At 48.0% G+C, this 71108-nt stretch overlaps 2 protein-coding genes across 5 annotated transcripts; one reads left to right on the forward strand and one right to left on the reverse strand.

Moving 5' to 3' along the window:
- Positions 1-3182: 3182 nt before the first annotated feature.
- On the reverse strand, positions 3183-3703 carry LOC119246703 (60S ribosomal protein L29-like). Its single transcript, XM_037513053.2, is given in 2 exon segments — positions 3183-3538; positions 3541-3703. Coding segments are annotated over 2 exon segments (477 nt in total). The 5' UTR covers positions 3677-3703; the 3' UTR covers positions 3183-3197.
- A 15861-nt stretch (positions 3704-19564) lies between these two features.
- FAM156A (family with sequence similarity 156 member A) lies at positions 19565-46970 on the forward strand. Of its 4 annotated transcripts, XM_054695726.1 has the most exons (5): positions 20145-20252; positions 29274-29376; positions 30561-30687; positions 38713-38829; positions 45427-46970. In XM_054695726.1, the coding sequence occupies exon 5, from the start codon at positions 45543-45545 to the stop codon at positions 46185-46187; it is 645 nt and encodes a 214-aa protein (XP_054551701.1). In that variant the 5' UTR covers positions 20145-20252; positions 29274-29376; positions 30561-30687; positions 38713-38829; positions 45427-45542; the 3' UTR covers positions 46188-46970. The 4 variants fall into 4 exon arrangements, with proteins under 4 accessions (XP_037368274.1, XP_054551701.1, XP_037368272.1 ...); XM_037512377.2 differs by lacking the exons at positions 20145-20252; positions 38713-38829 and adding an exon at positions 19565-19589; XM_037512375.2 differs by lacking the exon at positions 38713-38829.
- Positions 46971-71108: the final 24138 nt, after the last annotated feature.

A 71108-nucleotide genomic window follows, 5' to 3' on the forward strand; every position in this document is an offset into this window, starting at 1 on the left:
AGTGGGCCTTGATGGCCAAAAGCAGCCTGTGCATGCCCAGCAGCCAGGTGGAGGAGAAAAGCCAACTGAGAAGGCAAAAGCTGGTACTGATGCTAAGTTGAGAAGCCCTAAGCGGCTGTTAAGCAGCCTGGGTATGCTGAAGGCCTGTGAGTCTCGTAAAATCACCTGTGGGTGATGCCCTGCTCATTCTTGAGTGAGGGTGAGGAGCTGAGGAACCTGTCCTTGGGGGACGGGTGGGGAACGTGGCTTGGGGTGGAGCCCAAGCTGAATGCAGAGTTTGGATCCCCCACCCATGTGCTTGTGCAGTGGGTTGGCCTGAGTGCAGGGGTCTGCGAGTCGCATGGGTGGCTATGAAGGCCGAGTGTTGGAGCGACTGCAGACAGAAACCCTGAGGGCTGGCGATTACCCCCAACAGAATAGAATCGCCAATCCCAGAGCGAGTGCATCCTGGGGGTGGATGCTGTGTGTGGCTTGTAGCCAAGACTATAGCCAGAGAAGGCCAGGAAGCCTGACGGCTCCTGGCGTGTTGCAATAGATGTCGTGAGTGATTCCCCTCCCTCGTATGAGCAGTGCCTTCGGCAGATTTGGTGGCTCATCTGCTGGTACCAATAATTGTCTTTTGCCACTAGGTTGGTGCCCTGCCTGGACTTATTTGTGTTCTGTTGTATTTTGTTATATTGTATTTTGTTATATTTGATGTATTTGCTTTTGTGGGCCATGGCTGCATTGTTTGTTTGCTTAGAAAATTGTATATATATGTATAGACTGTATGGCAGAAAACCCTGAGGGGGTGGACTGTAGGGTAAAGAAAATGTCAGGCTTTTCTGCCCTCCTGCCATCAGGATAGATGATGGATCCTTGTCCTGAATGCATGCCTGATGGCGGGCACCTGGAATAGGGTGTGGGCATAGGTAGATGGGATTCAGCTGAGTTAAGACTGCTTTTTAAGGGCGGCGTCACGGGGACGCCAGGAGCAGCAGCAGTAGCAGCAGCAGCAGTAGAAGCCGAAGCAGAAGCCGAAAGAGAAGCCGAGAATCAGCAGAACGAACGCTAGAGAGCCCAGATAGAGTGAAGACTTGCTGGGGGCAAGACTCCCAGCCCCCCAGCCAGCACCCCTGCCTGCCATATGCCTGGTGAACCCTAATAAAAAACCTGCAAAACCACTGAGGACTCTGACTCCTCCTTTATCCGGTCTGCAAGGGATCAGAAAACCTGCACTGTGTCCGTTCCTACCTTTACACCTACCTTTTACCCTGATGAAGCCTTCCTCCCTTGGCTGGGGAGAGAAAAGTTTCTCAAAACAACAACAACAAAGCAACAGGCCTGTCTCTAGGAAATGAGCACATAGGCCCTCACAGGCAGAGCTGCAGGGAGAGAAGACAGGGGAACAGTCATGCACTTATGGCCACAGCCCCCCATTGAATCAACTCCAACATTCTAAGAATGAGAGAGTCCTAGTTCCCTTCTGCCTGTGTTTGTCTGCTCACCTTCCTGAGCAGATAGGGGAGAGAAACACAATATAAAAGATTTCAGAAGTTCCTTATTTCCTCTTGTTCCTTTTTCTGAAATGACAGTACACCACCACCAGGTGGGCAGATGCTCCTTTATGGGGCTGCTGACTTCTGCTTAATTAGTGCAGATTGCATTGAATTGGAAGAATGCCATGTCTTACCATTCAATTATACTTTTAAAAATTCAACATTTTAGGACCTCCCTGGTGGCACAAGAGTTAAAGTCTCAGTGCTATCAAGCTATCACCAGCCACTGCAGCATGAGTTCGATCCCCAGGCCAGGGAGCTGACCCACATGGTGCAGCAGACCTCTCCTGTCTCACCCGCTGCTCCCCTCAGCAGTGTATTTCAGTTAATCCACCTGTTCTGCTTCCCATTCTGTCTCTGGTGAATCCTCTCACCCCCTGCACCTCTGGCTTACACCCCAGTTCTTGCATGCATAAGTAAATAAACCTTTAGAAAAATCAACATTTTAAAGTTCAAAAATAGCTGAAGTAAAACCAATGAATCCCCGAAGTAGTAATTAGTTTGCTGTACACACCCCAAAAAGACCGTTGGCAAACCAGGAGCACTCAAACTAAAACATGGAATGAGACTCAAGACTCAAAGCAGCTTATATAGTGAGAAGGCTGTGCTATTTATTTTTCACAATGATTGATTGTAATATTAGAATTTTTTTAAAGAACAGGGAATTGGTCAGTGGTTGCCTTTGGGAAACAGTTTAAATTTTGCCTATGATTTCCAGAAGTATAAACAAGGAATGTCCAGGGTCAGATTAGTTTTTAAAAGTAAGCTAAAGTAAGCTTTGCTTGTGTGACTAAACGGATATCTGCTCCGGGAATTTTCAAGGCTGGTCTCCCTTTTTTTTTTTTTTTTTTTAAATTTATACAAGAGCTGGGGTACAGGCCGGAGTCGCGGGAGGGTGAGAGGACTTACCACAGACAGAGCGGGGAGCAGAACAGGCAGAGAGACCGAAGGCACTGCTGAGGGGAGCAGCAGGCGAGACAGGAGAGAATCCCATGTGGGATTCTCCCTGGCCGGCCAGGAATCGAACCAGTGCTGAGGAGGCTGTGGACAGCTTCACAGTGCAGCGCTCAACCCGCTGCGCCGCCGGGGAGGCCCCTGGTCTCCCTTTGTTTTTGATTTTAATAGGTCTGAAATGTCACATACAGTTAGAAATGTGTGTAAACTTACACTCCCAGATTAACAAATGGTTATAAAATGAAAACCCACATAACCACTGTTCAGCTTAAGAAATAGAAATAGAATATTAACAGCATCCAGAAGCCCCTAGTATTAATGATTCTTTTATTTAAAAAAACTACATTTTTATCAAAAGGAATGTTGTACTTGTTGCCTGAACAGCTGGGAGTGGTTTAACTGTCCTAGTTACTGAATCTAAACAAGGCTTTTACCCAAAACTTGAATAAAAATGCCTCTTTCCAACTTATTCTGGAATTTTTCTTAGCCAGGGCTCCCTTTCATCCTCTAAAAAAACCTTTAACCTTTTTATGATAATGTAGGTAAAGAAAATGTCAGGCTTTTTTTTTTTTTTTTTTTTTTTTAGGTTCTGCTTCAGATTTATTTGTACAAATAGCACAGGAAGACACCAGTGCCCTGTAGACAGCAGCCTAGGGGTGATACCAGTCCTTCTGTCCTCACACGGGCAGACAGCGTTCTCTATTCTTAAGGCTTTGTGGGGGCCTGGGCACCTTTGGCGGCCTGGGTACCTTTGGCGGCCTGTGTTCCTTTGGGGACCTGGGCTGCAGCCGCATCCTTGGCCTGGGTTTGAGCCTTGCCCTTTGGCCGCGAAAGCCTGAGACCCTTGGCGATGCGGGCACGTGCATGTTTCCCAAGCTTGGGGTGAGCGATGTAGGCAAGTCGGCTGAGCTTGCGGCTGCTGCCCTTTGGGATGTTAGCCCTGACCGTCTTGGTCTTTACAAGGGCCTTGATAGCCTCAGCACGTGCACTCATGGCCTTGGCATTGTTGGCCTGCATCTTCTTCAGGCCCTTCTTGTTATGCTTCTGGCAAAGCGCATGTTCCTTAGGAACTTGGGATCTACCCCCTTAAGAGATTCGTATCTTTGGGATCTGGGGTTCTTGATGCCATTTCTGTGCCATTTTCGGGATTGGTTGTGTGTGGTGTGGTTCTTGGACTTGGCCATGTCTGCACCGAGGCCCGCGGCTCCCCAGGTGCCTTGAGCCAGAAGAGAAAGGAAAATGTCAGGCTTTTCTGCCCTCCCGCCATCAGGATAGATGATGGATCCTTGTCCTGAATGCATGCCTGATGGCAGGCACCTGGAATAGGGTGTGGGCATAGGTAGATGGGATTCACCGGGGCTAAGACTGGGCTTTTAAGGACGGCGTCACGGGGACGCCAGCAGCAGCAGCAGCAGAAGCCAAAGCAGACGCCGAAAGAGAAGCCGAGAAGCAGCAGAATGAACGCCAGAGAGCCCAGATAGAGTGAAGACTTGCTGGGGGCTGGGAGGCCTGCCAGCCTCCCAGCCCCCAGCCAGCACCCCTGCCTGCCATATGCCTGGTGAACCCCAATAAAAGACCTGCAAAAAACCACTGAGGAGTCTGACTCCTCCTTTACCCGGTCTGCATGGGATCAGAAAACCTGCACTGTGTCCTGTCCTGCCTTTACAGATAAACATTCCAAACTTACAGAGCATGAATACACACCCATCACCACCACCACCACCACCACAATTGGACGATGAATAAGATTCTATTTGTTTCATCTATTCCATTTTTTTTATACAGAAGTATTTCAAAGCAAATCCCAGACATCACGTCCTTGTATACTTCAGTATGCATTTCTTAAAAAGGACATAATTTAATAAAACCACTATGTCATCGTTACACTTATGTTTACCAGTAATTGCTTGGTTATATCTAACAAACTTATCCACATAATCAAATGTTATGTGGATTATGTCTTCATAATCAAATGTTTTTATTTTTACAGTGGGCCTGTTCTTTTTTATTTTTTAAAGATTTATTTAGGCATACAAGAACTGGGGTACAGGCCAGAGGTATGGGGGGTGAGAGGATTCACCAGAGACAGAACAGGCAGATTGACTGAAATACACTGCTGAGGGGAGCAGCGGACGAGACAGGAGAGGTCTGCTGCACCACGTGAGTAGCTCCCTGGCAGGGGATCGAACTTGTGCTGCAGTGGCTGTGGATAGCTTTGTAGGTTGCTTCTTAACCCCTTGTGCCACCAGGGAGGCTACACTGGGCCTGTTCTAATCCAAAAGCATTTGCATTGTCTGTTGTGTCTCTTGGAGGTTCTTTAATTTAGAGCAGGTCCTTTCTCATCACTTTATGGGTCACACCTTTGATTTGTTGCAGTTGTCCTATAGAAGGACTCATCTTCCAAATTGTCTATTTGCTCCCGTTTGGTGTCATTTAACACTTTTTTTTACACCCCATTTTTCCTGGAGATAAAAGTTCTTAGGACTTTATAACATTCAGGTTGTTTATTGTTTATTATTTATATTTTTGCAAGCACATTTCATAGGTGGTGTTCGGAGATTTCTATTTTATCATACCTGGAGGCACATGATATTTTAATGATGTTAACATTCATGATGAATAAAGTGGAAAAACTTCCCGCATTTAATGAGTTCATTTATTGATGACTATTGCCTGAATCAGTTATTTTACTAAGACTTGCAAAGTGGTGATCTTTCTAAAGTTCTGTCACTATTCTACATTCATTAACTGGTACTCTTATATAAGTAAAAACATATCCTTCATCAACTTGGGTTATTGGGCTACCCAAAATACACTTCATACAGGAGAGGTAGTATAAGGGTATAATTATGTTATTTAAAAATACTAATTTTGATAGTTAAAAAACTTACAGTCCCAATGGTTCAAATAAGGCTTTTGCTTAGACTTTTTTTTTATTTTGCTGCTTCTTGCTTTTTAGTGCCATCATGAGCTCATGGTTTTTATTTTTAAAATGTGTTTCAATCATTGCAATCATTATTCTGTTTAATGTTTAAATTATCCCTCATTTGGCCACTGGGAACCCCTTCAAGTTTGCTCCTATGCCTTTTGACATGACACTGGTAGTTTTTGATAGTTTTGTTGGCTTCTGGTGTGAAACGATGTCCCAGACTCATTTCGTACAATCCCTGCTTCAGACCTGGAATTGGCCTTTTTTCCAAGGACCCCTGATTCCTTTTAGTTGGAATGTATTTACACAAGACATGGGTGCTAGGTGTGCACACTGATTCTGGATGTTACTGCTTCTAGCTATTGTTAATGAGCAGAGTAAAACAATTTTTTTGAGAGATACAAAAAATGTTATTGGATCATATTGGTATTTCTAATTGAAAATTAATATTCCAAGATGTCTTTGCAATTTTTAAATTTTATACTTGATGGACAGCACTTTTCTCTTATAGTGAAAATCTTTGTTCCTAATGGATTTATGTAATTGTTTCTTTGCAGTAAAGTGACAAGAAGAATTTTTACCAACAATTAGAGTCCTGAAGGAAATCTAAGATTTTACAGCTATATTTGTCCTTGGAATAGATTCCACCAAGAATACATTCAAAACACTGTGTTTTAAAATTGCTGGAAATAATATATTATCCTTGAAAGTTATGTCAGGAATAGGAATAAGCCTATTATCGTTAGGTTTATTTATTGCAGCTTGTTTTCAGTATTTAGGGATTGATTTTAAAATTTTAAATCGAATTATAATTTTTGAATATGAAAAACACTTATGTTTCCAATATATAGTTTAAGCTGTGTGACTTCCAATCCTCTCTGTATACTCTGTTACACCCCTTCCCTCATAGGTAGCAATATTTATTAGTGTTTGGTTTATCCTTCCAGTGTTTCTCTTTGAAAATTTAAGCATCTGCCCATATGCTTATATGTATATCTATATACTTATATCATACTTATACTTTGCATTCTTCTCTTTCTGATGCAAAGGTCACAGACTGGATATACCATTTGCACTTTCTACAAGTATCTACTGAGTGCTTATTGTATTCCCAGCACTGTGCTGAGGTACTCAGGCAAGAGTAATCCCACTTGTCTCCATGTTTTAGTGTATTTTCTGGTATTCCAGCTAATTAGTCTGGTGCTCTTATCTCTGGCTCTCAGAAGATAATGCTCCTGGGTGTTGCCTCAGTGTGACTTGTTATCTCCTACTATCTTGCAACAAGCGCTGACAGTGACAAATAATTGTCACTCAGCATGTCAAAAGAATAAACATTTTTTAATTACACAAGTAATGCATGAGAAAATGTTCATTGTGAGATGCTTAAGCAACACAGAAGTGTACAAACAACAAGCCATGGTTTGCTCTCACTCTCGCCCAATCTCATCCCATTCGACTAAAACAATTATTACTGTATGGTTGCCAAATGTGATTCTCTAATTCCATCATTCTTTCTACATTTAGTAGCTCATATTCTACAAGAAAGAGATTTCTCTTCTCCTCCATTCATCCATTCATTCATTTAGTTTTGTCATTTGGATGTGTGGAGTCTTTTTTTTCTTTTTTCTTTTTTTTTTTTTTTTGCCTACAAACAGATGACTTTATTTAGATGCATATGCACTACATGGCAAAAATGGATGTGCTTTTCCAAAAGAATTCATCATGCTTTGGGGCCCAGATTAGTTTTGTTCTTCTACCTATACCAGATTTGTGGGTTTAGTCCTACCCATAAGCTCACTCTTGTCTCAGTTCTATTTATTTATTTATATTAATGACAGATCATTATTTTATACTGTTTGTTTTTCCAGAATGTAGGAATTCTTCCTTTAGGTGTGGGTGCCACAATTTTCCCAACACCAAAGCACCCATGGTTCTCCACCATAGTCCATTGTGCTCTCCCCCCAGCCACTGCAACCTGTTTTCTTCCCTCCCCTTCTTCCTCCCTCTCCCTCTTCCCTCCTGGTTATCTCAGATCTATGGTCAGTTTTCAAGGGTTGGTTTTAAAGTTCATCTTTCTCAGATCCTTTGTTTGGTTTCTCTATATTGCACCTATAAATGAGACCATCTGGTATTTATCTTTCTCCTTCTCGCTCACTTCACTTACATAATCCCTTCCAGCTCCATCTATATTGCCACAAATGGCATGAATGTACCTTTTTTTGATCACTGAGTGATATTCCATTGTGTATTCCATTGAGAATGAATGAATGGAGAGGATGCATACCACATCTTCTTGTTTCACTCACATGTTCTGGGGCATTTAGGTTGTTTCCATATCATGGCCATTGTAAATAGTGCTGCAATGAACACAGGGGTGCAGGTTTCCTTTCAAATTAGTGTTTTTGTGTCCTTTGGGTAGATACCTAAGAGTGGATTTGCTGGGTCATATGGTAGGTCCATTTTTAGTGCTTTGAGGAATCTCCACACTTCTTTGCACAGGAACTGGATCAGCCTACATTCCCACTAAAAGGGTACAAGTTTCCCTTTTCTCCATATCCTTACCAATACTTATTATTTTTTGTCTTTTTTGATAATTGCCATTCTCACTGATGTGAGGTGATATCCCATTGTGTGTTTTTTTTTTAAGATTTATTTATTTATTTATTTATTTATTTATTTATTTATTTATTTATACAAACACTGGGTACAGTCAGAAGCGCGGGAGGGTGAGAGAATTCACCAAAGCCAGAGTGGGGAACAGAACAGGCAGACTGATGAAATACACTGCTGAGGGGAGCAGCGGGGGCGGCAGGAGAGGTCTGCTGCGCCATGTGGGACCCTCGCTGGCCGGCCAGGATCGAACCGGCGCTGCAGAGGCTGCAGGCAGCTTCGCAGCTCAGCACTCAACCGCTTTGCCACCAGGGGAGGCCCCCATTGTGGTTTTAATTTGCATTTCCTTTATTATTAGTGATGTGGAGAATGTTCTCATGTAATTGTTCATAATTTTTATGTTTTCCTTGGAAAAAAAGCCTGTTTAGATCCTCTGCCCATTTTAAAAATTGGATTGCTTGGTTTTTTTCCTTTACTATTGCATTGTATGAGTTCTTTGTATATTTTGAATATTAACCCCCTTTCATATATGTGATATGCAAATATTTTCTCCTATTCTGTAGGTCGCCTTTTCAATTTATTGATGGTTTCCTTTGATATGCAGATGCTTTTTATTTTGCTGTAGTCCCACTTGTTTACTTTTGCTTTCATTGCCTTTGCTTTGGTGTCAAATCCAAAAAACACCACCAAGACCAGTGTCAAGAAGCATGTTTCCTATGTTTTCTCCTATGAGTTTTATGGTTTCAGGCTTTACATTAGAAGCTTTGATCCATTTTCAGGTAATTTTGTTGTGTGGTACAAGATACTGGTCCAGTTTCATTCTTTTGCATGTGACTGTTCAATTTTCCCAACACCATCTGTTCAAGACACTGTCCTTTCTTCATTGTATATATTTGCTTCCTTTGTCTAAATTTATTGAGCATATATGTATGTTTTTCTATGGGCTCTCATTTCTGTTCCTTTGATTTATGTGTCCATTTTTATGCCAATACCATACTACTTTGATTACTATAGCTCTGTAATATAGCTGGTAATGAGGGATAATATGCCTCCAGTTTTGTTCTTCTTTGTCAAGATTGCTTTGGCTATTCAAAGTCTTTGTGGTTAGAAAAATTTTATGATTGTTAGTTCTTTTCTGTGAAAAACATGGAAATTTTGAAAGGGATTGTGTTGAATCTATAGATTGCTTTGGGTCATATGGTTTACCTTTCTGCATTTCTTTTTGCACAAATGAATAATATGTTTCTCATTTCTACTCTCTTACACAAAAGATGGCATACTTTATAGGTACTCCACTGCACTCTAATTTTTCTTTTGCACTATTTGCTTTACAAATATATCCTGGAGGGCCTCCCTGGTGGCTTGCAAAGCTGCCCGCAGCCTCTGCAGTGCCAGTTCGATCCCCGGCTGCTCCCCGGCCACCGGAGGACGGTCCCACATGGTGCGCAGACCTCTCCTGCCGCCCGCTGCTCCCCTCAGCAGTGTACTTCTGCCTGCCCTGCTCCCAGCTCTGGCTCTGGTGAATTCTCTCACCCTCCCGCGCTTCTGACTTTACCCAGTGCTTGTATAAATAAATAAATAAATAAATCTTTTAAAAAACAAAACAAAACAAATATATCCTGGAAGTGTATGTCGTTATAAAAAACATTTTAATGAAAAAAATGTTATATATGTATATATACACATGCATATATGAAGTATGTAAAATATGTGCTCATGCTTTAAGAAAAATTAAAATTCAAACACCTGTATAACCACCACAAAGGTCAAGAAACAGAACACCATCAACACCCTAGAAGTCCTCTGGGTGGTTTTTGCCAATCATAATGTCTTCTTCTTCTTCTTCTTAAAAGATTTATTTATTTATACATACAAGAACTGGGGTACAGGCCAGAGTTGTGGGAGGTGAAAGGATTCGCCAGAGACAGAGTGGGGACCAGAACAACTGAAATACACTGCTGAAGGGAGAAGCGAGCGAGCCAGGAGAGGTCTGCTGTGCCATGTGGATAGCTCCCTGGCCGGGGATCAAACTCGTGCTGCAGAGGCTGAGGACAGCTTCCTAGGTTGCGTCTTAACCCCTCGCGCCACCAGGGAGCCCCTCATAGTTTCTTCTTCTTCTTTTTTTAAGATTTATTTTATTTATACAAGAGCCAGGATACAGGCCAGATGCGCTGGAGGGTGAGAGGATTCACCAGAGACAGAGCGGGAAACAAAACAGGCAGACTGACGAAATACACTGCTGAGGGGAGCAGCGGGCGAGACAGGAGAGGTCTGCTGCGCCATGTGAGTTAGCTCTTTGGCCAGGGATCAAACACCTGCTGCAGTGGCTGGTGATAGCTTGATGGTGTTGAGACTTTAACCCCTGCGCCACCAGGGAGGCCCCCTCATTCCATCTTGTTGAAAGAAAATACTTTGTATTATTTGAATCCTTTAAGTTTATGAATACTCATTTTATGGGCCAGAGTATGGTTGTACTAATTTCCTAATGCTTCCACCACAAATAAGCACTAACTCCAAGGCTTAAAAACAATAGAATTTTTACTTTCTCACAGTTCTGGAAAGTAGAAGTACAAAATTAAGGTGTAGGCAGGGTTGGCTCCTTTTGGAGACTCTGAGAGATAATCTGTTCCATGTCTCTCCTTACCAGCTTCTGGTGGCTGCCAGCAATCCTTGGCATTCCTTGGTTTGTACTTGCATTACTCCAACCTCTACCTTTGTTTCACATTGCCTTCCTCTCTTTGTCTCGTCTCCCTCTGCCTTTCTGGTGCAAGGGTTTAAGCACAGCACCATGAAGCAATTCGCACCTTCTGCAGCGCGAGTTTGATCCTGGTCCCTTGCCAGCCAGGGAGCAACCCACAAGGTGCATCAGACCTCTCCTGACTCGCCTGCTGCTCCCCTCAGCAGTGTATTTCAGTTAGTCTGCCTGTTCTGTTCCCCACTCTGTCTCTGGTGAATCCTCTCACACCCCCCACACCTCTGGTCTGTAACCCAGCTCTTGTATGCATAAATAAATAAATCTTTAAAAAAGAAGACAACTGTCATTGGATTTAGGATCCACTCCAAATTCAGGAATTATGAACCCTTCAGCTTTATTCTTTTTCAGGATTGTTTTGCATTTTCTGGATTCCATGCAACTTCATATGGACTGGTTTGTCAATTTCTGCAAAAAAAAAAAAAGGACAGTTAGAATTTCGAAAGGATTTTCATTGAAATAGATCAATTCAGTGTGTATTGCTTTCTCTTTTTTTAAAGATTCATTTTTATTTATTTATGCATATAAGAACTGAGGTGTAGGCCAGGGATGCGGTGGGTGGGGGGGGGAGAGGATTTAGCAGAGAGAGTGGGAAGCAATACAAGCAGATCTACTGAAATACACTGCTGAATAGAGCAGCAGGTGAGACAGGAGAGGTCTGCTCCGCAGTGTGGGTTCAAACAGTGGCTGATGATCGCTTGATAGCGCTGAGACTTTAACAGCTGCGCCACCGGGGAAGCCCCAGCATTGCCTTAAGAAGTCTACTGATAGGGCCTCCCCGGTGGCGCAGCGGTTGAGCGCTGGGTTGCTAAGCTGCCCGCAGCCTCTGCTGCGCTCCTTCGCTCCTTGGATCCCCAGCTGCTCTGTCCCACATGGGGCGCAGACCTCTCCTGCCACCCGCTGCTCCCCTCAGCAGTGTACTTCCCTCCTTCTGCCTGCTCTGCTCCCTGCTCTGGCTCTGGTGAATTCTCTCACCCTCCCGCGCTTCTGACTGTACCCAGTGCTTGTATGTATAAATGAATGAATGAATGAATAAATAAATCTTAAAAAAAAAGTCTTCTGACATGAACGTGGATATCTTTCCATTTATTTAGGTCTTCTTTAAAATTTTCAATAATACTTTATAGTTTTCAGTGTGTAATCTTTTAAAAACAACCTCATGTCTTCTATTACATGTTCACTCTTCTATCTCCTTCAATATAGAATATATTCATAATATTTGTATTGAATTGTCAGTTAACTTTATTACCTGTGTTATTTCAGGGTCTGTTTCTATTGACTGATTTTTTTTTCACCTTATTATTTGTGGCATTTTCTGCTTCCATGAGTATTTTATGATTTTTTCTTGTGTGCCAGATGTTGTGGATCTATGTTGGTGAGTTCTGGTTTTATAATAATAATAATAATAATAATAATAATAATAAAATTACAACAGTAATAATTCCTTTGATTTTTTTAAAAGTTTTATTTTTATTATTTTTTAATTTTATTTTTTTTAAGATTTATTTATTTTATTTATACAAGCACTGGGTACAGTCAGAAGCACGGGACGGTGAGAGAACTCACCAGAGCCAGAGCGGAGAGTAGAACAGGCAGAAGGACCGATGTACACTGCTGAGGGGAGCAGCGGGCGGCAGGAGAGGTCTGCGCGCCATGTGGGACTCTCGCCTGGCAGCCGGGGATTGAAACGGCGCTGCAGAGGCTGCGGGCAGCTTCGCAACCCAGCGCTCAACCACTGCGCCATTGGGGAGGCCCAATAATTCCTTTGATTTTGAACTTTGTCCTGGGATGCAGTTAAGTTACTGGAAACAGTTTTACCCATTTGAGGCTTGCTTTCAAGCATTGTTAGATGGAAACAGAATGGTCTTTATCTATCGCTAATTTTCCGCACTCATGAGGTGATACCTAGCTCAGTACTCTGCCCAAAGCCCCTTCATATTTTGAAGTTTCCTTCATGCACTCACAGGTGAGAAGGTAAAATATTTCCATTATTCTGTGAGCTCTGGAATTGTTTCAGCCACTCAGTTTTTGGTGGTTATTTCCCAGATCTTGGATAGTTTCCTCACACAGGGGCATTGATTAGAATTCAGCTAGGGGTATACTCTCTGCAGGTATCTAGAGCTCTCTCTTTCTCTCTTTGCAGTTCTCTCCCACCCTCCTCCACACAGCTTTCATTTCTCTGGCCTTCTGCTCTATGAATTCTACCTGTATTGACCTCCCTGTATCCTCAACTCTGGGAGGCCATTGGCTTCTCTTTTTTTAAAGATTTATTTATTTATTTGTTTGTTTGTTTGTTTGTTTATTTATACAAGCACTGTGTACATCAGAAGCGCAGGAGGGTGAGAGAATTCATCAGAGCCAGAGCAGGGAACAGAAGGGGCAGACTGACGAAATACACTGCTGAGGGGAGCAGCAGGCACGGCAGGAGAGGCCGTGGATCAAACTGGTGCTGCAGAGGCTGCGGGCAGCTTCACAGCCCAGCGCTCACCTGCTGTGCCACCAGGGGAGGCCTGCCATTGGCTTTTGTTTGAGTTCCCTTTCTCTACACTGACACCTGGAAATTCTCTCCAGGCAGCGAGGTGGGGGTAATTGAAAGTGCTCATTTTCCACCTTCTCTCAGATATCAATGTCCTGCACTGCATGATGAACCACGTCTTAGAACTGTTTCTTCCAGTGTTTTAGGAGGACAATCCATACGTGTTACTTGGTCATGGTCAAAACCAAATCCTAGTTAAGTTTTGAATCAGACCTTGAATGCTATGTTAAGAGGGTCACCTCTCTTTCTCATATGATATGTGAGTGTGTGTCCTGTGATGAAGTGATTGAGGGAAGCGTCCCAGGTTTTGTCATTGTAAAGATTTAGCAGTGGTTGCTAACCTGACAATGCCCACTATTAGTGATGATAAGGAGGTTAGAAACTGCACATGTAAAGCATGTGGCACATGGACACCATTTAAAGAACACCTGCTACTAGAGACAGAAAAGAATGTTATTTTAGGTCATGACACCCAGAGTTGGGAAGCACAATGTGTGAATCCATGCTATGCCATGGACTAGCAGTGGAACCCTGGACAAGTTATTTAACTCCTTAGAAACTCAGTCTCATCCACTGGTACTTAGCAGCATCAGGCACAAATGTGGGTTATTATAGCCACACTCTCACTAAGGGAAGAGTTCCACAAAGGAGGCTGTGAAGGGTCAGCTGGGTCCAGGGGCAAAGGGGCCTTAGACCAGGGGCCTCAGCATGCCCAGTGCAGCTGTGCAGAAGGAGGTAGGTGTTCCTGCGGTCAACTTTGAACAAGATCTTATAGGTGGGGTCTCCCTGGTGGCACAAGGGGTTAAGATGCAGCACTATGAAGATATCTGCAGCCACTGAAGCATGATTTCGATCTCCTGGCAGGGAAGTGATGCACATGGCGCAGCAGACCACTCCTGTCTTGCCCGCTGCTCCCCTCAGCAGTGTATTTCAGTCAGTCTGCCTGTTCTGTTCCCCACTCTGTCTCTGTGAATCCTCTCACCCCCCACACCTCTGGCCTGTACCCCAGTTCTTGTATGCATAAGTAAATAAATCTTTAAAAAAAAAAAAGATCTCATAGGTGGCTAAGAGGTTCTTAGAGGATAAGACCCCCAGGATGGATTTTTTCACCCACAGGACATGCTCAGGGAGGAGCTGCTCATTGAGACTGAGACTCCCAATATCTATGCTTCATGAAAAATCAGTATTTTTCTACTTCATGTTGAAGGGATCACATTTCTGTCAGGGACTTTGCAGATGGTGTCTTTGCTTGGCATTAGTAGCCTTTGAGATGTCAGTGGCTACCACTGTCACTAACAACCACTGTCACCAACACTACTGTGGAGTAAGGAGCTCTGGGGCCAGACAGACCTGGGCGTGGGTGCTGGTGTTTCCCCTTCTGGCTCTGGTGACCTTGAGTAAATAAGTTAGCTGATACACATTACACCACTTTACTCATTTGTAAAATAGTGATAAATGATAATGGCCACCTCCTAGGGATGGTGTGAGTATTAAAGGACTTAACTGATAGTTAAATAGAGCATCTCTGGAAAGAATAATAATGACAAAAACACTAATAATACAAGCTAATGCTTATCTTACATTTACTGTGCCAGGCCCTGTGAAAAACCTAATGAAGATCAACTCATTTACTCCTCTCGACAACCTCTAAGGATTCACATTACTTCACAGTGGAGAGGACTAAGGCACAGAAGAGTATGGGAATAATCCCCAAATCACACAGCTGATATGAAGAGAAGCTGAGAATGACACTCAGGGCAACATCAGAACCCAAGCTCCTGACGACTGTCAGGCAGTGGTCATACAAGGCATGAAAGGGTCCATCCCGGGGGCCTCTGCTGAGGCTAAAAACTAGGAGAAGGAATAAGAGTAGGCTTCTGTGAGGAGTGAGCAATGGAAAGACACATTAAGTGATGAAAGGATTAGAGGGCGATTGATGATGCCGACCAATGGTGGGGAAAGGAGTGTTGATCAGGGACCCTAGAAACAGGATAAAGAAACAGAGGATATGCATCACAGGGGCCATCATTGGCCCAAAACAGGGACCCTTCTGCAAATTTGGGTGTTAGCTCCTGACTTCATTCATTCATTTATTATTTCAGAGGCATTTCCTGAGCGCCTGCTTCTTCTGAAAGGGTTCCAGAAAGGTTTCACAAAGATCTCCCTCTGAATGGAGACCTCACACCCAGTCACATCTCCATTTCCATTTCCAGTTGCTGTTGGTTGGTTTGGGGCGGAGGAAAGGGAGGAGTTAAGGGCAGAGGGGTGGTCCACCAGAGACTAGGCTCTGGCTCCTGAAGGGTACAGGGAGGGCCCCCAAAGCCCCATCCCTGCACCCGCAAACAGAGAGGCGCTGTGGTGGATGGGCAGGAGGTCCCAGTGCTGGGCTCGGCCCTGTGGGCTGGAGCCAGTCTCTAAGACGGTGGTCTGCTGCCCAGTGAGTAAACCAGGCTGAAGACTTCCCCAAGCAGTGGCAGGGTTAGTGAGGAGTCAGCTGACGCTCCCCAGCAGGGCCCTGGGTTATAGGTGATCATTGATCTCACTTGCAGTGTCCTAATCCCTTCTTGTGAGAGTTCTCACTTAACCCCCCCTAGGCCCCAGGGAAGAAAACCCTGTCTCCCTGTGTCACCGATGAGGACACTGAGGCCCAGAGAGGCCAGGTAACCATCTGGGGTCCTCCAGCTCAGTAGGGCAGAGCCCAGGCCACACGCCAAAGGCCCTGAGGAGGGCAGTCAGGGCTCCTGGGGTGTCACGCTGCACAGCCCCTCCCAGAGTCCCTTCCCCGCACTCACAGACCAGCCCTGCACCATGTCCTCACACCTCCCCACTGGACGCTCCCTGCAGCCCTCCTTTCCCTCAGCCCCAGGGGAAAAGGCGCCGGACCCCCTGTCTGGGTCTGCACTTTCTCCTGGACCCTGCAGCTCTTCTCACTTCCGCCCTAACAGGGACTTTTGTGACCAGCAACCCTCCCACCACCACCACCACCACCGTGTGGGCAAGAGAGAGGCTTGTCCTGCACAAAGTTGAGCACTTGCAGGAGCAGGGAAGGTCCAGAGGGCATCCTGTGAGGCGGGGCTGAGTGCTGGGTGAGAGGAGTAGCTGGTGAATGGGGCCTGGGGAGAGGCTTAAGAGGCTCCTGGGGTGGAAGGGGAGGTCTGGTGGCAAGACAGAGGCGGAGGTTTGGAGAGAGAGGAAGTATGTCAGCTGCCAGCAGGAGGAGTTTGAAGGACAGAGATGTTGAGAGGGGATTGGTGGGGGGTGCCACAGGCAGTGTGAAGGGAAGACCTGTCATTCCAGGGGCCAGTAGCCCACTGTCATTCCAGGGGCCAGGATGGCAGAGATACCCCAGGCCTTGGGCCTCCTCTTTGTGGTTCTGGGATTCATCTTAACCCCCCCCCCCCCACGGGGCAGGATGCAGAAGTGAGCATGACCACAGTGACCAGGGATGTTTAGACAATAGCCGTTCCTTGACCCAGATGTGACTGGTCACACTCAGAATCCTCCTCATTCATGGAGTGAACCTCCTTCCTCACAGCAGCATTGGGGTGACTGCAGGCAGTGCGGACATCAACATCAAACCTCTCCTCAGAGGGTGGACTGCCCCCACAATGGCCCAGAGCTGAAGATGGGTGGGTCTGTGTCCCAGCATGCACCCTGTGGCTCTTTGTGGGAGGTAGATGGGGTCTGGGATCTGTTAGGGATCTGTTACTTAGAGTCTACATTTTCTAAGCTGTTTGGGCTGTGTCCTCAGGTGTGACGTCTTGAGCTGTTTGTAGTGGGGTCTAGGGTGAGTGGTCTCTGTCCTGGGCATGAGGTCACTCAACTACTCGGGACACTGTATCCAGAGGTTGGGGGTCTCTTAGCCATTCGCGTGTCTGCATCCCATGATGTGTTCAAGAGGAAGGCAGGATGGACCTTATAGGACTTAGAAGTAAGCCTATGGCTTCACATTTGCTGGGATTTCTCCCGTGTCTGGCCTGGTACCGCAGACATAAGAACTTAGGATTCTTATTCTCAGGGAAAGCAACTCCTCAGTCATGTGCAACTTGTAAAATCCATAGTAATAATAGCTATAAGAATAATATCTGCTGATGTCACCCTGTGCGGAGGCCATGTGGCAAACCTATGGCCATATAGACTCATTTAATCTGCACAGCCCCCTGTGAGGTCACCAATTGCAGATGAGGAGGCCAAGGTCCAGTGAGGATGGGAGATGTCAGCATGTGAGGAGGGGAGGAACTGAGTCTCAACGTGGGCTCGTTGGTGGGTTCAAGTTTCAGCACAGCCAAGGTGGGATGAGGGGTTGACAGCGAAGGGGAAAGGGTAAGGCTTGCCCAGGACCCCGAGAACCTGGTACCTGACTCCCTGTCAGGATGCCAGTCTCTCTGTTTCTCACTCACACACCCTCTTGGGTGCTTGGGTATGCAGAGCACAACCCAAACCTCACATTTCCTGGAAGGTGAGCCCCCCACAAAGGTGGGGAGCCACTTCAGCTTCATCAGTTTGCACAAGGCCCCACCACAATGTACAGATCCCTGCCTCCACTTCCCCCATTAGAGCACTTTGGCACTGAGACCAGCAGTAGGCCAGTCAAGGACTTGAGGGAGTATGGGGGCCCGTGTGCAGCATGAGCCTCCTAAAAATGGCCCCTCTCCTTGTCTTGATGGGCAGAGAGTCCTGATGTGAGTCAAGACAGTGTGGTTGAGGCCTAGCCCATGGGCAGCTGAGCCTAGACACAGTCCCTGGGGAGGCGCTTCCTTTCCGTGGAGACAGGTACTTTGTCCAGTAGCAGGGACGGGGACCAGAGTGGTGCTACCTCAGTGGGGTACCAGAGCTACCAGAAATAGCTTCTCTGTACCTGTCCCTAGTGCTCCCTCTCCTTCCCCCACCCCGTTTTCTCTGTGCCCTCTCACACACAGGCTGGTGTGTGAACTCACTGATGCCATGAGGGCCCTTGCTCCATCTCTCCTGAGGGTAGCATCCTTGGACATCCTTGGGTTCTCCTGGGGAGCAGTGGGGGGGTGCCCTGCAGTCTACGCTATTGACCACCAGGAAAGGCAAGTTCAGCTGCAGAGGAGCTGGGCAAGGGGTTCCTTGAGGAGAACCAAGACCTCCTCCCCATACGTTGGGTGATGGGCCTCTGGCCTCTGAAAGCGGCATGGGGGCTTTTGCCAAAACCCCCCATGGTTCACTTAGAGTAAGTCAGGTCTTCGCCGTGGCCCAGATTTGGCCTTACATGATTTGGCCCCCATTACCTCTCTGACCTCATCCCCTGTGGCTGTCCCTCCTTCGTGTTGTGCCAGCCACGCCGGCCTCCTCATGTTTCCCCAGACGCACTAGGCCTAGTTCTACTCCAGCACTTGTCCACTGGCTCTTCCCGGTCTGGAATGCTTTTCTCCCAGATACTCATCTCCTCTAGTGTCCACTCCAATGTTACAGTCTTAGAAAGGCTGTCCTTGTCCACTCCTTCTTTCTAGAAATGCATACCCCTTCTGTTTCATTACTGTGATTTAATTTTATCCAAATAAATTACCAACACCTGACAATTACTTATACTTTTGTGCTCATTATCCAAGGGAATATGAGCACTATGAGAGGAAGGTTTTCGTTGCTTTGCATATGGCCCTATTCCTAACACCCCAACAGTACCTGACACATAATTTGGAAAGGGAGGGAGGGAGGGAGGAAGAACGGAAGGAAGGAAGGAAATAGAAATAGAGAGAGAATGAATGACCAAATGCAGCGTTGTGAGAGAGGCATAGCTGGACAGGCTGAGGATTGTCCTAGGTAACTAATTCAGGGCTCACAGGATGGTGCCAAATCTGTGGTCTTTCTCTGATCTGATCTACTCAGTGTCCTTGGGTTTCTGGGAGCCTGCCCCTTCCTGCTGCCCCCTCACTGATCACTGACAGTCAAGGACAAGGGCCTGGCCTCCACTATCCCTTCTGACCCTAGTCCAGAGCTCTAGCCCCCTGGGACTGTGGCTGGGTCCCCAGGCTAGCCGGCTCCCTCCAGACCTATTCCGCATTAGCAGGAAGTTGCAAGGCAGCACAGTGCCCAGCACGTAGATGTTTGTACCGCTCCCTTCCGTGTTCAGGACTCCAGCGAGCTGTGTGTGGGGTTTGCATGCTGACTTTGCCCTCCCAGCCTGGGGGACCAGCAGGACTGGTTCCTGGGCAGCGGCACGGACCCCTGTTCCCTACTCTCACCAGCCAGGGGCGCGCGGGGTGCCACAGTCTGTCCTGGACGGTACCACCAAGGGGTGCAGAGGTAGGAGCTCCGCTAGGAAGGTACCACTGTGCGGGGGCGTTGGTTTGGAAAGAATCCAATATGTTTCTAACGACGGGGAGGGTCTCCCTACAGCGCGTGGGGCATCGGGCACAGCTGCCAGCCGAGACCCGAGCCGCGCCGTCCGGGCCGGCCCCCTCCCAACCTCGGCATCTCCGGCGCATCGGAGCCCGGGCGCGCTCCGCGCCTGGGCTGCTGCGGCGTTTGCCCTTTGCGCCCGCACCCCCGGCCTCTCCGCGGTCGCACCCAGCCCGGGACGCGCAAGGGCCGAGACTGGCTCCAGGACGTCGGGGGCGGGCCCGCGCCGTGCGGGACGGGATTGGTCTCTGGGAGCCGGCACGTGGAGCCTTTCCGGGGAGCGGGGCGGGCCCGGATGCACGCCCTAGTGCCCGCCTTCCTCTAGCTGGCCCTCTTCCATTGGCCATCGGTCTGGGACTGGCAGGGAGATTGCCCAGCGGGAGCCCAGGGTGAGGGGGCGTGCGCGTGGCTTGCCACGCCGTGGCGCGTTTCTCCGAGTCGGCCAGCTTGCCGCCCGAGTGTCCCGAAGGGGCTGCGGTGCCGCGCGAGGCTGTGGCGAGGTCCCGCGCACTTGCTGGCCGGCGGCCCGAATCCGACGCTGCCAGTGCGGGACGGTGCTCTCTCCACGTGAGCTCTTTCAGCCTTGTTTACCCCAACTCAGCCTGGAGCGTGGCCCCGCAGCGCCCGCCCTCCAGAAGCGTTCAGTAAGGTCCAGGGAGCAGTCTCTGGGCTGGCTTGGTGTCTCTGCCCAGGATGTCAAGTGTGTAGGGCGCGCGGAGATGTGTCCTAGGTAGGACATCTCAGATGCTGCTTCATGACTTTTGGTGTCTCTCAGCCTTTGGGGGATTGCGAGTCCTGAGATAGTTTGTGCCCCGTGTATAAGGGGCCTGAGGTTCTTCAACGGTCTGTTCTGTGTAGCTGGGCGTGCATTTTCTCAGCTTTTGGGCACTGGTGTGCCTGGGTTTGAGATCTTGATGCAGGCACCTGCCCCGCAGGGTGTGAGGCCCCTGACCCGTTTTGATTCGGGATCCCAAATTGAGTAGTCTCTGAGCTGCTTGGGGGCGCTGGTAGAGAGAAGCTTGGGGCAAAGTATAAACTTTCTGAATCGTCCTGTCCAGGATGCAGGTGCCGTTTTCTGGGGATTTTATGTTAAGCTTCTGTGATGTCCCTGAGCTCTTGAACACCTGTCTTTCTGTGTTTAGGGTCATTGTATGATCAGCAGTGCCTGACGTTTGGCACTGTTTCTGTTTGTAGGATGTGAGGACTCTGAGCAATTTTAATCTCTTCCCCGGGGTGAGCATTTTGTTCTGTTGCGGGGTGAGGGCTCACTGTTGCCGTGTGTATGGTTTCTGCTCTGTTGGGAAATGTGAGTCAGTCGAGGGCTTTCTTGTACAGGACTTTGGGGAATCTTTTTAGGCTGTGTGTCCCGTGAGCTGTTTTTGGTGTCTCTGGGTATCTGGCCTGTGTGGGGTCTGTGTCTGAGGAGTGAAATCGCTTTACCTTTTTGGTTGTGAGGTCTCCAGGCTGAGGCTTTTGGAATGGGGCAGATAGGATTCCAAGGCATGAGGCCCCAGGTCCTGGCGTGTGTCCTGGGCAAGTCATTTGGCCCTGGAGTCTCCTGGATCATAATCCAGAAAATGGGCCAGTGCTCCTCTTGGAGTATACCTGTGCATCTTGTGCCTGGGTACTGTTTTAGGTGTTGGGGATTCCACAGAGAACAAAACTGACAAAGTCTCTGATTTCCAAGAGTTTGAACACTAAGTGTGTATATACACAGCGGATGGTGCAAGTGCTGGGTAGGGAGGAAAGGCTTGCTTAGGGGAAGGTGCTTGTGGGGAGGACGTTGTCATTTTAGTCATGTTGGTCACAGAAGTTCAGCCTGAAAAGGTGATGATGGAGGTGGGACCTGCAGGTAGTGAGGGAGCAGGCGCGGGCTTACCCAGGAAGAGCATCTGGCACATTCTGGATGTGAAGGAGTGCAGCGATGCAGATGAAGCCCTGGTCTCTGGGTTGGGCACTTAGAGTTCATTGAAGAGTCTAGTGTTGTTAGCCCTGTTTCTCCCACCCCTGTCAGGAAGGTGGGGCCACCCCAGTTTACAGATGAAGGATGTGAAGCTCCAGGAGTGGCCTGAGCCTGCTCTCCCGCTCACATGTGAAATTGCTACTCAGTCATTACTGCATCACGAGGGGAGGACACCATCCACACTGAATGTCAGCCCACCGGCTCCTATGAGGAGTCATTGCCACCATGACATTTCTACTCTTGATGGAGGGCAGGACTTTAGGAATGAGTGCAGACCTGGGGCAGAAGAGAGAGGCAGGAACAGAAACTGGAGGACAGTGAGAAGCAGCAAGGGCTTCGGAATATTGCCTGGTTTGGGCCCAGCTCATTGTAATAATTGATCCTGTTTACCCTTTCCTCTTCCCTGCCCTTTCTTGCCTTCCCTCCTCTTTGGTGCCCGAACATTTCTGTCCTAAAGGGTTCAGGTGTGGCAGAGCACTGCAAGTATACGGGTGTAGGGGCATGAGCCCAGGCACACTGTCGAGGGCATCCATGCACGGGGACAGGCTGCAGTGGGTTTCAGAGCCCAGCATGGTGAGGGGGGTGGCCCTGGAGGTTGGGTGGGGAGAGGGCTGACTGGCTCAGGGACTCCAGCTTGAGTCGGGTGTGGAGGCCAGAGGCAGAGGGTGTGGTTCAGCAGAGCATGTGATGAGGGAGGTTGTAGGGGAGGCATGGCTTCTAGACATTGCATTCATCCACTAAATAAACGTGTAAGGATCATTAGAGCCACACCTTCACTAGTGGAAAAGGGAGCTTTAAACATGGAAAGGGAGAAAAGGAGAACAAACTCTGAAGAGCTGTGCTGTAGCTCTCCCAGCAAACTTGTGGTTTTCAGTGTGTACGTGTGTGCATGTGGAAAGATGGATGGAGGTACATGTACATTTATGTGTGCTTGTATTTGAGTGTGTGTGCATATAATATTCTACAGTTTCTGGCAACAGCAACCTCCCAATAGCAATAAGCATGCCTAGCCCCCAGATGTTGGCTCCTAGATACCATTCTCTGCGAAGTGATTATTCCTGGGCGTGGGGGAGGGAGAGGATGGTGAGCCTGGCTCACCGTGTGGAGTCAGAAACCAGGGTAAATTCAAGGACCGATGGTGACCTGTCAGAAGGACGTGGAAAATAGCTTGAAGGGACCCCACTGGACAAACTGGGGGCAGTGTTATTTTTGCCCTCTTTATCAGAATAGTGACGTGAAGCACATGATCGTTAAGGCCCGATGGTTCGATACATCTATACAATGTTATAGGACTACTACAATAAACTTAGTTAATAGTCTGTCCCCTTGCTGAATTACCAATTTTTTGTGGTTTTACATTTAAGATCTCCTCTCTTAGCAACTTTCAAAATATATACTGAAGTGTATACAGTATTGCTATGTACTGCATGTTAACTGTGGACGTTAGATCCCTGGAACTAATTCACCTCATAGCTGGAAGTCGTGCCCTCTGACCGATAGGTAGGTGCCCACTTCCCCCCGACCCTGGCAACCACCTCGATTTCTGTAAGTTTGATGTTTGTACATTTCACAGATAAATGAGAGCAATCCTAAGTTTCTCTCCAACAGTAAGTTTTAAACTCTGCATAGTGCCCTCCAGTTGTATTCACGTTCCGGGAAATGCATGATTTCCTTCTATTTTATGACTGAAAAGTATGCACACACACCACTTTTCCTTCACCCAGTCATCATTCCGTGGACACTTACATTGTGCCCATGGCTAGGCTGGAGCTGCAAAGTAAATCTTAAAAATCAGTGTTTCTCCTCCAGTTTTGTTCTCCTTTTAAGAATTTTTTCCTTTCCGCATAAATTTTGAAGTCATTTTGTTTACAGACAATCCTGTTGGGTTTTTTGGGTGGAGTTGTATTCCATCTGGGACTAGTGGCGTCTTAGTTATATTGAATATCAACCTATGTATACAATATATATGTGTTTGTTTAGGTCTTTTGTTTTCTCAGCTTTTTCTAGTTTTCAGCATACAGATCCTGCATATGTTCTGGTAGGGTTTGGGGAGGCTAATGTATATGGTATGTGTGAATGGTATCTTTAAAATTTTGTTTTGTCATTGTTCATTGCTAGTATATTGAGATAGGCTTGATTTTTGTCATCAGCATCATTGCTAAATACACTTCTTCTGTGATTTTTTAAAATTTAATTTAATTTTATGTATATTTTTACATCACCCTTCCTTTTTCTACAATGTATGCTTTCTCCTTTCCGGTGTAGTCCCCTCAAAATTCCCATCACAAATTCACTGGTGCACCATCACCATAGTCCCTCGTGTAAGAACACATTCCCTCCCCTGTTTTGATTCCTCTCCCTCCCCCTCCCCTGCAGAGTGTCTCTGATTAATAGTTGCCTGTTAATTTTGTGTTTTAATTTATTATAATTATTTTTTTTCTGGTCCCTTATTTAGTTCCCCTACATTCCTCCTATAAGTGAAACCATCCGATATTTTTCTTTTTCCTTCTGGCTTATTTCACTGAGCATAATCCCTTCCAGCACCATCCATGTTGCTGCAAATGGCATGAGTTTATCTTTTTTGATTGCAGAATAGTATTCCATCGTGTATATATACCGCATGTTGATCCAGTCATCTATTTTTTTGGCATTTGGGTTATTTCCAGCTTACCTATTGTAACTGGTGCTGCAATAAATAGGGGTGCAGGTAACCTTTTGAATTAATGTTTCTGTGTCCTTTGGGTAGATTTCTAGGAGTGGAATTGCTGGGTCATATGGTAGCTCCATTTTTAGTAGTTTGAGGACCCATTTTTAAAATAAATTTCATGGAGTTTTCTATGTAGGTTGTCATGTCACCTGGGAGTTTCTTCCCAATCTGTAAGCCGTCTCTTTTCTTTCTTGCTTTACTGCAGTGGCCAGGACTCGCTGTACAATACTGAATAATAGCAAGGGTAAGAGTGGATGTCCTGGCCTGGTCTGGCTCTTAGGGGGAAAGAATTTAGTCTTCCAACATTATGTCGGTAGGAGGTGTGGGTATTTTTGTAGATACTCTACATCAGGTTCAGAAAGCCTCCTTCTACCCCACTTACTGAATGTTTTTATTATGAAAAGATGCTGAATTTATTATCACGTGGATTCTTTGGGTATATTAATATGGTATATTTGTTGATCGATTTTTGAATATGAAACCAGCCTTGCATTTGTAGATGAGACCCCACTTGGTCATGGACTGCTCTTTTTTTATATTATTGAATTTGATTTGCTAATACTGTTGTTATCTGATTTGGGAATCTCGGCAATGCTAATTGGATAAAAGGATTGGAGGTGTGTTCCATTTGTCCTGTTACCTTAAAGAGATTGTTAAGAATTGCTAGGATTACTTATCACATGTTGGGTAGGTTTTTTTCAAGGAAACCATCTAGGCCTGCAGGTTTCATTTTTGAAAGTTATCAGCTACAGGTCCTCCCTGGTGGCGCAAGGGGTTAAGATGCAACCTTTGAAGCTGTCCGCAGCCGCTGCAGCACGAGTTCCATCCCTGGCCAGGGAGCTACCCACATGGCACAGCAGACCTCTCCTGACTCACCCGCTGCTCCCCTCAGCAGTGTATTTCAGTCGATCCACCTGTTCTGTTTCCCACTCTGTCTCTGAGGAATCCTCTCACTCCCCCCCCCCCCGCCCCCCCCACCTCTGGCCTGTACCCCAGTTCTTGTATGCATAAATAAATAAATCTTTAAAAAAAAAGGAAGTTATCAGCTATAGATTCACTTCCTTCATAGGTGCACCTCTGTTTAGTGTATGTGTTTAATGTGGGGTGAGTTTTGATAGTTATGTCTCTCATGCAGTCCTATCTCATCTGAATTGACAAATGCATAGAGTTATTTGTGGAATCCTTTTAATTTCTGTGGAGTCTGTTTCATTCCTGATAATGGTTAATTGTGTTTTCACTTATCTTTCATTTTTCATCAGTCTACATAGAATTTAATGGATTTTATTGACGTATTCAGTAACCACTTTTTGTTTTTATTTGATCAGCTCCATCCATCTAGATAGCAGTTAATGGATTTTATTGCGTTTTCAGTAACCACCTTTTTTTTATTTGATCACCCTCCATCCTTTCTTTCACATTCCTTTTCTAATCCTCCCCCCCCCCCCCACACACACACACATTCTGTTTGCATTGAGTTTGTTTTGTTTTTCGAGTTTCTTATGGTGGAAACTTACATTCTAGATTTGGGTCCTCTTGTCTTTTCTAATATAAGCATTTCATGCTATAAATTTGCCACAAATCACTTCTCTAGTTCATCCTGCAAACTGATATGTTGTATTTCCATTTTCGTTCAGTCTAGTCTTTTCACCCATGGAGTACTTAGTGGTATGTGGTCTATCTTCCATGTGTTTGGAGAGTTTCTTGTTAGCGTCTTACTGCTGGTTGTTCTGTTTAGATCAGAGAACACTCTTTGTATGATTTCATCTACCTTGCATTTGGTAAGATTTGTTTTATGAAGAGCCAGGATATAGTCTGTTTTGGGTGAAATCTGCAAGTGCACTTGAAAAAGAGTGTGTGTTCTGCTGTAGGTAGGTGGACCTTTCTATCCATGACAGCTACATCCAGTTAGTTCATGGGGTCGTTCAGTTCATCTACATACTTGTGATATTTTTCAGTAAGTTTTGAGCATATTATTCAGAGTTTGTTGAAATCTCCAGCTACAATTGCAGGTTTATTTATCCTTTCAGTTCTGCCTGCGTGGTTGTGTATTTTGCAGTTGTGTTGAGTACTGTGCAGAAAAGTGTTGACGTGTCAGGCCTGAGATTCCTTATGAAGGCCGAGCTTGCCTTGCATGTGGGGACTTGGAGTTTCTGGGGTTTCCCCCACTCTGTCTACCTGAGAAGCATGGTTTACTCTCTTCCTAAACTGTTCAGAGAATATGTTTACAACAAAGATCTAATTTCCTTCTGGGAATCTGCAATCTTGGTCCAGAGCATGCCTGTGACCAGCCTCAGTAAGATGCTTGGGAACTGTTGCTCATGAGCTTCCCTGGTAGACAACATGCCTGGCGGGACAGATTGGGTGACTCGTGGGAAAGGACTCTGCGAAGCTTGTGCTGGTTTCTCCAGCACCTTTGCGCAGGCCTCCTTTCCCCCTGGCTAGGTTTGCTTTGTATGCTTTTGCTGTAGTAAATCTTAGCTATGAAGGTGATTCTACGCTGAGTCCATTGAGTCCTCTTAGGGGCTCATCAAAGCAAGGATGGTCTTAGGAAACCCAAAACAATGTTGGCAGCCATGGGGATTTGATCAGGAAACCCTGACTCGCTAAGACAGGGGGAGAGCCTTGTTTGAGTGAAGGAAGAATGGAGGGGTAGAATGAAGACTCTCGCAGCTCTGTGAACGTGGCATTACCCGTGATCCAAAGTGTGGTATCCAAAGAGCTAAAGGTTACTTATGAAATTTAAAACCAGTAGATGGAACTCCACTGTGCCCCTGGGCTGTTTTTGCCATGCAGGAGAATGAGGGGATGAAAAATGCAATTGCAGTCACCCAATCTGTCCCTCCAGACATGTTGTCTACCAGGGAAGCTCATGAGCAACAGTTCCCAAGCATCTTACTGAGGCTGGTCACAGGCATGCTCTGGACCAAGATTGCAGATTCCCAGAAGGAAATTAGATCTTTGTTGTAAACATATTCTCTGAACAGTTTAGGAAGAGAGTAAACCATGCTTCTCAGGCAGACAGCTCAGGACTTTGGCTATTGAGCTTTCATTCAGGCAGGAGGGAACAGGACTCCACTATGCCCCCACGGTGACCTTGGGTTGGTCAGGAATGTCAGAAGTTTAATTTACTCTCTCCTCCAAGTGGAGGGAAAAATGAAATCAATTCACTGGGCTGGAGCTGAGATTTAGATACACTTGAGGCCTAGAAAGGGAAACACCTCCTCCTTCCTTCACCTTGGCTGCTGTTGCTGCTGCCCCTCCCGGCACCCCAGCCGGGATGTCCCCAGGCTGCTGGAATGGCCGGCCCGCAAAGACCTGCAGAGGCCAACTCACTGCTGCCTGTTGGAATAAACTTTCTGTGGAGGGTGGAGGAAGGATTTTCTAAGTTGGCTTTGCAGAGTGTTGCCATTGCATCTGGACTTGTGAGGAAATTGTTAAGGTGTGAGGCGTGGGACTCTCCGATGCCACTGTGCCCAGCAAGGGGTCTGTCTTTTCCAGCTCACTCACTGGGCACAGGAAGAGGAACAAGGGACAGTAGGTTACGTGAACCCCTTCTGAAAACTTATGTCGATTTAGGATCTTTCCTGGCCAGCTCCCAAACATGATATATCTTTGTAGATAAATTATAGGACCTGTTTTGTTTTTTTTTAATGAAAATTCTCTAGCTCCTCTTGCAAGCAACCCTTCCATACACAAGGTGTGAATGAAATGAGGGATATTCAAGGAAATGTAAAGTTTTCTTTCAGAATTGTACACACTGGTTTTCTTACAGTGGAACCAACACGACACCCGACACCTGGGGAGAGGCGGAGGGTGTGGACAGAAAGTGGACATGATGGATCTCTCTGTCCAAGCTGTGGAAACTTTTCTTCCCAGTGCAGCCTTTCCAAGCTGCCATATGCTGTTGGAGAGCAAAGGGATGCAGAGCCTCAGTCCCGCTTGCCAGGGCTCTGACTGGGGACACAGGGGTGCCCAACTCCTGGGTCTGGCATGCAGGACACCTGGAGATGTCATCCATGCCCCTTCGGGGGATGAACCAGCATTTTGGACAAACTGTTTGGAACTGACCGCCTTGATGCTGCCCTACTGAAACCCAGGGCTCAAATGAGTGATTGGAACTGGACAGGGAGTCCTAGAGTGGAAGGTTCCCCGGCGGGAGGCAACTGTACGGCAACTGTACGACTGCTGTATGTCCAGCCCAGGGCGCCCAAGCGGTTGTGAGCTGTTTCTGGGGTAGCACGGGTGCCCTCAGGATTGCACTTCCTGTGTGCACCCTGACTGTGCCGACACTGCCCCGCTGGCTTCCGGCCAGCTTTCCGGTCATCTCCCACTCCTGAGCACATAGTACTTTGGGCCAGCCCAAAAGGTTCATATGCAAAATGAAATAGTAAGGTACGTGGCTTTCTAAGTTATCCCACGTGGCTTAAGAGATTTAATTTTCCCTGGCAAAATCCTGTGCCCGTGCTGGGACATAACTGAGATCAGTACTGCAGGCTCACTTCCCCAAGCTGTTTGGGTCCAAAACCAGAGGCCTGCAGCATTCTCCTCCCACTGTCCCTGGCCCCACCATGTACAATGACATCCATGTCTCATCATTGTGTCTCTGGGTTCAGCCATTCACAGTTGACTTCCATTCCACAAGTGTGGTCTGGTCTCTCACCCTGGGTCAGGTCCTCTGCTCTGCCCTGAGGACACCACGATGAACTGGGTGTGTTTCCAACTTTTCAAGAAGGAATTCAGAGTCCAGTGAGGGAGCCAGACATGGAACCAAAATGGCAATGGGTACAGCTGTTTTCCTTCAGCGACTCAGGGCTGTCCCACTGAGGATACCTGCGCTTAATTCTTCCCATCCATTATCAGCATGCCTCAAGGAGATGGTCTGGTTAGCAGTTTGATCCCCTCGTTCTGTTTCCTGCAGGCACCTACAGATGTCAACTGATACTGGCGTGCAGTGTCAGACTCAAAGCCAGGAACCGAATAGCCTTCAGTGATGTGTTTTCCAAGACGGTCAAGGATTCTTGGTAAGTTTCCCCACAAAGCTACAAAGGAGCTCCCTTTAATTTACTGCGGGCTTCCGTTTAAGGAAAATGCCCTTTACCTAAGTCTCTGCAAACAAAGGTATGCCTTGCCACAGTCCTCTCCTCCCCTTCCTTCCCCCACCCCCCCGCCAAACGCCAGTAACCCCATCCCCTCATTTCAACAACCCAAATTGCCTTCTGGTATGTCCTACGCCACCCATGCGGTTAGAATGTGGCTAGAAGGTTCTCAGAGCATTGTTTCCCCAAAGTATCCTGATTCCCATTCTTTCTAGCCTCTATCAAAACGATTTTTGAAGAAATCAAATTTCTCTTCCCTGTGCAGTTCCCTGCAATAAGATCAATTTGTGTTACCTGGTCCTGGGTTCTGACTTACGTGGACAACTTGTCTGGGAACTAAAGGCGTAGGGGGAGTTGTCTTACTTTCCTTGCTGCCAGGCCTCTCTCTCTGTTGCCAGGGTCCAGAAATGAGGGAGTTTGGTGCCTTGTCTGATCCACAAGCCCAAGGCCTTCCAGCTAGGAGACTGACATGCTGTGTGCTACCTAAGGCGGCTCTCGGATCTCCATTTCCACAAAGTGGCCTGATTCCCATCCTTTCAACCCTCTGTCCAAAAGATTCTGAATCATCAAATTTCTGTTTACTGAGCAGTTCCCCGCCCAGTAAACAGTCAATCATTGTGATATGGTAGCTGCCATTCTAAATATTTTGCAGTGACCATTGGATCTGACCCTTGGGGTCATGTAGATACGCAACACAGTGAGCTTTGCACGATGCCTGCAGACCTCTGGCTCCGCCTGTTACTGCTGGGTGACACTGAGCAGGTTGCTTAACATCCCTGTGCTTCACTTCCCCACTAGTAAACTAGAAACACTACTTCGTGGCTATTTTAGCCACTTGACGGGCCGTTTAGAACACTGACTATATTGAGACGAGAAATGTCATCAGGGCACAGCTGGCATATGGGGAGTTGCCCATCGTTCTAGTGGTTCTTGCTGCTCCCACTTTCCCTGGAGCACTCCCTGAGAGAGAGGCAGTGTCAAGGCTACATTTGACTCTCTGATGGACTTTGCACTATCACTTCTGGTCTTCAGGGACTCAAGAACTGAGTCTGTGGCATGGGGGAGGGTAACGTTTATTAGCATAACGGGTATTCTGCTCTCCTTCTAAGGCCATGGTGAAACTAAATGCTGAGCTGGGGATTCATCATGTGCTCATGTGGAGAATTTGAATGGAAGCGTCTCTGTGTAGCTAGAGCTCTAGTGACCTCTATACATGGTTTGTATAACACTGGAGAGGTAAGTGGTTACTCATTACCTGCTTTTTCACATAGTCCTGATTCTTTCCACTTGGCACATTTCTTTGTTATCCTTGGGAACTGCTGCGTGTAGAATAAAATAGGTAACACATTGTAGTAATTCCTGGCCTTGGTGTATCTCTCCCATTCTGTGTTTGTTATGGTTATGTGTTTATTTGCTTAGCGTCTGGCTGCTTTATTTTAATGGAGTCTATTCTCTTGTCCCCCTTACCTCTTGCCCCTTTACTGTGTTAATCTTCTGATTTTACTTCCCAGGGTGCAGACTTGGCTGTACCCACCTCGCCCTGGGGTGACTGCTTTTGCCAGGACTCTCTTTGGCTTTCTCTTTCCCTGACCATGCCGGGGCTGTTTAGCTCCGCTCCGTGGGTGATGTTTCCATTGTTTTCAGTAATGTGCTGGGCATACGTTGCTACATGATCTAAACCAGTGAGCTTCCTCCCCCTTTGAAGGGGTTGCTGTTGGGGTCAGTGTTGGCGATTTGTTCTGACCCCAGGTAGTTTCCCCCCAACCCGGTTGGTGCTCTCTGTGGTTGTCTCGGGTAATCCGCCAGCCTACAGGTTTGTCTCTATGTCCAGTGAGCCCAGCAGTGTCCTACCATTTGTCTTTCCCCTTAACCTCATTATTTCTGTAGGGCCCCTAGGCTTCACCTTTTCAACACTCCATGCAGATGATACAGTTCCTCTGGGTGGAGGATTGCAGTTGCCTGCTTCCAACCTCTGAGCCACAGCCCAGAGTTGGGGTGTGGGGACAGTCATTTCTCTTTCTCTTTTATGGTGTTATAACAAGTGATGGTCCTTTTTTTAAAATTGAGATATCGGGCCTCCCCTGGTGGCGCAGCGGTTGAGCGCTGGCTTGCAAAGCTGCTGCAGCCTCTGCAGCGCCAGTTCGCTCCCCGGCCGCCGGGTGAGGGTCCCACGTGGCTCACAGACCTCTCCTGCCGCCCACTGCTCCCCTCAGCAGTGTACTTCATCAGTCTGCCTGCTCTGCTCTCCCCTCTGGCTCTGGTGAATTCTCTCACCCTCCCGTGCTTCTGACTGTACCCAGTGCTTGACTGTACCCAGTGCTTGTATAAATAAATAAATAAATATTAAAAAAAAAAACAAAAACAAAGGCAACAAGGGAATTTTAAATAAATAAAGGGAATTTTAAATAAATAATAAATAAATAAATAAATAAATAAAATTGTGATATCCTTTTCTCGTAACATTGTGTTATTTGGAGGTGTACATATAATGATTTGATATTTTATGTATGTTGTGAAATGACCACCAAAGTAAGTCTAGTTAATATCCATCACCATCCATAGTTACAGGTTTTTCTCTTGAGAGAAGAACTTTTAAGATTCACTCTGTTAGCACCTTTCAAATGCACAATATGGTATAGTTAACTGTAGTCACCATGCTGTATATTATATCCACAGGACTTACTTATTTTATAACTGGAATTTTGTACCTTTTGACCACCTTCACCCCATTCACTCACCCTTCTCCCTCCAGATGCCTCCCCCGCCTCCTCCCCAAACAACTGTCTGTCTCTTGCTCTATGAGTTCATTTCATTCTTTTGTTCTTAGATTCCACACATAAGTGAGATTACTCATTTGTGTTTCTCTGACCTTTCAACATAACATGCCCTGGAGATTCAACCATGTTGTTGCAAATGGCGAGCTTTCTTCCCTTTTCGAGGCCATGTGTGCATGTGTGTCTGTTTGTGTACTCGGTGCTGTTATAATCCCAGAAGACACAGTATCAAACATTATCGTTCAGAATGTTGAACTCCCCAAACATCACAATTCCTAAAGTCTGAAATCCTAAGATCACAATCCTGAAAGATCAGCGTACACATGCTGTGTGGGTTCTTATGAGCTGGCCATTCATGGGCAACTGTGTTATCTGCACATCACAGCAGAGCATTCCTTGACTACCTACAGGCAATAGCCCGCATAACGAGGCAGGCCCGGGGACACCTGGGCCACTGTTGACCTGATTACGTGACTAACTCCATGGTGGTCTCGGGATAACCCTGCCTGTGATAACATCAAATAAATGCTGAAGCAAATGTCTCTTGATGTGTGGTCACAATGTCCCCTTCTCTGTTCCTCGTAAACCTTTGTCCCCCTTCCTCCCCCACCTTATTCCTCATACTGTTGTCACATGACCAGCTTTTACTAGCCTGTATGCTTTCAATAAATGGCACACGAACTTCTGCTCAAGTAGCAGAGTTTTCATCGAGGTTCCCACCCCAGAGCAGCAACAAAGTTCCTGTCGCAGCAACGCTGCTCTTGTACTTGGAGGTAATTCAATTCAAGTGAGGTCACTGGGGTGGACTGTAGTCTAGTATGACTGGGATCCTCATAGGAGGGGATTAGACACAGACATACAGAGATGCTGTGAAGACACAGGGACAAGATGACCATCTGTAAGCCCAGGAGCAAATCCTCAATAAAAGCCACCCCTGTCAACACTTGGATCTTAACCTTCCCTTCTCAATTTGTTTCCCTCCCGGTCTGGGAATTTTTGTGTGTTGTGACTAATGCCTTCCATAGATAAGATTATGCCAGGCTGCATTCAGGGCTGGTAGAGGACATAGTCATTTGTCCTGATACCTCACCTTCGGTTTCCAGGCTGCACCATGGCAAGTGATTTTGACAGCACTCGCCCCTTGTCATACGTTCAAACACTTGCTTCTCTTGGAACTTATTTACAATATATTAATGGAAACTACCAGCCGAATATTTGTGTGGTGAAAAGTAAGTAAAGGCTTCTCTCCAACCATATTAGTACAAAATGACTGGTCTCAAGAAATTGTCCTTGTTTATGACAGTTGTCCATGTTCTAATATGGTAGGAGTAGCAATAGTGAGTAATTTTTCTTCTCTGTTATCAAATCTGCGCTCCTCAGCTAGAATGAGACAAGAACAGTTCAAAAATGTATTCCTCATAGAAATGCTTGGAAGTAGTCCAGCTCCTGTGGGCTATCTCCATGCAGTTGCCCATAATACATCCCTGTAGTACACCTTTTCATATGTTACATTTTCACTTTAGTTAGTATTTTTTTTGGAGTTCTGCATTTAGGAATGACAAAATTTCTCCTGATATGTGCTTTTGTGTGAGGTGGCCTATGAGGGATTCTGTCATGTTTCTCTAATCCCTGTTTAAAATGTAAATATATGTCCTCGAATGAAGTTTTAAATTATTTTTTCCAGAATTGTGTATTTAGGATTTTGATGTTTTGGCACTACACTTTGGGGGCTTTTCGACTTCAGGAATTATGATCTCTTGGGATTTCAGCATTGTAGACGATGGTGTTCAGGATTGTGTCTGGGATTATGACCCAACCCTACCTTATAGCTCATATTCTTCATCCATTCATATGTGGATGGACATTTAGCTGGCCTGGTGTCTTGGCTAGTGAAAGTAAGCTGCAGTGAACATGTGATGTGTATGTGTTTTCGAGTTAGCATTTTTGTTTTCTTCAGATAAATAAATGCCCAGAGGTTAACTCCTGGGTCACATGGTAATTCTCTCTCTCTCTCTCTCTCTCTCTCTCTCTCTCTCTCTCTCTCTCTCTGTGTGTGTGTGTGTGTGTACCGAGGAGCTTCCATACTTTCCCCTAGGGGTTAGGGTTTACATTCCCTCCAACACTGCACAAGTGCTCCGATTTCTCCACGTCCTCACCAGCACTTGTGTGATGTTACTTTTTTTTTTTAAGATTGATTTATCTATGCATACAAGAACTGGGGTACAGGCCAGAGGTGTGGGGGGGTGAGAGGATTCACCAGAGACAGAGTGGGGAACAGAACAGGCGGACTGACCGAAACACATTGCTGAGGGAAGCAGCGGGCGAGCCAGGAGAGGTCTGCTGTGCCATGTGGGTACCTCCCTGGCCGTCCTGGGATCGCACTCGTGCTGCAGTGGCTGTGGATAGCCTCACAGGCTGCGTCTTAACCCCATGTGCCACCAGGGAGGCCCATGATGTTGCTTTTTAAAGTTGCAATGTTTGATGTATTGTGGCTGTTGTGTAGAAGCACAAGTGGCTACTGCATACTGCTCTTATATCTTGGCACTTTGCAAATGTCATTTCGTAGCTCAAGTACCTTTTTTGTAGCTTTTGAAATAGTTTCCTGAAGTTTTCCATGGTTCCTGATCTTTCTTTGTCCACTTGTGCTGTCGTTGTGGACCGAGGAATGTTGCCGGTTCCAATTCTAACTGTGGATGTATCTGATTTTCCTTTTTCTTCTACCAGCCTTTAGCTCTTGTGTCCTGAAAGATGCAAGCACATTCACAGTTTTGTCTTCTCGATGAGTAGACCTCCCCATATTATTAGGTAATGTCTGTCTATCTTGATCCCTTGTAATAATTCGCGCTCTGAAGGACACTCTGTGTGGTGTTAAGTAGCTTACCAGCTTTCATTAAATTCGTGTATGCTGGGCCCATCTGTTAGTTCCTTCAGGCTGCTAAAGAATCACTACAGACTGGGCAGCTTATAAACAACAGACACTTGATTCCCACACTTCTGGAGGATGGAAGTCCGAGGTCAGAGTACCAGCGTGGCCGGGTTCTGGTGAGGTCCCTCTACTTGGTCACAGATTCTGGTTGTACCCTCATATTGTAGAAAAAACTAGGGATGTCTTCTCCAGAGTCTTCTTTATAAGGTTGGTAAATGCATTCAACCTAATGACCTAGTCACCTCTCAAAGTCCCCACCTCCTATAACCACCAGTTTGGAGGTTAGGATTCAACCTGTGGATTTTGGCGGGGACACGCTCAGAACATAGAAATATCATATCCTCTCCATTGTCTTTCACCTTTTTGATTTATATTTAAAATGGGATGCTTTTTGTATAACACACAGTTGAGTTATGCTATTTTCATCTAACTTGACAAACTAGGCCCTTTACTTGATAACGTAGGCAATGTGCATTTACTGTAAAAGGAGTTTGCTTTATGTTGATCATTTGCCTATATTTTCTATCAAGTGAAATTTTTATTCAGATTTTTCTATTCCCCTCCTTTTCTATCAACTGAACGTTTGTTTTTATTCCATTTTACTCCACTAATAACATACTAGAATTTTATCTTTGAAATTTTTTCCCATATGGTGCGCCAGGATTTACAGTCTATATTACTTTTCACAATATGAATTCAAATGATTTGTACCCCCTCATGCATACCCTAGGAATCCCACAACAGTGTACCTCCCGTTTCTTTTCTTTTTTAAAAAAGATTTATTTATTTATGCATACAAGAGCTGGGGTACAGGCCAGAGGTGTGGGGGGATGAGAGGATTCACCAGAGACGGAGTGGGGAACAGAACAGGCAGACTGACTGAAATACACTGCTGAGAGGAGCAGCGGGAGAGTCAGGAGAGGTCTGCTGTACCATGTGGGTTGCTCCTGGCCAGAGGGGGATAGAACTCTTGCTCAGTGGCTGGCAATAGCATGCTAGTGCTACCTTTAACCCCTGCGCCACCAGGGAGGCCCTACCTCCCATTTCTGATCTCCCTACTTAGTACTTTCGTTGTCTTGCATTTTATTTCTACCAGTGTCATAAACCCCACAATATATTGTTACTAGACTTCAATTACCTTTCAAAAGGATTGAATATGAGGAAAAACTTTGTATTTAGCCACAATTTTACCTTTGCACCACTATCCAGCTCTTTGTGTAGATCCAGATTTTGTGCTAATATCGTTTACCTTCTGCCTGCAGAACTTCCTCTAACATATTTTGTAGGGCACATCCACTCTATGATTCTCTCACCTTTTTGTTTGTTGAGGAGTTTGCTTGAATGTTTTCATTTCACCTTAATTTTTTTTTAAGATTGATTTATTTATTTATACAAGCACTGGGTACAGTCAGAAGCGCGGGAGGGTGAGAGAATTCACCAGAGCCAGAGCAGGGAACAGAACAGGCAGACTGACCAAATACACTGCTGAGGGGGAGCAGCGGGTGTGGCAGGAGAGGTCTGTCACACCATGTGAGACCTTCGCCGGTGGCCGGGGATCAAACCGGTGCTGCAGAGGCTGCGGGCAGCTTCGCAGCCCAGCGCTCAACCACTGCGCCACCAGGGGAGGCCCTCACCTTAATTTTTAAAAGGCATGTGTGCTAAGTAAAGACTCTAGGCTGCATAGATTCTGATCAGCAAACCTTCTGCTGTTCTGTTTGTTCCTTGTATGTAATGTGTCTTTTTGACTTTTGTTTTCTGCCAGGATATCACTGTTGGTGTTTCAGTCACTCTTCCCAGTAGTTAAACTTGCTGCAGTTGTCTTATTACTGCAGTTACTTGAATGCAACATAGCCTTCCGGTTCAGGCTGCAAGTTATAGGACCAATATCCAAAAATCAATGGTATTTCTCTACACTAGCAATGAATAATCCACATGCGTAATTTAGACAATAATCACAGTTACAGTAGACTCAAAACTATAATAAACTTGGCAATTAATTTAACCAAGGATGTAAAGAAGATACACACAGTTGAACTACAAAACACAGTTCAAGTACATGAAAGCAAACTTAAACAAATGAAAAGCCACCATGTGTTCATGGACTGTGAGTCTTAATATTGTTAAGATGGCAATATCCCCAAATTGATCCATACTTTCAGTGCAGTCTTCCCCCCCCCCCCCCAGATCAGCTGGCAGTTTTTGGGAATTGAGAGAGGCCGATCGTAACATTCAACCAGAAATTCCATCTCCCAGACATGCAAGCAGAGGACTAGAGATCAACAGAGGCAGGGCCAGGTTTTAGTTCTCAGTGTGCCGGGCTCCTCACCACCATTGGGTTTGGCCGTAACCAGAGCTGTTAAGTGGCTGCAAAAACACATGCCCTCCCCCTGTTTGCCTCTCAATGCTTGATATGTGGAAAACGGAATGGGACTGGGAGAGACATAATTCGGGGGTGATTGCAAAAGTCCCTCTGGAGAAGTTTCTCCCTGCAGGAGAACCCGAGAGGTTCAGTCCTGCTGGCTGTTAGCTCTGAGACAAGCCATTCATGCCAAGGACCCCAGGGCTGCTACTTGACTGTTGCACCTCCGAGGACAGACACAGGCCAGCAGGATGCCTTTGCCCTCCAGCACCTGCATTGCCCAGGCAGACATGGTGTTGGGCAGTGGTGATTATCCAGCCATGGAACATCTGCATCTCAGCGACTGAAACACAAGCCAAGTGCGTGCAAAGACTGGCTTTGGAGTCAGGCAGCACTGGGGTATGATTCCCACATCGCCCTTCACTCCATCAGCAACCTAATCTCTTTGGACTTGTTCCTTGTCTAATGAAGGCGGAGGCTGACACTTCCCTCTCTGGCTCTTTGGGGACTAACATTGCCTGTGCCAGCACCTTAGACCATCCACAGCGAGGTTCACGAAGAGCCATGCACACTGACCTGGCTTAGGGGCACACCACTGTGAAGCCACACCAGGGCAGCTGGGAGTTGAGAGGGCCCTCTGACGGGGACTTGGGGTTGGGAGTTGGTGATGGGACCAGGGCCATGTCCCCTTTTTTCTTTCATTGTTCACGTGTCCAAGGCACACACTTGCTGTCACACTTGGGTGCGTGCTGCTCGGTGGAGTGACGGTACTAGGGTGTGATCATCACGGTGGAGCCTATCGCAGGTAGAAAAACAGTGGGTTGGTGCTCTGCAGTGGCTGTCATGGGAACAGACAGAGTTTCCGCCAGGGGTGTATAGCACCTGGTGGGCACCCCTAAGGAGGTGCACCCCTAAGGAGGCACTGCCAGATTCCCTTGAAGGATCCCCACAGTGAGCACACAGCTGATCCGTACCTCCCCGATGAACACAGGGAATATTAAACTAAACCTCTCACAAGAGGTGGACCAATTAGTGTGCTTTCTCTTGTCCTAACAGGCAACTCAGATTGTGAAGTTATCATGAAATATTAACTCATGAAAACAAAGTCCATAGAGCGCTCCAGGCATGCCAGGGCCCCTGGGAGTAATGGACTGGGTCAGAGATTCTGTCAAGTGACAGATTCTTTCCATGTTTCTACTCAGGCCTCTTCAGTGGGAGTCAGGATCAAGTAAAGTATGACCGTTTCTGCCACGATTCCGGACTCCATATTGAAACCAACAGACGGTCCTTATAAAATGAGGAGAGCTCTTCTCTTTGCTGTGCGTAATCCTATTCTAAACAAGGAGGCCTTCCCACAAAAGCTCTGCTGTCAGATTGCATTTCCAGTCAGTTCATTGTGAACCAGAAGACAATGGGGAATTTATAATGAAATTTCTATAACATTCCAATCCATAAAAATACCTCATCTGTTAACTGTGCCTTTTCATCCAGGTGCTCCTTTGGTGAAGTGGAAATTGCTCTGCCGAAGCTGACAGCTGAATCTGTCGGAATCGTGGATGTGAAGTATAGGCCAGATAGGGGGGAGCGGTATGCTTGAAGTGAGAATCAGAAAGGGGAGCACATGAGCGCACTGGCCATCTGGTGGACAGAAAGCGGTTTAGGTTGCTTGGCAGATGGCGAAGCATTGGTGCAGCCAGAGGGGGTCTGCTGAGTATGAGGCACTGGGGACAGGCAGGCCTGCTGTGCCTAGTCCAGGAGGCTGGCCTTTTGTCTTAAGAACAGCGAGTAGCTCATGCACTTCGGAGCAGGGTGTCATGACCACATTAGCATTTAAGGAAGATCCCTCGGGTACTGCAATAGAGAACTCACGGGCACGGGTCAGGATTGCTAGTCTAGTGGTTGTCAAGGAGCAAAGGGGTTGACTTGGATGATGGAACCGACTGGAGATGGAGAGAAGTGTCAAGTCGAGGCAGTAATCAAAGGATGGCTTTAAGGACCTCTGGACTACGAAGCTGGATAGAAGGTTGCCTTTGGCTGTGTTAGGCAACACCACAGCAGGTGCAGATGTGTGGGGAGCCTGTTGGATGTGCTCATCTTTGCACACATTGACTGTTCCTTGCCTGTGCACTAGGGGGAGCTCACCCAACCTCCATGCTAGGAGGCCTCTTTGTTGAAAGGAGAATGATGGTAATGATTAGGAAAAATGACTGCTTTCTTTTTCATTCATCTTGTCTAGGAGGGTGTTCATTTTATACAGCAAAGTGCTGTTTTACTGTCAGGTGCTGCCTAGGTAAAATGGGAATCTCTCTACTTAGCCATATGTCTGCTTCACTTTCCACATCAGCCTAGTAAATTTGCAGCGTACAGCATGCTTTGTGAACGCTGAAGGAAAAATAAGGAAATATAAAAACTCCAAGTCCCAAGCCTTTACTATCACACGTGTACAGGATGCTAGCCCATTTGGCTGGACTCTCAGAGAAGTAGCCTCACTTCAGACCCTGGTCTTCCTTCTATAGCCACTCACTCCTCCTGGGGCTGAGGGTGGGGCTCTTGGGACCTAGCTTCTCTAAATCTTCTCTGAAGTCATCTGCAGTGGCCTGGAGGTTGTCTAGCTCTTGCTGAGTGCAGTCTGCCTGTGGGACCATCAGTTGGTGCAGACGGTCTCTATTTGGAGATGACCTGCTCATCTCCAATAGAGCAGGTAAGTGGGTCTGGAAACCATCTGTGTGCGGCTTCACAGCCGGGAGGTGAGGAAGCCACAGATCGCTAGATCTGAATCAAGGACTTACTCCTTGTGTGACTTTGGGCTGTTTCCTTACTTAACCTCTCTATGGCTCAGTTTCCTCATTTGTGAGATGGTGATGATGATTATGTTTTTGCTTCCTTCATGTTGGCCATGGAAACTCTACCTTTTGATAACTAGAAAGTGCTGTTCAAATGTTGATGACTTCAAGGTGAAAAGGGAATTAATTGTGCTTTTACTGAAATCTGCTTGCACGGGCATGAAAGGTGCTTTGTTTGTTTTTAACACGTTGACGATGTTGAAGCTCGCCTTAGCCCTGAAAAAGGCCATGCTAGAGAAATCTCTGCAGCTTTTGTATCCTGCAAGTGGCTCACTGAGGTGGACCACCTTTTCCTCTTGGGACTTCATAAGTTTGCTGTGCACACTCTTCATCCCTCCCATAGGTCTCTGGGAAGACTCCCGGTTTTCCTGCTACCAGGGCTAACACAGAGCCTCTAACTCCTTCTCTGTTCTTTGTCTCAAAAACAGTAAGTGAACTTAAAAGTCTGCCCTCCTGAAGGTAGCCAGATGCAGATAAGCATTTTCTGTTGCGCTGACCGAGACATCCCCTAGATGCAGAAACAGCCCCGCTGCCTCAGTCTCCCCACCATAACGGCCTGCCAATTCCCTATGCACTAAAAGTCTACACCACCTGCTGGGACTCTGCTTTTCAGATGGTAGGGGGTGCGCTCCCGGTGCATTGGTCATGCTCTGTGTGACTTTGAATTCGGTCTTTGCCAGTGTGCATGTGTCGCCTGTGCAAACGCGAGTGTCGAGGAAACAAGCTCGATCACAGGCCTTTATTTCCTCTCCCGCGTGCACGGACCGGGGAAACACCCGGGCTGTTCCGCAGGAAGCCGATCTGGCACAGCGCTCCGGGTCTCCTCTGTGGCGTCATCTCCAGCGCCGGAAACGCTTCTTGAGTCCTCAGGCCGCTCTCCTCCGGCCCGTCGGTCCGCTGCCCCTGCCCCTGGGCAGGGCTCTCTGGGTGGGACAACCCGGGGTGCGGCGTCCTGCTGCCCGCAACCGGGAGCCCGCTTTTGTCCAGAGTCTGGGCATCCGCACCCTGCAGTCGAGGGAGGACAAAGGCTCCGCTCCTCTGAGCGGCCTTTCCCTGTGACGTGCGCCCCGCTCTCGGCTGGGGCGGGGGGCTCTCTAGCACGCGGGGAGGAGCGGCCTCTCGGTGGTCTTAACCCATCTATTTCCAGGGACCGCACTCCACCCCCTGGCCCGAGGGTGGGAGGCTGAGCGCTGGTAGCTTCTGGGACCCCGACCCCCAGAAGCTGGTGCGATCCAGAGAGAGCGCGTCTCCCGGAACCGGCCGGGTGGGGTTCCCTGTCGGAGCATGGAGTCCACCATGACCTGCCATGGTGTCTGAGGGAAAGACTGTTAATACTTCAGTATGGGATTGCCTTCGACCCTGTGTATGGCGTGTTTCTCCTCTAGGTGGTTTGCCGTTTGTGTGCTTGAGAATGACAGTAGTGCAACTCCCTACGCCTTTGGTAGACACCCAGCATATAATTGGGCTACAGCTATTATTCTTCAGCAGTTTGGAAACTTCACCTTTCTGCCACCTCTCTTCCCACTCCCCAAAAACATATCCACCACCTCCAAAAGCACCTGCAAAACTTTACGTTTATCCCTTAATCTCCTTGTCACTCCCACATGTGCCTACATTTGTGCCTGGGCATGTGTTAAGAATTCATAGCAGATCTAACCTCTTATCAAATCTTGTTATACTTTCCTTTACGTAATGTATTTTGACATGAAGAGTGGGATGCCTACAGTTTTGTTCTTTCAAGGTTGCCTTGGCTCTTCTGGGTCTTTTGTTCTCCAGTGTGTGTGTGTGTGTGTGTGTGTGTGTGTGTGTGTGTGTGTGCGCGCGCGTGTGTGTGCGTGTGCGTGTGCGTGTGCGCACGTTCCCCCCACCCCCCCACCCCCAGCCTGAGCACATGGTGTGTTAACTACAGGCACTGTACAAAAGACTCTAGGTGTTATTTCTCAGGTGTAACTGAGCTTTATGCTCGTTGAACAACAGTCCCGGATTTCCCCTCTAGCATAGGGAAACAGAACCACCATCCTCTTTTCTGCTTCTATAAATGCAACAGTTTGGTAACCTCCTATCAGTAGAATCATGTAGTAGCTAGTAGCTGTCCTTTTCTGCCTGACTTACTTCACTCAGCTTAGTGTCTCCCAGAGGGATCCATGCTGTCACACGTGGTAGGTTTTCCTTCCCTACTCTGAGTAATATCTCCTTGTACATGTCTTTTCCATTCTTCATGGGTTGACACTAGGGTGGTTTCCATCAGCTTGACTCTTGACTCTTGAGAATAATGCTGCTCGAAGCAGGAGTGCAGCCGTTTCCTTGACATTATGATTTCAGTTCACTGGCTATATCCCCAGGGCTGGGAAGCTGGATCATAGACTCCTTCTAACTTAAATGTTTTGAGAAACCTCTGTAGTGTTTTCCATTGTGGCCCCAGCATTTTGCATTCCCAACACAGTGCAGGAGGGTTCAGTTTCTCCAGGTCCTCACCAGCACTTGGTATATTTTGTTTGTTTGCTTTTGGTATTTGCCACCCCAGTATGTGTGAGGTGATATGTGTGAGGTGATACCTCGGTGTGGTTTTGATTTGTTTCTCCCTGATGAGTAGTGATGTTGAGCACCTTTTCATACATCTGTTGGCCATTTGTATGTGGTCTTTGGAGAAATGGCTCCTCCAATCCTTTGCCCAGTTTTAATCGACTTCTTTGTGTGCTCGCTATTGAGTTATAGAAGTTTCTCTCTCTCTTTTTTTAAATATTTATTTAAATTTATGCACACAAGAGCTGGGGTACAGGCCAGAGGTGTGGGGGTGAGAGGATTCACCAGAGACAGAGTGGTAAACACAACAGGCAGACTGACTGAAATACACTGCTGAGGGGAGCAGCGGGCGAGACAGGAGAGGTCTGCTGCACCAGGCTGGGGATCAAACTCGTGCTGCAGAGGCTGTGGATAACATCCCAGTGCTGTGCTTAATCCCTTGTGCCACCAGGGAGACTCTAGAAGTTTCTTACATATTTTGAAGGTTAATTCTTTTTTTTTTAAAGATTTATTTATTTATACGAGAACCAGGGTACAGGCCAGATGCGCGGGAGGGTGAGAGGATTCACCAGAGACAGAGCAGGGAACAAAACAGGCAGACTGACGAAGTACACTGCTGAGGGGAGCAGCAGGCGAGACAGCGGTCTGCCGTGCCATGTGGGTCCACCCCCCCCCCACCCCCCCGGCTGGCCAGGATTGAACCCGCGCTGCAGAGGCTGTGGACAGCTTCACAGTGCGGCGCTCAACCGCCTGTGCCACCAGGGAGGCCCTTGAAGGTTAATTCTTTATCATACCTGATATATGATATCAGATATCTCCTGACATTCTGTAGGTCACCTTTCTACTCAGTCCCCCCTTCACTTCCTTCTCTGCAGGAGCTTTGTGGTTTGATGGATTCCCACTATTTGTACTTTCGTTGTCTGTGCTTTTGGTGAGACTTCAAGGAAATCATTGCCAAGGCCAATATCACCAGCCTGCCCTCTGTTTTCTTCGAGGAGTTTTACAATTTCAGCTCTTATGTTTCATCTTTAATTAATTTTGCGTTGACGTGTGTGTGTGTGTAGTGGGTGAGTATGATGTAAGTTAGGCGTCCAGTTTCATCTTTGCATGTGTATATCCAGGTCTCCCGGCCCCACTTCCTCAGTACACTGTCCTCTCCCCATTATGTATTTTGGGTATTGTTGTGAAAGATAAGTGCCATGCTGATTTTTAGTTACTGTGGTTTTGGAAGAGATGAAGTATGATGCCTCCAGTTTTGCTCTTCTTTCTCAAGGTTGCCTTGACTCTCTTTGACTTTTGATCTTCCCTATGAATTTTAGAATGGACTTTGATTATTTTGCAAACCTTATTGGAAATTTGGTGAGAACAGCATGGACCTGCCATTTTCCTGCTGAGTCTTTTAAATAGGGCCTTGTGTTGATTACTCAGTTATCCTTTAAATCTGTGGATTGCATTGGTTGATTTGCCATTATGGAACCATGTTAGTGTTACTGGGCTAACACAGTTATTCAAGGTGAATTATTCTTCTAGAAGGTTACTGGATTCAAACTACTAGAATTTTGTGGAGGATTTTTTCGCTTAGGATGAAAAGGAATTTTTCTTTGCAGTTAGCTTTTCATGGTACCAGTGAAAGGCTAGCCTCATAAAATCCATTGCAGATGTTCCTTCCATTTCTGTTTTCTGGAGAAATTGTGTAGAATTTGTGATTTTTCTCTCCACATATGGTAAAATACTCTCATGGTATTATCTCAGCAGTGAGATTTCCCCCCTAGATTTTCCGTAAAAGATAATGGACTGTGCATACAAACTCCCCTGAGTGAGTTTTGGTAGTTTGTGGTTTTTGAGTAATTTGTCCCTGTCTTCTCCCCTGTTGATTTTTATGTATGTATAGATGGGTGTGACTGTATTATTTCCATACGGTCCCTTTTGTGTTTGCTGAGCCTAAGACCCACGTTTTCGTCTCATTGAGTCTCTCTCTTATTTTCTTTTCCCTGTAAGAAATTTCATTGATTTTCTGTTCTTTTAAGTAAAGTAAATCCTTAGTTATATGTTCTGGGAAGTTTGGTTTCCGTGGGCCTGAGCAGCCTTTCAGACTGGAGGAAAAGCCAGTGAGGATGAAGGTGAAGAGTCAAAAGGGCAAGTCACCTTTCTGGAAATACCCAGAAGGTGCCACTTGCCAACTTTTTAGAGTATCGGAGGGCTTGCGAGAGAGCAGGTATTAGTCACACGTTGGTTTTCTGTTTAAATTATGCTTGAGAATAAAAGTTTGTTGAACGTCGCCTGAAAATGAGCACGTTTTACTACATGCAGCATATCAAACTGACCTTACGCGTCGTGGACGCGGTAACTGACATTTTTCTGAAACCCAGATTATGTGCCACGAGCTATCCGAGCTCGAGCCGTATCACCTCACGTAACTTACAGCGCAGGCCTAGGAGACAGGCCCCATCGTTATCCCCACTCGGCACATAGGAAAGGGAGGCACAGAAAGTTAAGTAAGGTGAATGACTAACTGGATTTTCTCTGATCTCTTATCACCATCTGTTGCAGTCTGTTTTTTCATCGAACGCGTCCTTGCCACCTTGAATTTCTTGGAGAACCTCCACCTTCACCTTCTCGGCTGGACCCAAGGGTCAGCTGGCATTTCCACCACAGCCTGGGCCTCCATGGATCCAGTCGAGAAACCTAACTCAGTGTTGATTTCTGAACCTTCCCCGATGACCTCTGAGGACTCCTCACGGGACGTACCGGCAGCCTCCCATCCTTCCTTCCCAGAAATGCTGATGATGGGCCTCAGAGACCTGAACCCCGGGCCTGGCACCCCCTTCGCCGCTGCCACTCTGCCGGAGGGGCTGCTCCAGCAGCGGTACCGAGATGAGCAAGCCCTACAAGAGCGGTGGTGGGGAAAGGCAGCTTCTCCCCAGAGGAAGAAAGCCTTCCTGGGGCACCTGAGGCAGACGCACCTGGATCACGTGGCACCTTATCGGGTTGATAGGGAAGCCAGGATCTTTTCCCCAAGCCATCGAGATCAGAAAAGATTCAGATGTGAATGTCGATACTGCCAGCGACAGAGGCCGAATATTTCTGGGATGCCTGCTGACAGGAGTGGGGCCCCACACCCCTCCTCCTGGGAAACACTAGTCCAAGGCCTCAGTGGCTTGACCCTCAGCCTGGGCACCACCCGGCCCGGCCTTCTGCCGGAAGCTGCCTGCCAGCAGCAGGAGCCACAGGAGAAGCTGCAACTAGAGATGCAGCAGGAAAGCAAAAGGATGTTTCAGAGGCTCCTGAAACAGTGGTTAAAAGAAAACTGAGACTCGCAGCGTCGCGTGAGGAAGCTCTGAATGGAGTCGGACATGGATGCTGGTTTGCCGCATCCGGGTGTGGGTTTCCTAGGGGACCAAACAGTGAGCCGGAGTCAGAGGAGGCGCCAGAGCAGACCAAGGACTGGGAAGCCTGTCAGCGTGAGACTCGATCCCACGAAGGTCCTGGACTTTCCCGCCTGGAATTTCTGCATCACTCTGGTACATTCTGTGGCAAGGGACACTGTCCCAGAGGCCCTGCACCCCATCCTATGGTGCCCCATCCTATGATGCAATCCTATGGCACCCCATCCTATGGCACCCATGATGCATGCTATCACTTTGCTGCCCCGGGCCTCCCTCTCCTCCCCACCTTGTTGTCATTAGATAGAAAGTATCTCTAGCGTGATGCTTTTGTGCCGTTTCATTGACCGCCCCCACCCAGCAGGCCTCGGTCTGCTGGAAGGCACTGTGCTGGACTGACAGCCAGCTTCCAGAATCTGTAGCTGACCCAGTGTGGCAAAGGCACGCGAGGTATCCCTTGGCGGTGCATCACCTTGCGGCTGGTGAAAGCCCTGACACTCTGTCGGTAAATGCTTCCCTGCCCCTTGTCATTCTGTGCTGTTCCCCTGCAGGAGTTTCTGACAGGTTTCCTCATCATCCGTACCAAATAAATGGGCAAACTGACTTTGCAGTTCAGCTTTCTTGATCCGTGTTGGTTTACTGCTGTTAGATCTGAGATCACTACACTTAAACCCAGAGCAGGGATCAGAGTCATCCAGAGGAGCTGTAAACTGTGTGGATTTGAAATGTGGGGGGGGGGGGGAGAGGGCACCAGAGAGCAGCACCAACACGGGAGGTGACCTGGCCACGGGGCAGCCTCCAGACAAGCCAGGGAGCACAATGGAGGAGAGTCCTTCACCCGTGGAGAGTTGGAAGCAGAGATGGCTGCCCACAGCACAGGCTCCCGCGGCTGGAGCTGGTGCCTGGCAAGGGCTCCATGGCCGGGCCTGGTGCCTGCTGCTGTCACTGGCTGGAGAATGTAGCAGCAGTTTCATGCCCGCTTCATGAGACCACAGCATCATTGAGGTATGGACAGTCCCATTGGGATGTAGACATGTGCCTTTTCATTTCAGGGCGCGTTAATAATTCAATCTACTTATTCTCCCCACAGACCGTGACGATGTGTCTCCCACAAGCAGCCGTGCAAGTCTTCTTAATGGAAAAGAGGAAGTCGGCTTTCTGTCTGTCTGTGTTTGTCGGTCATCCGCGGAGCTGTGTGTCTGACGTCTACCAGTCTTCTGCAGACAGGTGTAGCTTGAGCACAGGTAGGTCTGTTCCGTTCTCAACGGGACGTCTCATCAACCCTTGGCGGCTCAACTGACCATCTCAGGCTTGTCCCCAGCTTGGGGCGTGAAGGACATAAGAAATAAAACAGGGCACTTTTTCTTGGACCCAAAGGTGTAAATTCCTGGACTTTGGGGTGTGTTTACACAAACTATCGTCGTTTGCCACTTTGTTTGCAGGGTGACAGATAATAGTCCATGTATCCGCATGTATCAGCTCACTTAACCCTGTGTCACAGAGCCATCAGGCTGCCAGATTTCCATCCCTGCTGATGAGGTGGGAAGGGAGACTAGAGAGACATCAGGGACCTTTCTGAGGACCACTCAGTCACTGGAGGGGCAGGGGCCACAAACCTGCACGGGCCGGGTCCTGGCCGCGGTCTTACCCAGGTCAGCACACCCTCACCCGCACAAAGGCTAGCTGGGAAGTGGCAAGAGACTTGACCTCCTTGGGTGGATCACATCTGGGATGGCCCAAAGTCTCTGGCTCTCTGCAATCGAGCCTTTCATCAGAGAGAGAGAGCCCGCGGGGCTAGATGGGAGACAGCTGGTCACTGACAGCCTGTCTGCTGCTTGCGTCGGAATCACCAACACATGCAAACTGTCTGAAAGTCTGTGAGCCGTGGCTGGACAGACAAGCAGGGGCACACCATACAGAAGACGACTGATGGGCACCAGGGACGAACTTCTGATTTCCAGGACAACTGGGATGGAACCCAAAGCCTTATGCTCCGTGAGAGCCCAGACACAAAAGGCCACCAACAGCCTGAGTCATGTATTGGGGTGTCCGGAAAGGGGGAGCTGAAGGACAGGACTGCAGGTAGAGGACGCCTAGACCCAGAGGTGGCACTGGCGTTTCCTGGGAACGGGGGCATGGGGGGCTGTGGGTGACAGGGATGATGTAGGCCTGGATGGTGGCCCCAGCTGCATGGGTCTGTTACTTGCTGACAGGACCTTGAACTGGGGGCATCGGCAGGTGTGTGAATGGTAACTCGATAAACTGCTGACAGAATGGAGGCCTGCGGGGGGGGGGGGGAGGTCTTCCAACAAATGAGGTCTCCCACCCTCTCGTGTTCCGGCCCTGCCCACGTGATTCCCCCCGCCCCCGGCCACCTCCTCAGCTGCAGCGGAGGCTCCTTCACTGGACTCACTGAGCACTTTGGGGCGCCAGGCCAGCTGGGGAGGGCGCCGGTCTCCCCCATGTGCGTCTGTGTTCACAGGCACGTGCCCCTGGTGACTCCGCTTCTGTGGAGGCGGCCAGCTCCGAAGACCACCCCGTGCCTCACATTCCACTTAAGTGCTTTCTCTTCTGCACAGCCTCAGTTTCCTTGGTAACCAGCCTCAGAGCTTAGCTTCAGCCCCTGGTCACAGGAAGACACGGAGAGAGAGAATGGGGGGGGTGTTCTTCCCCCCACAGCCCCCACTGTGCTCAGCCACCCTGTGGCTCAGAGCAGAGCAGTAACCATGACAACGGCACTGCAGACTCTTCTCCAACAGGCCCGGACCCTTCCCCTGCCTGCCTGCCTGCCTGCTACAGGAGGGAGCCTCTGGAAAAACACATTCTCCAGGCCTTGATTCTGCTCTGATATGGCTGTCTAATGAACCTGTCAGAAAGAGCACCCAAAACACAAGACCCATCAAAAGCTGTTAAAGGTCAGTAGAAGCAAACATGGCTGTAAGGTCCAAGGTTGCAGGAAAAACGAAGCAGATGAAGCCGCGTGTGTGCCTCAGCTGGGCCTCCTGTCTCCCCTGGAGTGTTTTCAAGAGGACAGATGCTGGGCCTTCCCCACAGAGCAGGAGGGGCCGGTCTGCGGTGGGGCCCCAGCCTGATTGTTGGGGAAGCTTATATTCCCGGCCCAGGCCAGGCAGGAGGGGCTGGTGGGTGGAGAGGAAGCCTGAGGTGGGGTCAGTGTCCTGGAGGATATTTCCCTTGGATGCGGGGTCAGTGAACACAGGAATTGCAAGACCAGGTCGTGCGCGGGGAATGCCAGAGTGGAAACCACAAGAGGTCAAGGGCTTTCCATGCCCAGGACCTGGTGTGGATAGGGTGGGGTCCTCAGGTAGCAAGGACGAGCCCTTCCCTGCGGCCCAGAGCTTCCAGGTCGGCGCGCCATGTCCCTGGCTCTGAGGTCTCCAGGCGGGGTCAGAGCTATGGGGGCTGAGAGGCGGGCAGTGTGCGTCCCGCTGGCCTGGGGTGTTCACAGGCTGCGGGTGGAGAATGCCCGGGGGTTGGCATAGGGCCCGTACGTGGTCGGTGGGGACGATGGGGTGATCGGGGACCACACCTTGCACATCAGAGATCCCTTCACCCAAGGGCAGGTCACGTAGGATCACGGGAACCGCTCTCCTGATACTGGCAGGGACACTGGCATGGACCTCACAGCGCGCAAGCGCGCAGGCCCAGATCCCGGCCGACCTAGCGCGGCCCCCGCCCCCGGCGGCCTACTGCTTCCGGTAGCGGTTGCTTTGTTTCCGAGGATGCGCCAGCGAGGCGTCCGAGCCAGGGAACTGAACCTCGGGAACCCTTAGGGTTCCATCTCTGCTTTCCACTCACCTACCGTTTTTTTCTTAGCTGTTATCTGTGCGAAAACGTGGCCACTCAGGCGAGAGTTTGTTCATGTTTCGCGTCGTGCCGTTTCTGTGGCCACTAGATGGCAGTGCGGCCACGCGCAGGTAACGTGCCGCCCCCGCCCCCGTCCTTCGTGCTTGAAAAAAACGCCGCGGAGCCCTTTGCGCCGTAACGCGCGGCTTTTTCTGCGCCTGCGCTCACTGGCCGGCCTGCTCTTCCGAGGAAGGAATTCTGGCCTTTGCCCGAATTCTTTAAGCTTGCAAATTAAAACTCTCTTCTAAGGGCCTGTGTGCCTGCTTTACCAACTTGTCTTTCTGCTTCTCTCGGTCATCTCTGTTCCTGTTTCCCCAAGCTTACTTCGCTTTTTTATACCTGTCTTTATCCTTCCATTGTTGCTGTCAAACTGACCCTACAAAACTGCAGGACTTTGAAATAGAATAAAGTCAGCTGGAAACACAGCCATTAACTGTCAGTGGCCACTGCTTTCTTTCCATTGCAGTAACAGTGCAGGAAGTATTGTAGTAGTTGCAGGTGCGCATCATGAAACGTGCCAACACTGCATAGTGATATTTTGGGATGAATTTCAGTTCAGGTTGGTTGTGTTGTTATTTTCCTCCAAGGGGGGGATTTAAATGCACTGTGATTCAATTTTGCATCCTGGCCGCAGCCTCCTTCCTTCAAAAGACCCCTCTCCATCCTCGATCAGATCATCATGTTTATATTTTCAGTCCTTTTATTAAAAATCAGCACAGACGTATGGGAAAATAGTGACCATTTCTGGAGATAAAGTTGAGTTCCGAATACGACCTAGGATGCAAAGACAACCATTGCAGTTCAGGTTTATGGGACAGCACTGTGGTGCTTGGCTGTGGCCTGCTTAGACTTGCCATCCTGAAGAGCACACGCAGCATTGAGTGGGTGCTCTGAGATTTGGTGAAACTTAAAATTTTTACTTCTGTCATCCTTTTTCTTTAGATGGAGCAATCGATCTCTTTAAGGCACAGCGTGTGAAATAATGGCTTTCTCAGTTGGCATGTTGTAGTCTGCATTTGTCTATGTATTCAGTATAAGCGTTTGTCTTAAAATATCAGATTTTCCGAGCCTCCCCGATGACACAGCGGGTTGAGCGCTGCGCTGAAGGTGTCTGCAGCCTTTGCAGCCGTGGGTTCGATTCTCAGCCAGCCAGGGAGAAACCCACATGGCTTGGCGGACCTCTCCTGCCTCGACCGCTGCTCCCCTCAGCAGTGTCTTCGCTCCGTCTGCCTGTTCTGCTCCCTGCTCTGTCTCTGGTGAATTCTCTCACCCTCCCACGCCTCTGACTGTACCCCAGTTCTTGTATAAATAAATAAATCTTTTTTTAAAAAAATCACAGATTTTCCGCCCTCAGGCAGGTCAGGGACTTGCTGAAGGCCGCTGATCTTGCTGGCGACAGGCTCAGGACAGAGCCCAGGTCTTTGCAAGTTCAAGCTCTCTGCTTCATTCCATCAGCATCTGGGTGAGGCTGAAGTGAGTCTATGTATCATGAACCGCCCTGGTAGACATGGTGCCTCTTTTGCTGTTGCCCCTTGTTTTCATCAGCTGTCATTCCCTTGGGTGTCTCCCCAGAAGGCCCCCCACACTGCAGAGCCTGGAATCTGGCAGGCCTCCTAAGGGTCTTGGGTTCAGTGGTCAAAACCCACAGCGCACCTAGCTTGCTGCATTGGATCCTTGATTTGGGGCGAGCCGTGGTGGGTGGGGAGGGCTGAAGAGGAGCACGCTAAATATGGGGCAAGGGGCCACTTTGCCTCCGGTACTGCAGCGGAGAGCTTGGTGGTTTAACGGGAACCAGCATGTGTGAAGCAAGTCTGACCTACCTGAGCGCAATGGTCTCCTCTCCCCATGTCCAGCTAATTCTGACGCTGCTTTCACATGCCTGTCTAACTGGAAAGAGTCACTTCTCTCTTCCCCAAAAAGTTTCACTTTGAACAGCGCAGTACACAGAATGAGCTCATTTCTACTGAGGACTTCTGTGCCAGAAGGGCTGTGATTGGCTCTGGGGTTCCTCACTGATTCTCTCCTCCTGCAGCTTCCGCTGGGGGGCCTGGTCCAGGGCTCAGAGACTCCCTTCCAGTGCCAGCTCCACCAGCCTTGCAAGCTTGACCCTAGGAGTCACTCTGCTTCTCTGTGCCTGCTGTTTCCTCAGTTTTCAGAAGAGGCCTCAGGCTGAGTGATTGGTGGAACAGGGCAGGGGATCCAGACAGGGAGGTGGTGACAGAGTCTGTCCCAGCACAGCAATTCCTCTCTACTTTGTGTACTGCCACTGGTGTTTCAGGAACGTTTACTTGAATAAAGAGTTTGAAGTCCCCTGCTTTACGTGATTTACTAAGATTCCCGCGTGCTCAGTCTTGCAGACAGGAAAGGAAGAATGGACAGGAACACAATTGTAAATACTGTAAATGCCCTTAGGGGTAGTGGACATGAAAAGGAATCTCAAAGGGGCGTGACCTGTGCCCGTGAATCCCTGGGGCCTTGTAGATCAAAGATGCCTCAGTCAAAATGATGTAAGAAAATATAAATAAACCTTCATCTCTAAGCTCAGGTCCCAGCACTCTGCCGACCCTTGCTTCATCAAAAGGTCTTTTAAGAGAAACTTGTCATTTTTAAAGCGCTCTCTTTCCGTTCCCTCATTAAATAAAATCCTGACCGAGTGGCCAGGTAAGTGTGGGGGCCCCCGGCGACACATTAAGACCCAGCTGTACAGAAAGCTGAGTCTTCTTTTCAGGTCAGCGCATCTTCCGTTTGCCGCCTTCTCCAAACACCAAACCTTAGTTTTCCCGTGTGTGTGTGCGTGTGTGTGTGTCCTGGCATCCTAGGTGGTATTATTTGGGCACAAGCAGCACTGTCTGCATGTTAAGGAAGCAGGGGAATCCTTGACTCCCCACACAACTCTGAGCCCGGAGCTTGGGCTCTTCACTGCCACAGAATCCCAGGGCTCACTTCATTTCTCACTGACCGGGCGCCGTACACTGCATGTCAGGCCCACCCGGGCCTTCCTAGTGCCGCAGCCTCTTCTGACACAGGCCTCACCCGGAGGTTGATGCAGTGGTTCCCATGACAGGAGGAAAGCGACCGGCTACAGGCAGATGACCGCCAAGGATGCTCGTGTGACTGCAATATGTGAGGAGTCGGGACACAACTCCCTGGATTCACATCAGGACTGTGGGTCTTGCCTTCAGAAAATGTTTTGTTTTGACCCAGTGGTGACTGCGGTCATGCATGTATTTCCCTAGAATTCTCTTCACTGGCTGCTCGAAAGTGAAGCGCATAAGTCGTGGAACTTGTTGAGGCAAAAGCACCGTGAAAGCAACTGGGCAGAGGCCAAGGGCTTTGTCCAGCTGGTATATCACTCCCAGACCCGGTGACTCTGAGCCGAAACAGAATAGAGTTTTTATGGGGAAAGGGAAGAGAGTAGCCGGAGGTGGTCTTTCTCAGGGTCGCTGGAGCTAACTGCCCCATCTTGAGGCTGGAAGGCTTGGCAGTTGCTCCATTTCTTCAGGCCTCTCACTCCCAGTCACGATACAGTCTCTCTCCAGCAGCCTTCAGAAGAGTTCGGAGCTGTTTTCCTTGGCTTTGTTGTTTGTGGAGTGTCAAGGTGGGAGGAGGAGGCAGAGAGCTTCAAGGGTGGAAGCAAGAAAAACTGGGGTCCATGTCCAGTGTCTCCTCTTAGTTGCAGATGAACTCTTCTCCTCTGCAGCCTCTTCTTTCTGGGGAAACCAGACCATAGCAGTGTACCAGGCCCAGCAGTTGAAGCAAGAAGACCCAGGTGGGCTGGAGGAACAGCTTGTTCTTTGCTTTTGTACCTTAATCAGAGCTGTCATCATCTGCCTGGCCAGGACAGTCATGCTGGTTTTGATGTGACTTGGTACACTTGATAAGGGGTATTTTTATCAGATTAGAAAGCAAATCAAAGTGATCATTACCCCTCGGGGAACCTGTGTCCCCAGCACAGTAGCCCTGTTTGGAACATTCAGCCCTGTTGATAACATTCAAATGGGCCCTGTTCTCAGATGCCCAGAATCACCCCATTTCCAGGGCCAAGAGAAATATTCACTCCAGGATGTGTGATCCATCAAAATGACATCAGAACGGTCTGGGTGGGTGGTCTGCTGCTCGTTCCCAGGAATGAGTTGTCGCTATCATTAGGACCTATTCCTTGAGAAGCAGCAAGGCACTCATAAATTCGGACTTGCTGGTGGTGCTTACTGTGAGCAGCAGCGGCAGTTAGAAGCCTGATGTTGCCACATCATGCTGAAATCATAAAGCACACCGAGGCACAGATGCTTGCTGTCTTGTATTTGTGGAAGGCCTTTTGTTTCTCCCGAGTTATTTAAGTGTCTTTCCATACTTTCATGTTTGCTTTTATCTACTAGGCCATCCACAACATGCTGGGCCTATTGTCATAATTCACGATGGCAACCACCACCTGTGTGATGTTTCTGCTTCTGAACAGCCACTGATAATCTCATTAGGAGTGTGTTTAGGAGGTGAACATGGCATTTCACTTTGATTTACTGTTACTAGTCTTCAAACCCATTCTATATATTTCTATACATAGCTTCTTTAACTCTTTGCCACAGAACCATCTTTTACCAAATTTTCAGTGGCAACGCATGAGTGGAACAGCAGATTACAGACATGTTAAGAGAGATCGCAGTGTCACACAGGTCACTGGAGGGAGTGTGGGGCAACAAACCTCCTCAGGCGGGTCCCTAGCAACACTCTACCAATTCAGTGCACTGTCGCCTCCACAAAGGCCAGTGGGAGAATGCAAAGAGACTTGAATTCCATGGGCATTTCACATCTGGAATTAGCAAGTCTTGGCAAGACATCTTTTGGGTCCTGCTTGCAATGCACTGGGGCATCATAACTCCACCGCCACCACCATCACCTGGTACAGAGTTCAGGGAGATCTCACAGTGATAGCCTGGCTCCTGCAGCTACGCCAGACCCATGTTGCCAGCCACAGTCAATCTTTTACCCAATCATGAAGGTTTCATTGACTCCCTTTGCCTCCCTAGTTGGCCTTCTGTAGGGGCAGCTAAGTGAGGAGGAATTGCAAAGCCTGTCCCTTGCCTTCAGGAAGTGAGCCTATCATCAGGGACAGATCATGCCCAATGAGATGCAGTAGAATGTACATCATTGATCTCCTGTGATAACCACTCAAGGGCCAACAGGTGAGAAGAATGTGAAGGATCAGGTTGGGTAAAGAGGACATGGGGTGTGGGTTATTGATCAGGGGCATCCTAATTGCAGTTACTCAGGGTCTATATGAAGTTCCATGGAGAACAGGTGGGACAGTGTCACTGAGTGAGTCACCTGCCTGCCTCACACACCCCCACCTGAAAGTATCTGTCCCTATATCACCAAGTATGGAGGCTTGGGAGAGATCTGGGGGCCACATCTGAGACATCATATTGCCCAACATGACAGGTAGGAGCTGCGAGCTAGTAATGTTCAAAGACATCAGATGACTAGCATGTTAAATTCTATATCAGAGAGTGAAACAGAGGTACCAGGAGATTAGAAAATATTGGGAGATTGTGTTTAAAATGTAACACGCAAAAAGAAAATCTGAATGGACATATAGCAAAGAAAAAAAGAAAAAAGAAATTGAATTAAAAAACCTTCCCTCAAAGGAATGCACAGGGCAGCTGGCTTCTTTGCTGAATTCCATCCATCAGATAAAGAAGAAATAACACCCATCCTTCACAGTCTCCTCCAGAATCAAGGAGGAGGCACCATTTCCTAACTCATCCTGGGAGAATATCACCCTGCTACGAAGGCCAGACATGAAAGTAATGCATAAAGCCTCCACAAAATATTAGCTAAGCAAATTCAGCCACATACAAACAATATGCAACATACACAAGCAAGATTTATTCCCAAATTGAAAAACTGGTTTAATGTCTAAAATTCAATGAAGTAAATAGAACAGATTCTATAATAAAGGGATGAAATTAAGGCCTCCCTGGTGGCACAAGGGGTTAAGTCTCAGCACTATGAAGCTACAGACAGGCACTATAGCACAAGTTCTATCCCTGGCCAGGAAGCTGACCCACATGGTACAGCAGACCTCTCCTGTCTCACCTGCTGCCCCACCTCAGCAGTGTATTTCAGTCAATCCACCTGTTCTGTACCCCACTCTGTCTCCGGTGAATCCTCTCACTGCCCCCCATACCTCTGGCCTGTACCCCAGTTCTTGTATGCATAAATAAATAAATCTCTTTTAAAATAATTTAAAAATAAAGGGATGAAACTATATGATCATCTTGATAGACAACGAAAAAAACATTTAACAGATTTAATGCCCATGGAGATAAAAAGAAAAAACACACCAAGCTATGGATCAAAAGGAATGCTGTCAATCTAACAAAGACTATGGGAAACCTAGAGCTCCCTTAGAGCATGGTACTAAAAGAAAGAATGCTTTTCTCTTGAGATCCAGAGCAAGGAAAGGATGTCTGCTCCCTCCACTTATAGCCAACATTATACCGGTGTGTGTAAACAGTGCGATCATGCACATGGAGAAATGAAAACAGAAAAATTAGAAATGAAATCTATGTCCACTCAAAACCAAGCACTCAGATATTCTGAGAAGCCTTATTCAGAATTGCCGAACGTTCAAACAGTCTGAAAGTCTGTGAGCCGTGGCTGGACAGACAAGCAGGGGCACACCATACAGAAGACGACTGATGGGCACCAGGGACGAACTTCTGATTTCCAGGACAACTGGGATGGAACCCAAAGCCTTATGCTCCGTGAGAGCCCAGACACAAAAGGCCACCAACAGCCTGAGTCATGTATTGGGGTGTCCGGAAAGGGGGAGCTGAAGGACAGGACTGCAGGTAGAGGACGCCTAGACCCAGAGGTGGCACTGGCGTTTCCTGGGAACGGGGGCATGGGGGGCTGTGGGTGACAGGGATGATGTAGGCCTGGATGGTGGCCCCAGCTGCATGGGTCTGTTACTTGCTGACAGGACCTTGAACTGGGGGCATCGGCAGGTGTGTGAATGGTAACTCGATAAACTGCTGACAGAATGGAGGCCTGCGGGGGGGGGGGGGGGGGGAGGGGGGCGGGGAAGGTCTTCCAACAATGAGGTCTCCCACCCTCTCGTGTTCCGGCCCTGCCCACGTGATTCCCCCCGCCCCCGGCCACCTCCTCAGCTGCAGCGGAGGCTCCTTCACTGGACTCACTGAGCACTTTGGGGCGCCAGGCCAGCTGGGGAGGGCGCCGGTCTCCCCCATGTGCGTCTGTGTTCACAGGCACGTGCCCCTGGTGACTCCGCTTCTGTGGAGGCGGCCAGCTCCGAAGACCACCCCGTGCCTCACATTCCACTTAAGTGCTTTCTCTTCTGCACAGCCTCAGTTTCCTTGGTAACCAGCCTCAGAGCTTAGCTTCAGCCCCTGGTCACAGGAAGACACGGAGAGAGAGAATGGGGGGGGTGTTCTTCCCCCCACAGCCCCCACTGTGCTCAGCCACCCTGTGGCTCAGAGCAGAGCAGTAACCATGACAACGGCACTGCAGACTCTTCTCCAACAGGCCCGGACCCTTCCCCCTGCCTGCCTGCCTGCCTGCTACAGGAGGGAGCCTCTGGAAAAACACATTCTCCAGGCCTTGATTCTGCTCTGATATGGCTGTCTAATGAACCTGTCAGAAAGAGCACCCAAAACACAAGACCCATCAAAAGCTGTTAAAGGTCAGTAGAAGCAAACATGGCTGTAAGGTCCAAGGTTGCAGGAAAAACGAAGCAGATGAAGCCGCGTGTGTGCCTCAGCTGGGCCTCCTGTCTCCCCTGGAGTGTTTTCAAGAGGACAGATGCTGGGCCTTCCCCACAGAGCAGGAGGGGCCGGTCTGCGGTGGGGCCCCAGCCTGAGCATTACTGGAAAACCTCTACTGTGAAAGCCCGCATGGGACTGCGGCTGCAGACACCCAACAGTACTCACAGGAAGAAACCCCAAGTCAGAGTCTGGTACCCCTGCCCAGGAGAGCAGATTCTCCTCATTCCCTGCCTGCCTGACAGACATCTTAGGCCAAGGCAAGGAAACAGTGCGTCTAGTAAGTGTGTGATTTTGAAGCTGACGAGGGACTCGCTTTTCTGCACATCCCTAAAAACAAATTTTCAAGGTAAAACCCTGCACATGTTGATGAAACTTTATTTTCATGTGTCGTCAAGACCCCTTCTGCTTGGTTTATAAAATTTTATATATTGATACTTTCATGAGACAGATCACAACAGTTCCTTTAAGATTAAAGCTGGCTGGGGCCTCCCCGGTGGCGCAGCGGTTGAGCGCTGGGTTGCGAAGCTGCCGGCGACCTCTGCGGCGCCAGTTCGATCCCCGGCTGCTCCCCGGCCACCTGAGGAGGGTCCCACATGGCGCGCGGACCTCTCCTGCCGCCCGCTGCTCCCCTCAGCAGTGTACTTCGGTCCTTCTGCCTGCTCTGCTCCCCGCTCTGGCTCTGGTGAATTCTCTCACCCTCCCGCGCTTCTGACTGTACCCAGTGCATGTATAAACAAAAAAAACAAACAAACAAAACAAAAAACAAATAAATAAAAACATGCCTCTATAAAAAAAAAAAAAAAAAAAAAAAAAAAAAAAAGATTAAAGCTGGCTGAAACGTGTGGCCATTGATGTGGAAAGATCAGGCTTTTCCGTGAAGTTTGCTGAGTTGCATTACTTAACTTTATTTTAATTTATATTATCAAAGCAATTCATGTGCTGGGATAAAAGGTTAAATAGTTACAGGATATTTATGATGCAGCCCCTTGCGTCATGCACAGCCACGACCACCTGCCTCTCCAAACTCCTTTTACCTATACCCTTTGGAGATTTATTTCTGTATTCCCAGTGATGGGCTTAACCTGCTATGTCCTGACTCACTGAGTTTACACATTATCTGTTGAGCTCTTTCAGAAGATGAGGATTGCAGTTTCTCAAGTATATCACAGGGCTCAAATCTTCTCAAGTTCGCCCGGGGGCCCACCCAAGCCAGGGCATCCACCCCAGGACATGTTTGGTGTCTCTGTTGAGAACCAGCCCTCATAGAGGACTCCATGCACACCTTTGACAGCATGGAATTCATGGGTTACCTTTCCCAGAGCAGGTCCAGGGGAGTCCTGGGGTGGTCATGAGCACACCTAGCAGTACCCCTAGGATTTTGGCTTAAGGAACTGGATAGATGGCTGTGCCATCCATGTGACAGGGAACATAAATTGGGGTCACCTGCAGATTTGCAGGGCTTATGTGACATCTGAGTGTAGATGCCTCATAGGTTCTGGCCTATGGAAGTGCTGAGATTCTTATGTGGACCATTCCAGGTGATGGGAAAAACTATTTACAGACAGGGGGATACAGATGGAAAGAATCCGATGGGTAAAAAGCTCGAGGTGATGATGTGTTCACTCACGGGGTTGAGTGTAGAGTGAGAAATCCACAAGGCAGAGGTTGGAAGTCAAAGAAAAACTAGATTTAGGTGAGGAGCAAGAATCAGGGCGGAGGCTTAGAAGTCATGATCTGAGAAGCAGGAGGAAGGCCAACATGGGAAGCTGTCACAGATATTAAGAATGGCCAACAGCTCAAAACAATGTTACCTGCAGTCCAGGCAGTATTAGTTACTTTGGTTCATCTACATAGAGCTCTTAGTGTTATGGGGCAACCCCGATATAAAACGGGTTGCCTGGCTGTGGGTCCTCACCCGCACGCTTAAAAGGGACTTATTAATACTCCACTACAGGCACACACAAAAGGTTAATAAAAGGTTTATTTAGGGCCTCCCCGGTGGCGCAGCGGTTGAGCAGTGGGTTGCGAAGCTGCCCGCGGCCTCTGCGACGCTGGTTCGATCTCCGGCCGCTCCCCGGCCACCAGAGGAGGGTCCCACATGGCGCACAGACCTCTCCTGCCGCCCGCTGCTCCCCTCAGCAGTGTACTTCAGTCCTGCCTGCTCTGCTCCCCGCTCTGACTCTGGTGAATTCTCTCACCCTCCCGCGCTTCTGACTGTACCCAGTACATGTATAAACAAAAAACAAACAAACAAATAAATAAATAAAAACATGCCTCTATAAAAAAAAAAAAAAGAAAGGTTTATTTACAAGGAAAAGGGAATTAAGGAAATGTACAACTCAGGGAGAAAATAGGGAAATAAAGTCTTTAATGCGTCCTACTCGATCCGCCCACCTGGAAATTCCAAAGGCACTCTCAGAGCTGGCCTAATGCTGCGAGCTGGCGGAGAGCCAATATGGGGGATCCCCTCCAAAGCCCATGTGTCTGGCTTTTATACCCAACCTGGCTGCTTAACCCCACCCTCAGATCCCAGCCACCTTCCCTTTGGTGGTGATGGGATTTGGAGTTCCCAGTGTCTTTTGGCTTTGGTCTGGAGTGGGGGGTGGAGTCCACAAAGTCTGTATGGAATTAGATTTAGGACATCCTTTTGAGACACAGGGCAAGCTAGGAATTAGGCAGTTTTAGGGACACTACAGGAGGGGACCTCTGAGAATTGAGGAAGGCTTCAGAGATAAGGGCAGCAAGAGGAGTGTAACCAATTCCACTAGGTAAAACAAACATCCCAGGACCAAGGACAACATTGTTAACACTGACCTTGGTTTCCTTCAGGTGGTAAACGGAGGCAGAGATTGGAGAAATGGAGAGTGGTTTAATTTATGGACAACTTAAAAGGGCAGCTGTTTAACTTCAATGCAGGGATGCCCATCTAGAGGACTGGGACATAAAGATAAAGATGTAACAAATGGGGAAAGAGAAAGCTGTTAGATAAGGAATGTGAAGATCCCCCACTCAGTAGCAAATTAAGTGAGACAGCCGAGAACTAACCGATCACAAAAAGACTGGTGGAGCTTTAGAACAATTAGGGAAAGAAGGTCTATATTCCCTGAGACACGACTCCACTTTGGCTTCCTTGCCCCTCCCAGGCCTGGTTCCCTGGCCTGGGAGTCCCACTTTATTTCTGTTCTTTTTCTCCTCAATAAACTTTTTCTTTTTCTAAACAAACCTGCCTCTTCTCGCTTGCTTGCCTGAGCATCTGCGAAGCTCCTGCTGCGGCTTCTTGAGACACCAACCCGTGGGGGTCTAGTGGCTGGGGCTCAGCGCTGCCCTGCAGCCTGGGATCCGTTCCTGGCTGGGAGACTAGGCCTGACAATTCCGGTATCACTTTTCCCCCTAACATTAGGAGAATTTAGCAAGTGGATACTCTGGATGTGGGAGTTGAGAGAGCAGGAATCCAGAGATAACCACGAAAGTGCGTGGTTGTAGTCTACACTTCAAGGAGGCTTAAAAAGGAATCACGACACAGGGCAGCAGAAGCAGACCAGTTGGGCTTCACAGTGTTATTTTCTGTCCTCAGAAAAGAAAGAAAAACAACAGGATGCAGGTTCCAGAAATCACTAATGATGGTGAAGACTACTGAATAGATTAGAGTCATCAAAAGTTGTCATGAGCCTCAAAGGAGATCTTTGACTTGAAGATGGAGGAGCAGTGAGTTTAGAGCAGTGATTACAGGAAGACTCTCACCATCCCTGGTCTGCTCCCATTCTTATCTCTGGGCTCCCTGGTGTGATGGGTAGGGACCTACAGCATCTTCAGGTAAAGGGCCTCCATGGGTGGAGCTGGCCTTAGTCCTAGAGCAGGAAGGAAGGAACAATTGACCAGGTTTTTATTTTACAGACAGGGCAAGCCAGGTAAGGAGCAACCTGGTGGACAGTGAGGAAAGCTGTGATGGGGTCTGAAGACTGGAGGTTACTAGGAGGTTAAAACGGTGGATACAGGGGCACTAAAGGAAGGAAGCTGAAAGACCAAGCGTTGGAGGTGACGCGAGGGGAATGCCAGAGTGGAAATCACGGAGGGCAAGGGCTTTCCTGATGCCCAGGACCTGGGTGTGGGTAAGGGGTGCTCAGGTGGGTAGGATGAGCTAGTCTGAGGTCCAGAGGCTCCAGGTGGGCGGATCATGTCCCTGGCTGAGGCCTCCAAGCGGGATCAGAGCTCTGGGGGCTAAGAGGCAGGCAGTGTACTTCCTGTTGGCCTGGGGTGTTCACAGGCTGAGGGCGGAAAATGCCCAGGGGTTGGAACAGGGCCCTTACGTGGTCGGCTTGGTGTGCTGGGGCGGTCTGGGAATGGGAACTGGACGTCATCAGTTCCATAATTTCTAACGGTGAAGAGGAAACCTCCCACGCACAGAGCAGAGACACTGGCTCCGACCTCAGTGGGCTAGAAACACAGGCTAGAGCTTGCTGATCCTCGCGTAACCCTGCCCCAAAGCTCCTTCCGGTGCGTCCGATTTCCTGCAAACGGCGCCAGGGTTCCGAGGGCGCGCTTTCACAACTTCCGCTCCCGGGTCGTGTAGGCTGAGACCCTCCAGCCCGTACGTGTAAGTCTCCGGACCTCACCCTCGTCTCGCTCATCTTTCTCACCCATGATCCTGGACGCTGCGCGGATAACCGGGGCAAAAGACGGGTTTGCACTCAGGGTCTGTGGACTTTCTGTTTCTATGGTCTGCAGGGGGCAGTGTTAGGCCGTAAGGCCGCTCTGCCGCTTCCGCCGCGCCCGCCCTTGTGCTTCAAAAAACTCGTTGCAGCCTTTTTTTGGAACTGGCAGTCGCGTTATTGCAGTGAATTTCAGAGGATTGGGGGCTCTGGAGCTCGAGCTATTCTTTCCAGTACACATCTTACTTTCTGGCCTACACGAATATTTGGACTAAAAGAGTGAAAAAAAAATGTATGTAATAACTGAGATGGAAAGCAGAAATACCTCCCGACCCCCATCTCGTAGGGGAATATAATGTAACCTCCCTTAAGACGGGGACTACATCTTTTGCTTTGTTTTTGGTCACGATTTATTTTCAGCACATCAAGTAAAAGGTGACTAGCACCGTGTTTTCAATATATAGTTATAGTTGATGAATCATAGAAAAAGTGCCTAATTTCCTCCACTTGCTTTTTTTGTAAATGAGAAAGACTAGGATTGTACCCTTCAGGAGCCTTCCCTTCTCCGCCCCCCACCCCCTTCCTTACCATTTTGTGTGGCCTTCTGAGCAATCACTATAGCTGAGCCTTGAGTTTGAAGGGCCTGAGTGCACTGTTTTTTTCTGTTGTTCAGGAATTCAGTGAGACAAGGCAAGCTAGGGTTATTAGGCAGTTTTAGGGACAGTGCAGGAGGGGACCTCTGAAAAATTTAGGGAGGCTTCAGAGATAAGGACAAGCAAGGGTAAGTAACCCATTCCACTAGGAAAAACAAACATCCCAGGACCAAGGACAACATTGTTAATGCTGGTCCTGGTTTCCTTCAGGTGGTAAAGGGAGGCAGAGATTGGAGAAATGGAGAGTGGTTTAATTGATGGACACATTAGAAGGGCAGCTGTTTAACTTCAATGCAGGGATGCCCATCCAGAAGACTGGGCCATAAATTTAAAGATGCAACAAATGGGGAAAGAGAAAGCTGTTAGATAAGGAATGTGAAGATCCCCACTCAGTAGCAAATTAAGTGAGACAGCCGAGAACTAACCAATCACAAAGACACTGGGGCAACTTTAGAATAATGAGGGGAAAAAAGGTATATATTCCCTAAGACACGACTCTACTTTGGCTTCCTTGCCCCTCCCAGGCCTGGTTCCCTGGCCTGGGAGTCCCACTTTATTTCTGTTCTTTTTCTTCTCAATAAACTTTTTCTTTTTCTAAACAAACCTGCCTCTTCTCGCTTGCTTGCCTGAGCGTCTGCGAAGTTCCTGCTGCGGCTTCGTGAGACACCAACCCGTGGGGGGCCTAGTGTCTGGGGCTCAGCACTGCCCTGCAGCCTGGAATCCGTTCCTGGCTGGGAGACTAGGCCTGACAATTCCGGCATCATCAGGAACTCAACCAACGAAGCACATCGGGTGTCTGAATCCCGGAATGGAAGGAGGAAATGTTATAGGACAGGGAGAGGGGCAGCCCAAACCCCGCAAACCTGCCTACTCTACATGAGTTCTGCCATCCGCCGCATCAACACAAAACATAAGAGACTTTAATGGGAAGGAACTTTAATAAAACTAGGAAACAATACAGGTAAGGCAAAGAGTCTAGTTTCTAAATGAAGCACCCAAAGTTACCCGTCCCCTCGTGGGTAAAACTCCATCCATATGGGATCGGCCCAGAGCAAGGCCCCAAAGCCTGCCACAAGTCTAAAGCATCTTCCAGTGGGGACCCACAGAAAAGGATCAGAAACTACCAGACAAGCCCGGAAGGAAAAGAGGAAAATCAACATCAAGATAAAAGCTGCCATTGTCACCTCCCCACGGGTCTCACCCACATTTGTGTCACCCAGTCCACGACCAAAAGACAAGCTCAGTTTCTTCACGTGTCTCTAGGCTCCATGCGCCTCCTCCAGGTCTCCTGGCTCCATCCTGCTTCTTTCCTCAGTCTCTTCAGCTTCTCCTCTTCCTGCTCAGCTCCACCCTCCCTTGGGTGGGGCAGGGAACCTCCCCCTTTCCTGGGGACCACCCTGTTACAGAAACAGGGGCTAATTTTTACAGTTATCCAAGGCTCAACTGTCTGTTATTACATGTCCTGGAAAGTTTTTCCTGGCTGTTTCATCCTTTTCTCCAGTGAGTTTTCTAGATCATTATTGTATCATGGGCAGAAAGCATCCTGTAAACTAGTGTGAATCCAATAGTTAAACCTGTAGCTTTGAGTGTGAGCCCTGAGACTCTTGGCACTTGACTCTTCTGTGTGCCACATTTTTCAAAAGGGTCAAGTGAGGGCAGTAACAGCACCAGCTTTAGGAATGCCAGAATAAATAATCCACCAGGTTCTCAGCTGGTGCCTGGCAGTCATAGATGAAGCCTAGGGCAAGTTAGGGATAATTAGGCAGCCTCAAGGACAGTGCAGGTGTTATAGGGCAACCCCGGTATAAAATAAAACAGGTTGCCTGGCTGTGGGTCCTCACCCGCGCACTTAAAAGGGACTTATGAATACTCCACTACAGGCACATGAAGAAAAATAGATAAGTGCTGTGTAGGGTAAATGGTTTTCAGGCTTTTCTGCCCTCCCACCATTAGGATTGCCCTACTGATGGGGCACCTATAGTTGTTACATTGTTGTAAGATTGTTATAGGGAAGCCCCGTTATTGAATGGGTTGCCTGGCTGTGGGTCCTCACCCTCGGGCTTAAAAGGGACTTATTAATACTCCACTACAGGCATACACAGAAGGTTAATAAAAGGTTTATTTACAAGGGAAATAAACAAAGGAAATAAGGAAAATGCACAACTCAGGGAGAAAATAGGGAAATAAAGTCTTTAATGCACCCTATCCGATCTGCAGACCTGGAAATCCAAAGGCACTCTCAGAGCTGGCCAAATGCTGCGAGCTGGTGAGAGCCAAAATGGGGGATTCTGCTGCACCTCCCCCTGCAGTGACCTTTAGGGCTAACCGGCCCTAGGTCCGGCTGGGCAACCAGCGCGCAGGGGAAGAACAGCAAAACCCTACCTGCTGCACCTCCCCCCGCAGTGATCTTTAGGAATGGCTTTCGCCACGGTCCCTAGATCCGGCTGGGCAACCAGCGCGCGGCGGGAGAACAGCCTGAAGCAGAGGAAGTGCAGCGGAAGTTCCCTGAAAAGGCAGAAGCTTATCAATAGATAACGACCACCAAGAATGCTAAAAATCTTATCCCGTCTTTCTAGAACTACAAACTTTAATCCTTTATCTGTCTTTCTAAACTTCCTTCTTTCTTCTATAATGGTCATTGTTTGTTATGTAGATCACCTCCCTGATGGTGATAGACTGAGCCCAGGAGCAAGCTAATTTCTTTGATATTCATTCCTGTGCTTTTGGAAAACATATATATACTGGTCACAAACTCAAAGAAAATTACACTCAGATTTTCACTCTTGAAGTGTGTCTGTTTGTCATTTCTTTCACCGACGCCCTGACCACCCTGCACGTTTCTCTCAACCCTGAGGTGGCCTCATCGTCTACTGCTGTGCTGGTCCGCGGCAGGATTCCCCTCCAAAGCCCACGTGTCTGGCTTTATACCACACCTGGCTGCTTAACCCCACCCTCAGGTCCCAGCCACCTTCCCTTTGGTGGTGATGGGATTTGGAGTTCCCAGTGTCTTTGGATTTGGCCTGGGGTAGGGGTGGAGTCCACAAAGCCTGTATGGAATTAGCTTTAGGACATCCTTTTCCCCCTAACAAGATGACTTGTTTACTTGTGTGGGCCATGGGAGGAGTATTGAGATAGTCAGCCAGAGAAAGCAGAAGCAGGACAGAGGCAGGAGAGAGAAGGGGAGAAGGAAGACTAGTGTAAAGACTTGCCCCGGGGCTCAGAGGCCTTCCGGCCCCGGAGCACCCCTGCCTGCCATGTACCTGTTTGCTACACTATATGTAAAGCTCAATAAAAGACTGAGAAAGCCACTGTAGGGTAAATGGTTTTTCAGACTTTTCTGCCCTCCCACCATTAGGATTGCCCTGCCTGATGGGGGTACCTATAGTTGTCACATTGTTGCTGTCTTATTTACTTCTGTGGGCCATGGGAGGAGTATTGCGATAGTCACCAAGAGAAGCAGAAGAGGCAGGAGAGAGAAGAAACCAGAGTAGCCCAGAGTGAAGACTTGCCAGGGGCTTGGAGGCCTACTGGCCTCTTAGCCCCCCAGCCCCACACCCCTGCCTGCCGTGTACCTGCTGCCACACTACATGTAAAGGTCAAATAAAAGCCTGAGAAACCCACCGAGGGCTCCAGGACTCTCCTTTACCCATCTGCGGGATCACAGATACCTTGCTCAGTGTCCTGCCACTACATGCTGGGACACAGAGACTTAGTTCTGGGCACAGAGACATTTAGGCAGTAAGTGAGACCACCAAGAACTAACCAATCACAAAGAGACTGGTGGGGCTTTAGAATAATTAGGGAAAGAAGGTCTATATTCCCTGAGACAGGGCTCTGAGACAGGGCAAGCTAGGGTTATTAGGCAGTTTTAGGGATAGTGCAGGAGGGGACCTCTGAAGAATTTAGGGAGGCTTCAGAGATAAGGACAACCAAAGAAATATAACCAATTCCATTAGGAAAAACAAACATGCCAGGATCAAGGACAACATTGTTAATGCTGGTCCTGGTTTCCTTCAGGTGGTAAAGGGAGGCGGAGATTGGAGAAATGGAGAGTGGTTTAATTTATGGTCACATTAGAAGGGCAGCTGTTTAACTTCAATGCAGGGATGCCCATCCAGAAGACTGGGCCATAAATTTAAAGATGCAACAAATGGGGAAAGAGAAAGCTGTTAGATAAGGAATGTGAAGATCCCCACTCAGTAACAAATTGAGTGAGACAGCCGAGAACTGACCAATCACAAAGAGACTGGGGCAGCTTTAGAATAATGAGGAAAAAAAGGTATATATTCCCTAAGACACGACTCTACTTTGGCTTCCTTGCCCCTCCCAGGCCTGGTTCCCTGGCCTGGGAGTCCCACTTTATTTCTGTTCTTTTTCTCCTCAATAAACTTTTTCTTTTTCTAAACAAACTGCCTCTTCTCGCTTGCTTGCCTGAGCGTCTGCGAAGTTCCTGCTGCGGCTTCGTGAGACACCAACCCGTGGGGGTCTAGCGGCTGGGGCTCAGCGCTGCCCTGCAGCCTGGAATCCATTCCTGGCTGGGAGACTAGGCCTGACAATTCCGGTATCAGCTCCACTTGGATTCCTTGCCCCTCCCTGGCCTGGTTACATGGCCTGGGAGTCCCACTTTAATTCTGTTTGTTTTCTCCTCAATAAACTTTTTCTTTCTCTAAACAAACCTGCCTCTTCTCACTTGCTTGCCTGAGCGTTTGTGAAGTTCCTGGTGCAGCTTCGTGAGACACCAACCCACGGTGGTCTAGTGGCTGCGACTCAGCACTGCCACTGCAGCCTGGGATCTGTTCCTGGTTGGGAGACTAGGCCTGAAAACCTACAGTTCCACTATAATAGAGATCATGCTATTATTCCTGGTGTTGTTTCCAATATTTGCTGTAATGTGAGTAGTAGGTACCAATTTTTCAAGCCTGAAGATCAAGCGTGCCAAAAGATACTCTACATTTCCTTACAGCAGCTGTCTAACTACCCATTTCTTCTTTCTTTTTTTAAATTAATATTTTATTTTATATAATTCTTACATCATTTTTCATTTTTGCACAATGTATGCATTTTCATTTTGGTTCTATTCCCCATACAATTGCACCGCCCCCTTATTTTAATCCTAGTCCTTCCTCTCCCTGCCCCTCTCCCCCCGTAGTGTGTCTCTGGTTTATAGTTGCTTGTTAAATTTTGATTTTTACTTTGTATTAGTCTTTTTCCTGGTCCCTTATTTAGGTTTTCTAAATTCCTGCTATGAGTGAGACCATCTGGTATTTTTCTTTTTCTTTCTGACTTATTTCGCTGAGCATGATCCCTTCTAGCTCCATCCATGTTGCTGCAAACTGCATGTGTTTATCTTTTTTGATTGCTGAGTGATACTCCATTGTGTATATGTACCACATTTCTTGATCCAGTCATCTATTTTTGGGCATTTGGGTTGTTTCCATACCTTAGCTATTGTAAATAGTGCTGCTATAAACATAGGGATGCAGGTGCCCTTTGGAATTAATGTTTCTGTGTCATTTGGGTAAACACCTAGGAGTGGAATTGCTGGATCATATGGAAGCTCTGTCTTTAGTAGGTCCAGAAATCTCCACACAGCTCTCCACAGTGGTTGGACCAGTTTGCACTCCCACCAGCAATGCAGGAGAGTTCCTTTTTCTCCACATCCTCGCCAACATTTGTTGTTGCTAGTTTTTTTTTTTAATATGTGCCATTCTCACTGGTGTAAGATGGTATCTCATTGTAGTTTTGATTTGCATTTCCCTGGTTACAGGTGATGTTGAACATTTTTTCATATGCCTGTTGGCCATTTGCATTTCCTCTTTGGAGAAGTTTCTTTTTAGCTCTTCTGCCCATTTTTTTTTTAAGATTTATTTATTTATTTATACAAGCACTGGGTACAGTCAGAAGCGCGGGAGGGTGAGAGAATTCACCAGAGCCAGAGTGGGAAGCAGAACAGGCAGAAGGACCGAAGTACACTGCTGAGGGGAGCAGTGAGCGTGGCAGGAGAGGTCTGTGCACCATGTGGGACCCCCACCGTTGGAGCTGCAGAGGCTGCAAGCGGCTTCCCAGCCAACGCTCAACCTCTGCGCCACTGGGGAGGCCCTCTTCTGCCCATTTTTTGACTGGATTATTTTCTTTGTTTTTGTTGAGTCTCATCAGCTCTTTGTAGATTTTTATGATCAGTCCTTTATCATTAGTGTTGGGTGCAAACCATTTCTTCTTTCTGGTAGAGAACCAACACTAGTAATTTGTAGGGGAAATTCAGTCAAGAAAATTGTTAGGAGGGCTGAACACATGGGCTGGGTAAGCAAGTCATGCTGGACAAGCCTCACTCAGGACCTCAAGAAGCTGTTTCTTCAGCAGGACCTAGAGGAAGGTGAGTATCCTGGACCTGCTCAGGGACATCCTCAATCTGATGGGGAAGTTTCAAGGAGACTGAGAAGCCAGTGGCATCCTACCTTTAACTTCGTGGATGAGATACCATGGAAGATGTGAGATCACAGAGGGATGCTACCAGCTGGGCCTGGTCATGCACAGGGCCATCCTTAGCCACTTCTTTCTGTCCCCCGCAGGATGCATAGTAGGCATGGAAACCACACTGTGTCCTAAACAGCCCAATGGAAATGAGCTTTCCTTTTTATATATTTTACCTTTGTAAACTGAAAAAAAAAAAAAAAAAAAAAAGATGTAGGAAAAAAGAACAATGATATATTCCTCAAAGATTATCCCTTCAGAAATGAAGATAATATTTTTTTGTACATACGTATTTGTGCCATCCTTGATTGTTTGTAATGGTTTTCAAGCTGATTTGCTGGATTGAAAGGCATGAACAATTGTAACACCCTTAACACACATGGCAAGAAAAATAACACCTATTTCTCTTGCCACAGGCATTCTGTGAGAATGATTGGTGGTTTGTGCTCTGACCAGCACTAATTACATTTTTAATAACTAGCTTGTTGATTTAAAACTTGAATGTGGGAAAACTGCCCTCCATTCTATGTTTATGGTAATATTTGTCTTGGTTTTTTCTCTTTTTATTATGTTTGTGGTTGTCAGATACCTGGATAGTTATATTTTTATGTAGCCATTTTGTAGGGGCTGGAAGGCCACAGAGCAGGTTCTCTATGATTGGAGCAGACCGGGTAAAGGAGAGTCCTGGAGCCCTCAGTGGATTGTTCAGGCTTTTATTGGGATTCACCAGATACACGGCAGGCAGGGGTGTGGGTTTGGGGGAGGGGGCCCGGGAGGCTGGCAGGCCTCCCAGCCCTCAGCAAGTCTTCACTCTTTCTGGCATTCTCTCATGACCTCTATTCTCTGCTCCTTTCGCTCTGCTGGCGACCCCGTGACACCAACCTTATAAACCCAGTCTTAGCCCAGGTGTACCCATGCATGCCCATACCCCATTCCACATGCCCGCCATCAGGCATGCATTCAAGACCACAGGGATCCATCATCAGTCCTAATGGTCGGAGGGCAGAAAAGCCTTATACTTTACTTTATTATACACATTTCTACACCTATCATTTTTTTCCTGTATGGCTTCACTCTTTGGTACAAAGCTGAAAAGACCCTTCCTAATCCACCAGCCCTGTTACTTATTTTTATCCATACTTGTGCTTCCAGTTCCCTGACTAAACTCCCCACTAAAATGCCTCAAAGAGGGCTTCCCTCGTGACACAATTTATGAAACTATGGGCAGCCACGGCACATGAGTTCAATCCCCGGCCAGGGAGCTACCCACATGGCACAGCAGACCTCTCCTGACTCGCCCACTGCTCCCCTCAGCAGTGTGTTTCACAATCTGCCTGTTCTGTTCCCCATTCTGTCTCTGGTGAACCCTCTCACCCCCCCACACCTCTGGCCCGTACCCCAGTTCTTGTATGCATAAATAAATCTTTA

This window comes from Talpa occidentalis, unplaced genomic scaffold (assembly GCF_014898055.3).
Source record: "Talpa occidentalis isolate TD23 unplaced genomic scaffold, MPIMG_talOcc4v2.1 talOcc4.15, whole genome shotgun sequence".
Taxonomy (NCBI): domain Eukaryota; kingdom Metazoa; phylum Chordata; class Mammalia; order Eulipotyphla; family Talpidae; genus Talpa; species Talpa occidentalis.

What these genes read in the sequence shown, in the direction of transcription:
- FAM156A (XM_037512377.2), top strand. Translation starts at nt 45,543, where the DNA reads ATGGATCCAGTCGAGAAACCTAACTCAGTGTTGATTTCTGAACCTTCC.